At 38.4% G+C, this 60,948-nt stretch overlaps 4 protein-coding genes and 1 pseudogene across 5 annotated transcripts in view; 3 read left to right on the forward strand and 2 right to left on the reverse strand.

Moving 5' to 3' along the window:
• LOC144649851 (uncharacterized) overlaps nt 1–3,518 on the forward strand; it is a 4,116-nt gene extending 598 nt beyond the window's left edge. The window contains exons 1-2 of the mRNA XM_078509448.1: nt 1–1,854; nt 2,431–3,518. The exon at nt 1–1,854 is cut by the window's left edge and continues 598 nt beyond it. Coding sequence (XP_078365574.1) covers nt 1–1,854; nt 2,431–2,435 — 1,859 coding nt within the window. The 3' untranslated portion in view covers nt 2,436–3,518. The remainder of the gene's footprint in view (nt 1,855–2,430) is intronic.
• A 14,017-nt stretch (nt 3,519–17,535) lies between these two features.
• LOC144652468 (uncharacterized) lies at nt 17,536–19,889 on the forward strand. The gene has a single exon (XM_078512468.1). The coding sequence runs from the start codon at nt 17,538–17,540 to the stop codon at nt 19,830–19,832; it is 2,295 nt and encodes a 764-aa protein (XP_078368594.1). The 5' UTR covers nt 17,536–17,537; the 3' UTR covers nt 19,833–19,889.
• Nucleotides 19,890–24,303: 4,414 nt separating this feature from the next.
• On the reverse strand, nt 24,304–49,898 carry LOC144651637 (uncharacterized; annotated as a pseudogene). The gene is made up of 23 exons (XR_013570353.1): nt 49,788–49,898; nt 47,160–47,653; nt 46,253–46,551; nt 45,081–45,671; nt 42,985–43,430; nt 41,465–41,790; nt 39,166–39,297; nt 37,946–38,326; nt 35,853–36,031; nt 34,552–35,003; nt 33,844–34,026; nt 33,180–33,441; nt 32,507–32,776; nt 31,256–31,453; nt 30,768–30,944; nt 30,197–30,295; nt 28,591–28,683; nt 28,283–28,397; nt 27,987–28,111; nt 27,329–27,485; nt 26,315–26,465; nt 25,390–25,558; nt 24,304–24,584 (listed from the first exon to the last, which is right to left on the reverse strand). The product of XR_013570353.1 is annotated as an uncharacterized LOC144651637 (transcript).
• Nucleotides 49,899–50,282: 384 nt separating this feature from the next.
• On the forward strand, nt 50,283–52,470 carry LOC144652469 (protein O-linked-mannose beta-1,4-N-acetylglucosaminyltransferase 2-like). The gene has a single exon (XM_078512469.1). The coding sequence runs from the start codon at nt 50,316–50,318 to the stop codon at nt 52,038–52,040; it is 1,725 nt and encodes a 574-aa protein (XP_078368595.1). The 5' UTR covers nt 50,283–50,315; the 3' UTR covers nt 52,041–52,470.
• Nucleotides 52,471–54,885: 2,415 nt separating this feature from the next.
• LOC144651811 (uncharacterized) lies at nt 54,886–60,667 on the reverse strand. Its single transcript, XM_078511823.1, has 2 exons — nt 60,464–60,667; nt 54,886–56,167 (listed from the first exon to the last, which is right to left on the reverse strand). Exon 2 carries the CDS (start codon nt 56,086–56,088, stop codon nt 55,195–55,197), a length of 894 nt encoding a protein of 297 aa, XP_078367949.1. The 5' UTR covers nt 56,089–56,167; nt 60,464–60,667; the 3' UTR covers nt 54,886–55,194.
• Nucleotides 60,668–60,948: the final 281 nt, after the last annotated feature.

The raw sequence follows: 60,948 nt of genomic DNA on the forward strand, positions 1-60,948 counted from the left end.
ACCATGAATGCCCTCTGCCTCCGTGCCCACCCACCCTTAATCTCAGTAGTCTTGGTGCAATGATGGGAGGGATGATGAATGCCCTGTCCGGGCTCATGGGACAGGCCAGCCAATTGAGTAGCCAACACGAGGAGACTGAGGCATGGAAGAAAGTTGCAGTCAAAAAATTTACCAATGCCCTAAACTATGAGAGATTTAGTGGAATGGCTAAGATACAAGCTTTGTGGTACATTTGGATTGGAGATCTTGAAAGGGCAGTGGTTATGGTGGAAGCTTGGCAAGGGCTTGAAAGAGACAAGACAGCAGGAAAAGTTCTTGACCAAAACAATGTCGTCGTCGAGAATATTCTTGAATCAACCCTTGGCAATCTCTCCGGCCGGGGAATGTGCCAGGGTCAGAGCACGATTGATGCACGGCTGACACCAAAAGACCAGTGCGACACTTGTTTAAGTCCTGTGTCTCCAGCAAAGAAGCGGCAAGGTCTAAATGTGTTGACTTGTCTTGACAAAGATGCAAATGGTGAGTTTGGCCATAAAGGCCTGCGTGAGAATGTGGCAAAATTGCTCTATGCAGTCTACAAATTTGGCATCAACAAAGATTTTGAAACATCTGCCAGCCACTGCTTTAAAGAAGCTCTCCATACCTTTCTAGAGCATTCTTTTACTGTCCTGTACTGGAGAATCAAACCCACAAATCCTATGACACAAGTTACAGAAAATGAGGCAGTTCCCGTGTTTATTGAATTGCTGAAAGTCAAAGAAAAACTTGATGTGCATGAATGGGTCAATTCCTGTACCATAGTGTTGGGGGATGCCCTTACAAAGCACTGCAGCAGCAAACTTGGCCAAAAAGATGTGAAGAAGTTGTGTGAATTGTTTCGCTCCAAGATGAATAAGATCTTGACAGAGTTTAAGAAGCTGGTTCAAGATGAAGCGACTGCAGAACCATCTGAAGTACTCACCGAGAAAGATGCGAGTATGGATCTCTTGAGGAAAACTGTTGCTCCAACCATGGCTCAGCAATTCAAGCGTAAATGGAGGCTCCTATCAGCAGCAAAGAGAAAGAAGATGTTGACAACAGACAAGCAGTGTCTCATTGAAGCTTGCAATGAAAGCTTTAAGGAGTTGGAGACGATGGATGAAAGTGATGGACATGAAAGTCCAGAAGACCAAGATGTGAATGATGGGGAGGAAAGTGAGGTCACCACAACCCCCAGCTGTGATGAAGAAAGCTGTGAAGTAAAAGAGGGAACTACATGTAGCTGCGAGGAAAACACGTCAAGCGAATCTGAAGATGATGTTGATATGGAAGCCGATTTTCCTGACAAATGCAGTGGCGATTCTTGTCCATGTACAGATAGTCACAAGTTTTGGCAGCACTTGGTTGGAGTTTTGTCCAGTGAGAAGAATCCTATCCCTTTCTACAAGTGCCTTCCTAATGGAGATGTAACGCTAAAAGGAGACCTTTGTCAGGATGATGAGGGTAATTTCTTTGATGACATGATTGCCCTAAATGAAGACTTCATAGCTGGTACCATAAAGCCTATTGAAGATGAGATCTTTGCTGAATGTCCCAGACTTGCTGTACTTTGCAAGATGGCATGTCACCGGATGGTTCCAACAATGCTGATTAGCATTATTCATGAGTTTGCAGAATTGGAGAAGAAAGACAACATCCGATTTGAATGCCAGCCCTGCCAAGGTTGTGGCCAGCTTGAGAGTCAGCCAGGTGACTTCAAGCGATGTGGTGGGTGTAAAAGTGTTTTCTACTGTGGAAAGAAATGTCAAGCTAAAGATTGGAAAGCTGGGCACAAACAGAAATGCCAAGTACCGGCCAAGAACAAGAAGGACACAGGTCAGTTGCAAAGAATTATTGTACCTATTATTACCTAAAAGTTTTCTTTTTTCAAGTTTTATATATGAGCCTCTCTATGGGTACCCAGACTTTGTTTTCATTGCATTTTGTTTTTGCAAATCATAGATTTTTTTTAATTAGATCTTCATTTTATGGATTGAAACTGTGTGACAGTGTAGTCAGTGTGATTCACAGCCAAAGAAATATCTCACTTCAGCAACAAATTGCATATTAAATTCATGAAAAGCCAATAGTTGAAATTATAACACCACTGATTTAATACCATTGAAGTCTGGAAGAAATACATGTTTTTTCGGTCCATGTTGATGTTGTTTTTTTTCTTTCTTTTGGAAACGAGGCTGGAGGCTGCTACTACATCTGACATTTTGTATTATTTTGATCGGGGAAAATTTTATTTTTGTCAGAGCAAGGTCAGTGAATTTTGCAAACTGATGTCTGTGGCAACCATGCTTGTGAATGGAACCATTAGACTGGGTCTGTCATAAAACTAGTCATGATATTTGTCTAAGGGTTATAATTTTTTTCATTATGTTGTATTTCTGTATTTCTCTTCAGAGTGATGGAGTGTTAAGAAGTTCTTCTACCAAGAAGGTTTTTTCCAAGCTACATGTACATGATTGTACACCAGACTAGTACAAATCAGTAAAAATACCATTAAAACTGCATTAAAGGTACTATGAACACTTTAAGTTTACAATGTAAGCAGTGATTTCAACATACTTTTATAATATAATTTAGTTGAAAGTTATTCTTTCTTACATTTCTTTCAATCAATTGTTTGATTTCTTATATTAATTGTGTACTTGACTTTTATTATTAATACAATAAAGCATTATTTCCATAATATATGTTGATCGCTTGTTTAAGACCTCGATGCCAAGCCAATAGAAAAATACTATTTTTTTAGGCAGTTCATGTTAGCATTGATCAAACTAAGGCAAAAAGATAGGTTGTTTCCGTTTTGTTTCTACTTTAATAAATGATATTTTTTTCACATGATTTTAGAGAATGATTAGTTTATAGAGAAACGTTTTCTACAATATGCACGTATAAATGTAGTTACAAATTTATTTCAAATTTGCATAATTATTCTGCCAGAGTCAAGAAATATATTTATTTATGTTGTTTAAAAGTGATGCGTTTTTCCAAGTTATTGTTCAGCAATTAAAAGTCCAAGAATTTTGTAGAGACTCTACAAGGTTACTTTTTTATTCATATACACGGCTTTCTGTTTCATGGTAATGCTTAGTTAGTAAACCATATAATCAAAAAGTAGGCGGCTCAAAATTCGAAGTAGCCGGTTTTTTAGCCGGTTGCCAGCACTTTATGAGAACCCTGAGAGTTTTCAAAGGGTCAGGTAGCAGCTCCTGCAATGTTCCAGATGAATGGCTCACTTCCCTTCAAGAGATCAATAGAACAAACAAAAGGAAAAATGTTCTAGACAGCCTCCAAAACAATAGCAACTGCACATGCATGCTGCAATAGTGAACCAGTAGTATTATAAGCTTACAAGAGCTGACACACTACTGTTTTTTAAACCTGACAAATTCAGTGATCAGTGATATTTTTGTGTTTAGGAAATCCCATCCTCGTGAGATGCACTTTGACTTGTTGTAAATCAGGGTATCAGATAAACATTACTTAACTAATGGTGGATTTCCAGTGACGCGTAATTTTACGTGCGTGAAAAAAATTAGAGACAATGTATGAACGGCTTGCGTAAACGTGTACGTAAGCCGTTCATACATTGTCTCTAATTTTTTTTACGCACGTAAAAAATTACGCGTCACTGGAAATCCACCATAAGACAAGCATGCAGTTGCCAGGGGTAAGCAAAATTTGAAAGCTACTTATCCAAAGGACAATATGAAACTTTAAGGTTGTTTTTAGCCCTGGAATTAGTTCTATACTGTGGTGCAGAAATTAAGATAGGAAATGATTGAAAATTCTTTTTTGTTATTACAATGTGCTCACAGATTCCAGGTTGATTTACAGGGTACTGCACTTTGTAAAGTCTAGCAAATGTTTGAATCTAAAATATAGTTGCTTTCTCTGTATTTCTTTTTTGTTTTTTCTGGTTGAAAATTTGTACCAAGGACACAGGTGTACACTTTTGTGTAAAAGAAAACCCAGAAAAATAATTATAAAAGAGAGAAAAAAAGATAAAAGTTTGTTACTGTTTGGAATCATGATTCTATGGTTAAGCAATGTAACATTTACTTAGTATATTATTGTATTGTTTGGAGTTAACTCCAATGATTAGATAGAGTTTGTTGAGAAGATTTTTTCAGAGATTTATATTTTAATATTATATTTAAAATAAACCTTTAAAAAAGGCTGGTTTTCATATGATCAACTTATGATTGCCAAGGCAATTCAAGGCAAGGGAAAATCAAACCCAGAATGGATATTATTCAATGCATGTTGACTGTGTAGGTAGTCTCATTTGATTTGTTGATCGATATATTGGCCGATAGCCAGTTGACACTTGGATGGTAGTCTACTGACACTTGACCGATCTATCGACCAATACAAGTGGCAACTGGCTCAATAACTTTTTCATCAGCCATTGCATTTCAGTATACACATGTAGGCGTAGGTGACACTTGGCCAACAGGCCTTCTTTACTTTGTGTTACAGCAAGGTATTGCACAGCTTAACACTTACTAGTGACACCCCTCACATGTGTCGCAGGTTATGGATTCAAATGAGAACAATGCAGTTCATGTCCCACATGTATTATTTTAAAGAAAATAAAGAAAAGTATGTTTCAGACATGGCTTGCAAGTCAAACAACAAAATCAAATAACGTTAGCATTGCCTGGCAATTCCAAGAAGTGAGATGGAAACCAGCCTTGATATTACCTTAAGGTAGCAAAACACAAATGCTTTATGATAAAATTTATTGTTGATAAATTGAGAGATTTAGATATTAAAGTTGTTATGCATTAAGATAATGAAAGATGTTGGAAATATTTGCTAGGGCTGCATTTGAAATGGTTGTTTTTTGCCAATTTATGGAAGTCGTAGATTCCTTTGAGGCTGAAGAGGCAATAGAACAGTTTTCACTTGAGTGTCAAAAGTAATTTACGATTGCTTTGGTTTTGCTTTACTTCACTTAGTGATTGGTTTAAAAATCTTTCACCACTTTCATAGCCAATCAGAACTAAAACTTAAACCAATCATGACTCGCTTGTGCATGTTTTCCTGTACTTTGTGCCCCTACATGTATTTGCTTCGAGTTTTGAATGGCTCACTGGATTGTTTGTGTCCTTTGTGATTGGCCAGAGCATCTACTCATCTACTAACTATGGCCAGAGTAATCTCTTTGCTTTTGGTTTTACGACACCTAATTGAAAACTGTTCCAATCTGCTCTTGACCAATTATTGGACTTGAACCACTTACTCTTCACTGCAAACTATGTATTATTTACAGCACCCATTTTCCTGAAAGTGCATTATAGATTTTACTATACAGTAAAAACCTGCGTATAAGAACAAGTGGATTAAGAACACCCAGGCCTGATTTTAGGAAATAAGTACCATTTATATAAGAACACATTCAGCCTGAAAAATGAAAGTTGTTCTTATATGGAAAAATATCAAAGATCAACACTACTTTTCATTGCACACATAATAGTTCCACCCCAATTACATACAGTATTGCCTTGATTTATCAATTTTATTAAAATTAAAATACAATTGTAGCATATATATCGATTCATCTATTGGTAGCCTAGTATGTTCCTTATTTTAAGAAACTTTTTTAAGAACACTTAAGAACACTTACAGGCTGATTTTGCAGATTATAACCCTTTATATAAGAACCAAATCAGCCTGAACCGCCAAAATAGGTGTTCTTATACGCGGGTTTTTACTGTATCCATTTTTACAATTCTTTTTTTCATTAGACATGGTTCTACTGTGTTACGTTTCTGCCTTCTTTCAAATGAAACTGTTTCATTTCCAGCCTTTAGCATTGTTATTTGAATTAATGTCAAAGTTGTTTAAGTTCATCAGATTTATGTCTTATAAAGTTGTTACTCAAAATATCATTCTATTAATAAAGTGAAACTTTTTTCAGTCTAGCTTTCTCTGTTACATCTACTCCCGGGGGAAAGAAAGGGACACTACATGTATTTGGAGGCTTGAGTGGGGTGTTGCTGCTGATTCCCGAAACCCTGACGCTTTTGAAAACTGGTGTTTACTTTCTGGGTCAGGTAGCAGTTCTAGAAAGGTCTCACATGAATGGCTCCCGACCTAGCATTCTCTGTTACATAAGGTGGATTTGTTATGGGGGTGTGAATTACTCCCAGGGGTAAGATAGGAAGCTACATGTTTTTGGAAGATTGGGTGTGTAGTGCCACTGATTCCCTTAACCCTTGTACACTGTTTGGGTCAGTTAGCAGCTCTGGTGAGGTGTTGCATAAATGGCTGCCTGCCCCTCAGAGAAAAAAACAGAACAAACAACAGAAATAATGCCCCTAGCCCCCAAAACAATAGCAACTTCTATACTAGATGACCAGTAGCCTGAATTTTAGACCACTTCCTCTGGTCGCTTACTCCCGAGAAGTACAATGTAAGCGACCAGAGGAAGATGTCTGAAATTCAGGCTAGAGGACCAGTAGAATTGCAAACTTCTGAGAGCTGCTACACTACTGTTCATTTCTTTGCCATGTTTATGTCGCCTTTTTGTTCCACTGTTGTAGTACTTACAGTTTTTTCAATTACATGAACCCCATTAATAATGATGACAACAACAATATTTATCATAATTTATTTACCTCGCTGCCCAATATGATAAATATGATGAGAGCCAAGGGAGTGGAGGGGGACAGGGCGGTCTGAACCTCCCACCTCCCATACCTTTTACCCCCCCCCCCCGAATTCTGTCTCTTCCATAGTGGTTCTCTACTCTTTGTCCCATATCTATTACGAAATAGAACAAAATGTTGCAAAATTTTAATTGTTTTCTCCCGGTTCCTGCCACCTTAAGAATCCCACTTCCCGTACTCTGTTCCCCCACCTCCCGTCCATTTTCTCCCGGCCTCCCGCCCCCTGTCTCCCTCCACAAGGGACCCCAAAAAGAGAGAAACAAACAGAATGGATCAAAATCTGCCAATCATTTTTTTGCTTCCTGATCTAATTGGCTTGTCAGTGTCAGCACTGAACTACAGCTTCTAACACATAAAAAAAACTGACTAGGAGTGTTACTGCCCGCCTTGCCTGGATGGGATCGGAGGTTCGGAGGCACTGCAAGAGTAAAAATTCTTGTGTAAGAACACTTACATGACACGGGATGCTAGCCCTAGAGTGCGCTGCACTATTCATGATACCACCAGACTTCCCTGCTACATTATTATTGATGGCAGCATTAAATGTAATAATAATGATAATGATCAAACTTTTATATAGCACTTGTACATTGCTGTGCTTAGTGCTTTTACAATGATAAAAAATCCGAGGGCAATAACCAGACCTTTACCATAGACGAGACAAGAATTTGTTACGGGGCTCAGGGGGCATGCCCTCCAGAAAATTTTAAAATGTAGAAGCCCTGAAACTTTTTCAGAGACATTTTTCGTAGGTATTTCTTCAGAAAAAATCTATCTTGTTTATCTGGGAGTTATCTTCCCAACAAAAGATAATTTTTGTTTTAATTTTAAGTAATAATCTAGACGAAGCAAGTGCCTCGTCTTGCCTCTTGCTAGTTACGGCCCTGAATCCTAAAATATTTAATACTTGTTTACAAAGATTTTAAAACTAATAGGCTTGTTTCGAATTACGCTCTACTGATCCTAAACAAAGGAGTGAGGTCGAGGTTGAGGGGGACCTGGGAGGGGGATAAAACAAGAAAATTCAAATTATACCCCTGAACCTCGACTTTATTCCTTTGTTTGTGATCATTGGAGCGTGATTAGATACTGAATTGCTAATTTACAGGTTGATTAAAAGTACTACAACCTATACCAATAAATTAAAAAAATTATGAGCTTGTTTTTAAAAGCCACGTTTTCAATTATGATTCAAAAACGTCTGTAATAGACCCTTCCACAGTTTCTGGTGCCATCTTGGTTGGGGGGCAAACACGGCAAAATTTACAGTAAATGTATGGGGGAAATCGGGAGTTTGACGCTCGATAATTCGAGGACCGTTGTCATTCTGAAACTTTTGTGAATTGCAAACTTAAGATACTAGCTAAAAGAGTTAACAGATTAAATTTGAATGGGGTCGGTTTACTTAGAAGCAAGAAATCGTACTTTTAGTTTTTCATACAAATGCTTCTAAATTTTCCCGCAAACGGCGGCTCCATTTTACAGACAAATATATGAAAAATGAAAATCTTAATTTGCGGCTTTCTTAGCGAGAATAAAATTCTCAAATTTGGTCGGTTAACTAAGGGGGGCATTGGGGCCTATAAGAAACCGAAAAACTGCACAAAAAAAATCATGCAAAACCGAAAAACCGAGGTGAATTTCGATCAAAACCGAAAACCGAACATGACATTCCAAATTCCGAAGCTCTAAAAGGAAGAAAAGAATTTTTTAAAGAGTCTTGACATTTTTGTTCATTAACATGCTAAATTACACTGCTTTAATTTGCATTTTAAACATAAAAGCAGGGTTTCTTTCTACCAGCATGATCTCAGAGAAACTGTAAACCAAATTGGAAAACCGGAAACCAAAGCAAATACCAAATCCGAAAAACCGCTAGTATTTTTGCTGGAAACCGAAAACCATATGCTAATAGAAGGAAAACCCGAAAACCGAAGAAGAAGACTCCAAAACCGAAAAACCGCGGGTTTCTTGTTGCGAAGACCGAAAAACCGATCTAAAAAACGGCCAAAACCGAGAAACCGAAAACCTCAAAGTCCCCCTCGTTTTAAAACTCTTTCAGCTAGTATTTTAAGTTTGAAATTCATAGAACTGATTGCAGATTGTCGCCTTCTCGAATTATCGAGTGTCAAACTCCCGATTTGCCATATACAATTAATGTTAATTTTGCCGCGTTTGCCCCCAACCAAGACGGCGTCAGAAACCGTGGAAGGGTCTTTTCACCAAAATTGATTGTAGAGAGAATAAAGTTCTAAAAAAAAATGTTGTCATTATTATTCTTGATGTCAATTTGAAGTTATATGTAAACGAACCCATAAGAAGAGTTGTCTGAAATGGAAACTTGACCTTTACACCTAATAATTCATCCCCTCTAGGTGATTTTATCCGAACACCTTAAATTTTATTAATCCGTGAAAATTAATGACTTCAGAAAATTCTTCCTAAACATCCGTACGATATGCGGACCTACTTTTTTGCCCCATAAGTGCTCGCGGTCGTAGTTTCGAGCACTCTTCATTAGGTGTCGCCACAAAGAAAAACATGGCGGCCTCCTCGAAAAAGAAAGAAAAGAAACCAGAGTTTTCTTTGGAAACTCTAACGAAATCCAAGCATGGAATAGCCTGTGTAGCCAATATTGACGTAAGAGGAAATGTGTCCATTTACGCGATCTTCAAAAGATCCATGAAAAACACCAAACCTGTATTTGATTTCGCTACTATTTTGGGCTATGTTGGAGGCGAATTTCGAGACGGATTCTGTCAAGAGAATTTGAAGGAGGGCGAATCTGTCCGTTTCTTACAATCGTACATCTCTACGTTAGAAGGAAAAAGAATAGGAATGGCTTTCGTACCAGTGGAACAAGTCGCTGCGCTTCTTTTGCTTCCTTTGCACAAGAAGTCGATAAAGAAAGGTTTTGGTTTCCCCGATACCAACACGGCAAATGCCTTTGAGTATTTTAAGCAAGTTGCACATTACTCCCGCTATGCAGCCCCTGAGGAGTTCTTCCGTGCAAAGCTAAGAAGCCTTTCCGGGCGTGATATTACAAAAGCTCGAGACGGAATCACGGGTGACTTGAAACTGTGGTCTATTGACGATATTGAGCTGGGGTTTCACAAGTGCCCCTTGCCTCCTGACCCACCCAATTACCCGTCTGGCTTCATGACTCACGACGAGTTACCCGGCTTTTTACAGCAGGCTGGCTGGGTGATCCAAGCATATGAAGAGGCAGAGACTTGGAAGAAAACTGCAGCAGGCAAGCTTACTAGCCCAGACAACTATGAACGGTTCAGTGGAATGGCTAAAATGCAAGCATTGTGGTACATCTGGAAAGGGGATTTAGAAAAAGCTGCGGTGATGGTTCATTCCTGGCGCAGGCTTGAGGACGACTGGAAAAAGGGTAACCCTCTTGATGCCAAAAATCCAGCCATTGATGTGGTCTTAAATATTACACACAATGACCTTTCAAATGAAGGTTTATATGAGGGATATAGAAAGCCTGACGCCCGATTGATCCGTGGTATTCAATGTGACATCTGTTTGAGTAATGATGTGTATATCTTTGATCCAGACAACAGCTGGATTAGGCCACGTAATATGAGGACATGTGTCGATTATGACGGGAACGCTGAATTTGGTTCTGAGCAAGTGCAAAACAATATGGCAAAATTGCTTTTTGCCATTTTCAAGTTTGGCAGCAACCATGACTTTGAGACATCAGCAATGCATTGTTTCAAGGAAGCTCTTCATATATTTTTGGAGCATTCATTTAATAACCTCTACTGGAGAATCAAGCCAACAAAAGCCATGAAGGAGGCGGTAGAAGCTGAGGCCCTTCCGGGCTTTGTTAAAGCATTATCTAATAAAGCTAAAGCAGAGCTGGCTTTGTCCACATTTTCAGATTCATGTGCAATAGTTTTTAAGGTAGCCATCATGAAGCACTGCGCAAGTAAACTTGGAGAAGAGCAGATAAAGAATTTGTGTGATTTGTTTGGTGTGAGGCTTGGCCTACTTGCTAATGACTACAATAAACTGAAAGACGAAGAAACAAATGAAAACTCGGTTGGTGCTGAATGCGCTAAAACAGTTGGCTTAGACCTTTTGTCAAAGACCTTGATACCCTCCGTTGCTAATGAATTCCAGAGCAAATGGACTCTGCTCCCTGAAGCGAAGAGACAAAAGATTTTGACGACTGATTCTAAGGCATTAGTCAAGACCTGCAAGGAGACCTTTGCAAAGGTCAACAAGATATATAGCCGTCAAAAGAAAAGGCTTGCAAACAAAGGTTCTGAAGATGATGCTTCCTCCTCCGATGACAGCTCTAAGGATAAGAAAAATGCAAACAAGACGGAAGACCAATCAGAGTCTTCTGATGAGCCTAAACAAAATGGCGAGAGTGATGATGAGATTCCAGATGTTTGCTCTGATGATTCTTGTGCTTGTAAAGATCCCAAGAAGCTTTACAAGCACTTTGTTTCTATTTTGGCGAGCGAAAAGAATCCAGTGCCATTCTACAAGTGCGCTCCCACCGGTGATGTTATCATGAATGAAGAAATGTGTAAACAAAAGGAATGTGTGGACGAAGATTCGAGAAATGCTGGACGCATGGCTGCATTTGATTTCGACCATGTTAACACCACAATGAATTCAATTGAGAAAGAAAAGTTTTCTTCATGCCCGCGGCTGGCCTTACTGTGCAAAAAAGTTTGTCACAATATCTATCCCTTGATAATAATGAGCTTGTGCCAAGGATTTGTTGAGTTACAAAAGAAGGACAATGCCAAGTTTGAGCTGCATACTTGCCCACCTTGTGGAAAGAAAGAGGCTAATCCAGGAGAATTCAAGAGATGTGGTGGATGCAAAAGTGTTTACTACTGCGGCAGGAAGTGTCAGGTGCGGGATTGGAAAGCTGGTCACAAACAAAAATGTGACACTTCTTCAAAACAGGAAGCATAACTTTCACATTACAGATTGTATACATAACAGGACATTGATATAAGGTAATGACTTTGCATCATAGTTAAAGTTAAATATTGAAGTATATAGGGTTATCACTAGAAGCTGTTAACCTACAAAAATATTACTATGCAGTAGAATCCAGCATTTCTTGAACCTCCAGGGAATGAAAATCGTTTAGAGAAATCAGGAGTTTCGAGAAGCCAAGGGTACAAGAAATTAGGATTCTACTGTATTTAGAGAGGAAGCCACATCAGCTCTAGCTGGTCTTCATGCAGGTCCTCTAACCAGTTTGAATTGGAGGAAGGAAAATCGGAGAAACCGGAGACAAACCTTTAGAGCAATAACAAAAACCAAAAACAAACTCAACCCACATATGATGCCAGGTTCGAAAATCAAACCAGACCACATTGGTGGGAGGCAAATGCTCTCACCACTTACCATCCTTGCTCCCTGGAAATTTACCTGATGAGCTGTCAGAATGCAAGCTACATTTTTGTATTTTCAAGGAATGCTTTCTTTATTCTCTCCCCCCTTTTTTGCTTTGCATCCAGCCCTTCAACGATACTCTGTGTGGGTCTGCTTTCTTGTGGTATAAATACACCTTATTCGATGGTTTAACATATAATACACGCGGATATTTTGCGAGTTGCGTAGTATTTTTCCGAGCCCCGTAGGGAGCAATGAGCAAAATGCCTGCTCGTATTATATGTTTAACCATTGAATAAGGGATTTATTATTCCACTAATTTTTCCACTTTGTTTGGGCCAGTGTTCCGTAAGTTTGTCCGCCCGTATTTTTGCCCTGTTCTACTGTGTAATAACGTGGCATATTTTGTGCGTTCTTTTGCCCTAATATGGTAAAATGGCGCAATAGTGGAATAATAATGTGGTGTAATGGTTAGTGCATTAGAATCCAGATTGAGCGTTCTGGCCTGTAATTCTAAACCTTGTTTAATGGGTAGCTACTAAATTTTAAAGTTACCTGACAAAATACTGGGGGGGGGGGGGGCTGACAGTGATGGGTGATGTAGTAATGTAGCATTCAAGGGACACGCAATGGTAGTAACATAATGTTATGAATGCAATATTAACAATTATTCCACAAGCGTGCGTTGGATATGAGGTGGTAGATAGCCAACGAGATGCGTAGCACCGAGTTGGCTATAACAATCTCATATCCAACAAGCACGAGTGGAATAATTGTTTTATTAAAAACACCCATAGAATTGCATTATTTAAGCTCCCAAGTTGTTTTCGTTGATGTGTATCAGCTACCATATTTGTGGTCAATGGTATATGAGCTCATATACCATTGTCTGTTAACCAATCAAAACGCAGAAATTACAATATACCATTGCTAGTTTTTCATAAACAATAGGATACAATAGTGTAACAACGAACTTTTGTCTTACTAAGATGAAGGTGAACAGTAATCAACGAAAATTTAGGTTGCAAAACAGATTGGCTTAGAAACAATTTCATTTATAAGTGTACATGTAACTTTATTTAGGCAAGGTATTTATAACTTTATTTACTTGTAGACATGGAATGTTAGGATAAGCTTTGGCAGTGCAGGCATCAGTGGCCTGGGTACAGACCTTACCTTCTACCTTTTTGTGTAGTTACAAAGAAACAATTAGAGTTTACAAAAAGATTCTGTACATTGGCACAAGAAGATATGAAATTTCCCTTTGAGTGTCGAACTAATAATAATAATAATTAAAACATATTTATACAGGATGACCATTTCAGTTATAAAAACTGCTATCAACATGGGTCATGTGTTAAATGACTGAGTTCAGCAAGTAAGGGAGATATCAAGTTGAAATTCCATATCAAAAAGCAACCATGATTGTTGTAGAAACAATACCTACTGTATAAAGAAACTGTTGATGATTTTCTTAAAATTTCTGACTATTTCCTGAAGATTCTTTTTAGTTACCGTATTTTCTCGGTTATAAGGCGCACTCGGTTATAAGACGCACCCCAAACTTGAAAACTTTGTCATGCCAAGTTTCCAAATTGAAAATTTTGCGAAAACACTTGGTTATAAGACGCACCATGAGTTTGGGAGTTAAAAAGATGCAGTCATCAATTTAAGGACAGTTCTCCATACAGAATTTGAATGTTTGAATGTTGCTCATACTCCTTGGCACAATATTTGACAAAAGAGGTAAGATTTCTTGCTGATATAAGACGTAAATTCACTCGAGGTAAACCTTTCCATCGTTCATCCATGCTTTGGCTGCTTAGTAACCTGGCGGATGTGTAGTTACCAGTGACCACTGAGTTTGTAGCTTGGTTACCAAGTTCTCAAGCATGCTTCGTATCGCTTCGCACTTTGTTTATCGAGTGTTTTTCAAAGATTCTCAGGCTTTTTTTGGTGTTTTCCTTGTCTTCTAAAGTCATTTATCAACTTTCCACGATGAGAAAGGTTTGTTTAATATAAGTGTGCTTGATTTTCTTTCTCTGTTTCAACATAATGCTGACAAAAGCAGTTGAAACTTGCTGTTTCTTCTTGTAGTGTTGTAAAATATTATAAAAGTCAGTGACCAACACTAAGAGTTTTCTTTTTTCTTATTTTAACTGCAAGTTCCGGTAAAATTGCGGCCATAAGATTTTGTTGGGCGAAAATACTCGGCTATAAGACGCACCCCAATTTTGGCAAAAACTTCCTAAGAAAAAACAGAGTTTCCTTGAAAAAACCGTGCGCCTTATAACCGAGAAAATACGGGTAGGTAAAGGAATATTGTAGTATTTGTAATTATTGTGTGATAACTATTGTAGAGTTAGTGTAATCACAATGAAACATAAATTCTGATTTATAGTTAAAAATTGTCATGCCATTTATTAAGTATATAAAGTAAATTAATAGTTGTTTTATAGGAAAACATTTTATCCTTGAAATCTCAAGGTGACCAAATTATATTAAAAGGTGTAACTCCTTGATCCACCTTTTTAGGATTTTGTCTGTTGATTCCACTATCAACTTGATTTAAACTCAATGAATTTAATGACGAAAATTCAGAAAAAACTAACGATTATAATCTATTATTCCCAATTGACAACTGTTTCGTTGATCAAATAGGCGTTGTCTCCTATTGACAGACATTTACTTGATTACTTTATGATTGAAAATCTTGATTGACATTTGATCTAGACATTTATTCAAAGTGTTACACAATAGGTTATAAAAAACACATTTCAGTTCAGTTCAGTAAAATGGGATGTTGAAGTAAGAACGACGTTTGTTTTGTCGTCACTGTTAAATGCGCTAACCAGGACTGAGAATTTGTAAGGAAAGCTAACCGGAAAGCTAACCTGTGAAGTGAAGTACAACTGATGTTAACGACCCGCCACAGAAGTAAGTTTCGATCGGGTTGATTAAGTTTGCTGTGGAGTTTTCTGTTACGAAATCAAGTATAAGGTTATGTTTGTTCTAATCACGACGTTAAATGTATTCTCTTAGATCGATAATTATATTAAAGCCTGGATTTGATATTATGGGTTTGTGGTGGTCGTCTTCTGTGCTAACCAGTTCCAAGAGGAAACAACAACTTCAATCACATGCCAGGTCATGTGGGACCAAAGCTCGGTACATATTCAGTCTTCGAATGATGTCACACAATCCTTAATTCAAAGTTTTTCCTGAGTTGATCAAGTCTGTTTTTCTCCTAACCTACCTCATAGAAAAGGTATGGAGAGTTTAGAAATTAAATACTGTTGCTGACTGAAGGGTTATTTACCCTGTGTGACAAGTGTAGAAAGGGAAATAAATATGGAAAGTGAATGATAAGAACTAAGCATGTGGGAGGGGTGGTAATCCTCTCTAATGGTGTTTCACACTTTCCTTTCTTTTGTATTCTCTTTCTGCAGTAGGGAGTGCTTTTTGAAAATTAATTGAACTATTACCATATGTTTGATTATATATAGTTTGTGTCATAATAATAAAGCTAATTTGGTGTGTCAAAATTCTAACTTAGCTCCAAGGGTTTGTGGGATAAAATTATTCATCCCTCATCCTTGATGTCATGTTTAATGCTTTATTTCCCAAATTAAAACCTCAGAGCTAAGTTAGAATTTGATATACTAAAATAGGGTTTTTCTTACAAAACTATTATACTATTGTCATTTAAAAGTTTTAACAGGGTAGATGTTTGTAGCTGATTATAGTTGCAAACTAAGGATGTTATGGCAATACATACTGATTGTAGAATGCACCTGGAGACATCTTGCTTGCAAGCAGACTTGCCTTTGGGTCAGGTGTGAGCTGCGAGAATGAGTCAGCGAGGGACATAGTCCAGCACAGAGTTCTTTTAGCTCACGTGTGACCCATTGGTGAGCCTGCTCACAGGCTAGGAGACATCATACAGCTCCACTGTAGCTAGCATTTTCCAATGAGTGTGGAATAATGATCTGTATTGCTAGTAGTACTTTGTTGCATTATTAAAAGTATTAAATTTTGAAACGAGTTTTCAGAGCTTAGTCTTCATTATTCTTTGCCTTGTTACCCTTTATGCAAAAATGAAGTTTTTTGTTTTGGTAAAATGCCAAATAATAATTAGTCAAATTCTACTTCTGCATGCCTGGGGTAAGATACAAGAGAAAGAACACGTCATCAAAATTGAGGTTTGAATAGATGATTTATTTACTTTTAACTTCAGAAACTTCCTCCCAAAGTTTATGACGAAAGTCAGAAATATTTTATTTCATTTTATTTGAGATGTGCAACTGATGGTTTATTGGTAGTGAAAGGGTGGGGGCAAGACAAAGCTGAAACGGGGTTGATTTGGGAGACATGTCACTGGCACTTTCACAGTTCAAGGAATTTATTAGTGGTCTACAGCCCCCAGGGGGGTACTTCGGTTGTAAATGACGGGGATGATCAAGTATTTTTTGGGTTTGAAATTTTGATTCGGGGATTTTTGGGTGGAAAATGCAAGTATTTTTGGGTGACTTGATTCAAATAGGGGATTTTTTTTTGGGGGGGGGGGTATTAAAAACGAACTTAAGTGCTTTGGCGTGGCCTTGGCGTATTTATGGTAAGATGAATAATCAAACTCGAGCGTTATTGCCCCTCCTGGCAATAGGGATAATTTGACAAGGGATTTTTTTTGGGGGGGGGGGGGAGGGTTTGGTCCAGGGATTTTTTGGGTCCTGAGTTTTGCCTTCATTCGATCATCCCCGTCATTTACAAGCCGGAGTACCCCCCTGGGCTACAGCCAGACACAGTCAGAACTGTCAGAGTTTTGTAAAAAGATTTTTGTAATAAATGCAGGTTTCCTTTATAGAAAAGCCTCACAGAAACCATGAAAAACTTTCTAGTCTTGTGTAACTCTCTGGAATGCACGGAGTGATATCACATAATATTTCATCTACTCTCTCTCGAGTATTGAGCCTTCTTTATGACTGAACAAGGCTCTATTTTTATGCATTTCTTCTTTTTTCGTAAGTAATCAAGCCCATTCTGTACACGAATGGTCTTCATAAATAATTTTTATTAAAATTTCTAACTCTATGGGAAGGGTGCCTTATATTGAGGAATAGGGAATCGTATACTAGTATTTCTGGATCAAAAATGGAGCAAACTCAAACTTTAAAGCTCCATTTTACATGTTATTTGCGCATTAATCTTATATTTTTTATTTTTCGTTTCAAGACGACTTGTTACTAGGGGCCCTACACGGTTTGACCAATTTCCAAGAGTCCATTCCATTCAAATCAAATTTTCCGTAAAAAACGATTCATTGTTCTTGGTTCGTCATTTGATTGGCTTCAGCTTCGATACGTCAATCACATTCTTGTAATTTTGGCGGGAAACCGCGAGTTCAGTTGGTTCTCACATGTCACAGAGGTGTCATAATCGAGAAAGATGGCGGCTTTGATGGCAGTTCCCGTTGGCTATGAATCTGGAGAATTGTATTCCTCTCGCCATTTAACATCGGAGATTTTATCCAAATCCGTGCACGGTGTAGCCAGTGTCTCGAACGTTAACGGACGGGGCATTATCGTGGTAAATGCGATCGTCAGAAGACCGCGAAGACACTCGAAACCGATGTACGACTACGCAAATATTTTGGGATACGTCGGAGGCGAGATTCGAGATGGCTATTTCAAACCGAACCTCAAAGAAAGCGAAGCACTTCGCATGATGCAAATGCACGTCGATATGTCCGGAGGAAACAGGACTCTTCTAACATTTGCACCAGTCGAAGATGTTGCAGCCTTGTGCGTGATTCCAATGCATGAAAAATCCGTCGCCAAAGGCTTTAGCATGCCGGATAACGACACCGCCGATGCGTTCGAGTGCTTGAAGAAAGTGGCAAAACATTGTAGCTATCAATCACTGGAAAGCTTCTTTGACAGCAATCTTGGCCAAGTTCCCCGGAATCCTGATCTTTCCAAGTTCGACGATGGCCGTTTAGAGTTACAAGTGTGGACTCTGGATAAAGAAGATTTGATGTATCACAATTGTCCACTACCACCAGGCCCACCTTTGGAAAACTTGGGGATCCCCGGAGGCCTAGGCGGGAGTTTCCTGAATTTTTTGGAGCAGACCAGTCAGATGGTGGTCGGACAGGCTGCATCATGGAGGAAAACTGTTGCCACAAAGTTCAGTTCAGAGCAAAATTACGAGAGATTCTGCGGCATGGCAAAACATCAAGCAATGTGGTACATATGGATGGGTGATCTGGACAGAGCCAATGTCATGATAAATGCTTTACAAGGCCTGCAAGAGGACCAGAAGAAGGGGGGACCTCTCAATCAAAAGAACATTGTAGTCAGCATCATTCTTGATCTCACCTTATGCAATCTTATCAGCGCTGGATTGTATGAGGGTAGTACCACGGCTGATTTCAGACTTACAGCTAGAGAACGGTGTGATGCCTGTTCGAGTCCTGTATCAAGACAAGGTACAGCCATGGGCTTCAACGTCCTTACTTGTGTTGATAAAGACGGCAATGGTGAATTTGGTACATCTGAAATGCGAATGGACTTAGCAAAATTGCTCTTTGCAGTGAACCAGTTTGGCATTGATTCCCAAGTTAAAGCTGCCGCAAACATCTGTTTTGAGAAGCCGTTTGCTACCTTTCTGAGCCATGCATTTGAAAATTTGTATTGGCAAATCAAGCCGACAAACCCCATGGCAGACGCCACAACAAAAGATGTCGTTGCAGGTTTCCGCAGAGCATTAGAAGGTAAATCGCCAGGAGAGCTGATAGTTGGTGAACTTGCTGAGTCCTGCAAAACAATTCTTAGAGATGCCCTCTTAAAGAACTGTGCAAGTAAACTTGGATCAGATGATGTTGAGAAGCTCTGCGACTTGTTTCAGTCTAAATTCAAGAAAGTGGTAAAAGAGTACAACAAACTAATGAAAGAAAAGTCAAGCCGAAAACCAGATGCCACTTCAAGTGCTAAGAAGATTGCATATGATCTTATTTCAAATAATGTTATGCCACATCTTGCTCGTGATTACAGGAATACCTGGAGATTTCTTTCCAGTGCCAAGAAAAGAAGGCTTTTAACAGCAGAATCAAAGTTAGTGCACCAGTCCTGTCGTGAAGCCTTCGAGGAAGGGCAAGTGACTCAGACACCCAAACCAAAAGGAAGGGCACATGCTGCTAATTACTATTATCTTCCCGAAGCTTGTGGGAATGTGTCCTGTGCATGCAAGAATGCAGAAAAGCTTCAAAAGCACTTGATCAAAGTGTTGTCCAGCGAAGACAATCCAGTCCCTTTTTATGCATGCCACGAAAACGGGAACATAGTGCTAAACGAGAAACTTTGCAGTGGCGATGATGGAGATTATTACAATGGCATGCCTGCATTTGATTTAGATCAGATTTTCTCCACCATTGAAGAAATTCCTGTCAAGAGCTTTGCTGTTTGCCCAAGACTTGGCGCATTGTGCAAGTCGGCTTGTCACGCAATTTACCAAAAATTTATCACACATTTAGTCAGAGGATTTGAAGAATTGGAGAAGAATCCAAACCCACGATTTCAGCAGCACACCTGCCAAAGCTGTGGCCAACCTGAGAGTGAACTTGGGGAGTTCAAGAGGTGTGGGGGATGTAAGCGTGCCTACTACTGCGGCAGGAAATGTCAAGCTCAAGATTGGAAAGCTGGACACAAACAGAAATGTAAGACCACTGCGAGAGAATCATAAGGAACACAGAACACTGATTTACACAATGTTGATGCAACTTTAAAAGGATTGATTTAGCTTTGCCTTACACAACAACAACATTTTCACTTCTTCCAGGGTTGCACAGTTTTTCAATTTTATGCAACTACTGAACTTTTGAAGTTTCGGGACAAAAATCCAGTCTAACCATGAACTGGGTAAATAAATTAGGTTGAGAACGATTGGAGGCATGATGTCCTGTAAGGGTAACAGGATTCAATAATTTTAGTAGTTATTGATACTTGAAGAGAATTTTTTTTGCTAAATTTATGTTGCAGTTTCAAATATTTCAAGCAATTTTATCATTGCATGTGTGCCAGAGCTGAAAAGGCTTTGCCTCAATTGTTTGTCAATAATTATTTTTATAACTATTTACGAGTTCTTGTTGCATCTGTCGTTATTACACTTTGTTAGAAATTGAATAACTTACTTCTTCTAATGCTTAGCTCAAAATATGAATTCTCCTTATTGATTGCCACACAACTCTTTTACTGTTAGTTCTAAAAATTTGAGAGGAATTTATTTAGTCTTTCCATTGCATTCTCGTCCACAGATCTGCTTGTCCCTTGTAGCCGGCTGAGCCTGGGGCATAAGGAACAAGTGGCCCTTGGGACACATGATTTGATTGGCTAGATCTTCAACAAAGGAAATTTAAATTTAGCACATCAAATCAATTGTTTTAAAATCTGTTTGTTGTAAGAGATTTTACTATGGTTGATTTGATTGTCTTGGTTCAAATTCTCTGTTAAAAATCTAGCCAATCATAAAACTCAATCATGTGTCCCCAGAGCCTCTTGTTTCTCATGCTCCAGGCTCAGCTGGCTAAGAAGGACAAGTGGCTCTGGGGACGAGAATGCTTTCCACTGGTGCCAGTCTGTGACAATTATTATTGTCATATTTAAAGAAATGAGGTGTCCATCTCCATTGAACTAAGGGTTGGTTTTCAATGGAGTCAGTGTCAGAGGAGGCACAAGAGAATGTACTCTAAACGCTAGAAGTTGTACAGTAGGTGCAAGGATGGGAATGTTCTTATCCTAAAAAAGTAATAGATTTGTAATTTTTACGATTATGGACTCAAGATTGCACTTCTTTCTCTGACCTAGTCCTAAGTGAAAACCATCTCCTAAAAACTCAGTTCACATTTCCTTGAGAAGATAAAAGAAATATTAACTAAGAAAAATGAATTATCTGTTTAGAAATATATATTTTTTATTTTGAGATTATTATGTCAAAAATAATTAATTTTATCCATTTTGCAAGCACTTAGTTACTACAATATTTTTATTGTTGAGCAGTTTTTTAAGCCATCCTAGGTTTAATGGAGACTAGTTCCTGTTGCAATGTTGAAGAGCAAGTTTAATAAAAAGACGACTGCACGTGATTGTTTACATGTATTTGTCATGACAACCTTTGTTAGATTAAGGCCCAGTTAGTTTCACTAGCACCACACCCTGGAGGGTTCTCCAATCGAATTTTCGGGGAGGTTCCACCCCAAAAGGGTTACCATTTTCAGACTATTTAAACAATAGTGTTTCTGTTGAGGAACTATCGGCTACTAGTTGCCCTGCAAAAATTTGATGTTCTTAAAACATATTAGCCTGAGAAGCAAACAAAACAAAGAAAAGAAACAGACAAGAAGCCCACTAAATGCAGTGAACTTAGTCAAAGGAGCTATCCAAGTAAAATATATCAGTATCCTGTAGGTAGGCAAAAGGGGTATTGTTTTCTTTGAAAGTATACAAAAGGGTTACTTTTTCTCTCTGAAATGGTATATAAAAAGGGTAAAGGTTTGGATCTCTGGGCTATTATCCCAATCATACGGATCGTAAGATATTACACAAGGTTCAGATGTAATAAATTTTGGAACGTTTTAAAAGACAATTTTTTCATGATTTCAATCCCTTAAAGCTTTACATGGAAATCTGAACTGGAAAACACCATTGTCTGAGATCGCAATTTTATTATACATACAATCATCATTACATATTTTTTTTGTGCTTGCTATAAATTAAGATTTTATGCTTTCTCTAATATTTAACACTTGACTGAAATGCTTCATTCCCACTACTGCTACTTATCTTTCATCAAATCACTAGAACAAAGAAACCAAACGATGGGAAGGTTCTGTACAAATTACCTGCCACAAATGTATGAATATGGCACTGCAATAACTAAAAGATTGCAACCTTTTACAATTGTAACGAAGTTAAGCTCTTTCTGGTTAAAAGTCACTCTGCAAGTAGCTGTAAGGTTTTATTTAGCTTTCTGGAACTATTAAAATCACTGACTGACTTGCTTTACTACTACTTGTATACTGCCCTAATCAATGTTGTGGTAAAACTTACAGGGCTTGCAAAGCGACCTTTATGCCATACTAACGAAGCTACAGCTATGCAAATTCTAATGATTAAATATCAAAAAGATGGGCTAAAAGTTTAGTGTCCCATGCCAAAGGACAGGTGTAAAACTGTCAGTTGCTTAATAACATTATCACATGCATTAATATTCACGCAAGAAAAACTAGGAAATCATCATTTTGTAAGTCTAAGTAAATCAGAAAAAAAGATTGGTTCTGATGTCCCAATGCATAATTTAGGGACGACATGGCCGAGTTTCCACCATGTGACCAGGTTGGACCAAAGGCCTATTGGGCTTTAAATCCCAAGTTCTGACATTAATTTTTCAACAAGGGTCAACAGTTCCCTGATAATAAAGGAAACCATGTGACATCTTCATCAAATCGGAAATACTGACAATTCAGAATCTTGAATGCCAACATGCAACCATTTTCTGTTCTAGTCTAACAGAAACCTGATCTCCTAAAAATGTAATACCAAATAATTATATGAATTTTTATCCAGAATTATAATGGTGGTATAACCTGTAGTATTGCCACTATGTAAATATGAGTTTCAGGTAATAATAGTAATAATAACAGCATCAACAACAACCACAACAACAACAATAATAAATAATAATAATAATGATGATAATGATAATGATAATGATAATGGTAATGGTAATGATAATAATAATAATTATAATAACAATAATAGGTTTCAATGGAATTATCAGAGAAGCCTCTTTGTGTTTCAAACCTGTTTCCAAAAAAAAGACAACAACTGGATGAACACTACATAAACAGACAGACAAGTATCTCAATTCAGTTTATGGTATTTGCCCAAAGCATCGTTTCAAATCAGCTTAAATCATGTTTTTCTATCCTTGATGAACAAAGGGAAATCTTAATGATTTTCCCAATTTCAGATAGTATAAAAATAAAATGCAATAGTTCTTGATAGTATGTTGCGATTTTTCCACAAAGAAATTAATCTCAGGGTTCGTTCCCTTTTTCACATACAATTCTCCAGGACGTTTCAAGGACTTAGATTGTACATTTCTTATAATGTTAGTTCTGAGATTCCAGTTGTTACTTGAGTTTAACAGATTTCCAGAACTTTCCAGGACCAGCAGTCTCTTTCCAGGACTGTCCAGTCCTGGAAAGTGCCACAATAAAATTCCAGGAATTTTCCGGGTTTTCCAGGACCCGTATGAACCCTGTAATTTACTGACTATCGCCTAATGTTTCAGACAGTCATATGCAAAAAAAAAATGTCATCAGATGCCATTTGATCTGTTAATGTGACAAGCGGGTCAGTTTTCATACAAATGTACTATCAACCCACTTGCCTCATTTTAAGTGTTTTGAATAAATTTAAAAGAGAATATTTGACTGTGACTTGATTGTTACAAATGCTGATCTCTATTTGATTTATGTTCATGTCTTCTACAAAGTTACAAAATTAATGGATGAATATCATTTCTGTCTTAAGGCAAAAGAAAAAAACAAAATTTTAATATTAAAAAAAATATTATTATTGATATATGTTCAAGGCTAAAAGGCTTCCAACCTTGACTATTTTAAATTTAATAAAGATGTTTTAAGTAGAACTACCAGGCAAAGTAATTATCTTAGACTGCCTTTTGTAAAATTAGAAAAATTATCTTAATTACTTTTATAGTTTTCTTTTAGTGTTGTACATATATCATTTTTGCCTTATTATGTCAACATCATTATGTCTTTTTATAAATTCAAAGAAAAAGTTGCAGTGGTGGATCCAGTCTGTTCTACAAGGAACCCCCGTGCCCCCCCCCCCCCCCTCCGAGACCCCACCTCTCACCCTGGATCAACTACTAGAACAAATGCAAGTTCAATTCATGCAAAACAGCTTTTCATTTAATTGTGACCTGCATAGAATGCTTGGCCTGTATTATAGATTATGGGTATAAAAACTTCTATGTACATCTGTGCCAACTGACAAAGCAGTACAAGTGCTTTCAAGGTATCAGTGGTTTGTTACATACAGACTATCTATTACTATCCTATCTTTATTTCTATTAAAATTACTAATGAATAGTCTACAAGCTATTAAACACTGATTCCTCGGATAGGGGGACCTTAAGCAACAAGGATGCCCAGGACATCAGCATTCTCATTGCTTAAGGTCCCCCCTAATGACAGTTTTGTTATCCAATAGGTCCTGGTTCTAACTCGTCATCGTCATGAAGCAAAAAGGCTGCCGGGTCACCCCTTAATTGCCACACAACATCGTCATCATCATCAATTTCTTCTTCCTCATGCTCGATATTTTGTACCAATGGTACTTCCTCTTCATCATCTAGTATTCGTTTCCTTGGAGGCTTTGGTGGCAGTGGAAGTTGCTCTTTTACAGTCTACAAAAAGAAACAATGACAATTTCTTGTGATCATATGAAACAACTTATCTTACAGTACTGTAATGTTCATCAGTGAGCAACACAAACTACTCGGAAAAAAATTCAGTCTCCCAGGTTGGACCTGGGGGGGGGGGGTGTACTTGAAAAATTTTTACACGGGAGGCTCTGCCTTGAGGGGTCTAAACCATATATACCATATATTTTTAACAGAAAGGGTAACCCTTTTGTAAGGCTTCAATAGTAAATTGGTACTCCGTTCACATACCTACAGAGGGAATACTGCATCTCTTTTCTTAATTTTCACTTGAATAACACTTTAAAATGCTTAAATAAATCAACTGTTCAGTGGGTCTGTTCAATATATTTTGAAAGGTTCTTTAAATACCTAAATGACAGTTTGTCCTACCCTTTTATATACCTACAGCCTGAAAATAGTACCCCTTTTGGGCAGAGCATCCCCCATATAGTCAGGGAGCTCCCCCTCCCCCCCCCCCCCTTGCCCGGCTCAGGTGCTCAACCACTGAGCTACAGAAGACTCGCGAGAGGAAGACCACATAACAATATTCAAATTAATTTTGACAAACACCCAACAAACGGCTTGGATTACGAAAGAAATGATATCAGTTAGTCAGTAGCACGAGCTACTTGAAAAAAGACCTAAAAAGATTAATGTTAAAGCACAAGAACAAGACACAAATCAAAACTTTAATTAAACAAAGGTTTTCCTTGAGTGGACTTATTCTTTTCTATTTATTCAATAGCACCCTTTGGCTTTGATGTAAACATGACAATTTCCCACTCACTTGTAAGAGTAGCTGATGATACTGATTATCATTCATTCTGTTTGGTTTTGCTGGTTGCTCCACGTAGCCCCGTCTCAAAACATGACCAAGGTCCTCTGATGACATGATGTCAGCAGGGTCCAACAAGTTATCATTAACCAATACCACAAGATATTCCACATAATGTTTCCTAGAAGGTGAATCACAAAATGGAACAAAACTTCAACAGTTGTTTATGGTGCCTCAGGCCCTTGCCATATTTTGCAAGGTGGTTTTCTTTGCACATAGCTTTCCCAAAATACTGGTCCGCAGGCTTGAAACATGAAAGTGGACTGCAATTTCCTTGTCATAGTATGGATATTTATCCCAAAGAGATGTAATTGTATTGTCATATTAACAATGCAATAATAACAACAACAGAAATGCCCCCCCCCCCCCCCAACATGTACAGTCCAAGCCCACAAGATTATATTATTCTTGTTGATGGGATGTTGCCAACTTTTAAAGGAGTTATCACAACATTTTAAGTCATTTTAATTTCCAATGTACAAAAATTACTTGTAGAAAAACACCAAACACGTAATCATAATAGTAATAAAAAATAAACAAGGATGTTTATGATGAAGGAAAATTAAGATGGATTAACAAGTCCTGACAGACTTGAAATAGTTGGCCCATCATTTTTTTTTAAAAATTCCACCGTGATGTACCAGGTAGTTCCTTTAAGAGGCTTAGGATGATCTAAAATATTATCCATAGCTATGTGAGAGAAAAATAAGAATTTCCAAACTATGTCACCAGAAAGGTCTTCAGAAACTTGTCAAGGAAGTACAAGTTTTCCTTTGGTACACATAATAATTTTTTCCTTATGGCAACTTTTCTTCTTTGAAGATCCAGCATCCCTGCATGTCTTGTATCATGTATAGCATGATTCATACCCACTAACCTGCACAGTCCAGCATTCCCAGCCTGTACTTCAGCCCCACACTCAGCATCAACCAGACCATCCACGGTCTCTTTCTGTTCATTCACCTTACAGTGGAATGGTGCTGCAGCTGCAGCTGCTCCTGCAGGAGCCTCATCATCTGACGCATTACCTTTAGTTAAGCACAAAAGAAGTTATTGATAACAGGGCTCCAGACTAGTGATGGTAGCCTAGTAGCCAAAGACTACTAACATTTAGGTTTTAGCTACCAGGTTTAGCATTCTTACTAGCCACTATGGCTAGTGAAAACTCAGAAAAGTCAACAGTTCTTGATAGAAATCAATAGATCTGACTAGTGAAAAACTACTTTTGGGTAGTAAGATCTGATATGTACCTAGCCTAAACCAGTGAGTTAAAAAGTAAGTCTCAAGCCCTGAATAAAGTCTCAAGTTCAGCCCTGGTGAAGATGTTTAAGATCATGCATGTTCTAACTTCTGACATATTTTTTGCATTAAATGCTGTAAAGTGACATTTGTATTGAGTGATGTTTCTCATGTAAAGTGTTTATTTAAACGGTCTTAACAAAGAAACTGAGCTTATTGGATTGAAGCATATTTTTGTAAAATTGTTGTTAAACTTAATTAATGCCTTTTTACATAAAGGTATATATCACAGTACAGTATTAGTGCAGTGTTAGAAGCAGGTCTAGGGTAGGATGCAGGGCTGCAACCCCCCTCCCCCCCCCCCCACACACACACACACACACACCTTCCTCCCTGAGATGGTCTGCAGCTTTCTAATACAAGTGGTATTTCTGCAAAAAAGTCATTTAGCCATTCCTTAGTGGTGAACCCCCTCCTAAGAACAATCCTGGATCCAGCTCTGAGTGTAATTCTGTTATTGTTATTGCAGTCCACTATATTGGTTTTTTTTTCAAGTTTTATTACATGTTTTTCTTTCCATTTCCAATTGTGTAACTGCATTCAGAAACAGAGTTTTTCTGAGGCATGATACAACAGGCAAGACAAATCTTACCTTGAGCTTCAGGTGGTTCAGTATTGTATGGAATGTTATTGTCATCCAGCAACTTCTGAAGCTCTTCTGGTTGCTGATCACGCAGGTAGAAGTAACAGTCACGTGGATGATGAGCATGTAATCCTTGTACAGTACAATGTTCAGATTCAGGGCAGCGCTGAAAAGGAAAATATTTTAATATGCAAATAGATTCCAAATGGCAGAACTTAATCACCCTGGAAAGGATTTGTATAGTTTTATTTCAGCTAAGTGCACCAGTTGGATTAAGTGTACAAGGTGCGTTTTTTTGTGCATTTTCCGTCCAACTGTAAGTAGGACGGAAACTGAGAACAAGAAACGCCTAACTTCTTCAAGAAAGTTCTTCTTGACTTTTACTTTACTTAAACCAAGGTGTTTGGAAGAATTTTCAGACAGAGATGGAAGGCAAAATAGCCTTAGGAAACTAAGATTCAAATTAAGAAATATCCATAAAGGCTCTAGCATATTTGTTGTGGTTCAATTTTATCCTTGGTACAATCTGGTATTTCCCTTTGTTTCATATTCGAATACATTACCATACACCGCAACAAAGTAAAATATCAAATTACACTTACTGTCTAGCATACATAACAAAATTATTAAGTCAGTACCACAGCATACATAAAGTCAGTTCCTATACCTGTGCATTGGTTTTAATAAATGGGTTGTAGCAGCCACTGCAGAATTCATGTGGACACATTGCACATTTAAAGTGCATGCAACCTCCCTTGGACAAGTCGTATCTGTACTTGCAGTTTGGGCATTCTGACAAAAATGGAGAAGACAGAACAGTTAAAAGAGCTAAAACACCACTGCTGACATCAGATAATTCAAAAGATGGATCCACAAGAAAAGAGGAAGAAGTAGTAGTTCCATCTTAATCTGATCAACAATAAACAACAGCGTTGAAATAATATAAGATCAACAACGTTTTACCTATTCCATTCATTCTCAAATGAGCTGCCAGTCCAGCTGCTTGAAATTCAGGATCGTTAGCTTCCTTCCATGCAGCAAACTGTTCACATGTGATTCCCTCATGTTGGTCCTCCCACTATACACATAAAAAAAAAACAGGTGGTCAGTTAGAATGTTAGAGAAAGATGTTGAGGGTGCAGTGCCAGTTTACGTAACCATTTTAATTTATGACTCCTATTACTACTTAATATGTGACTCCTGATGCGTGCTGATAGGCGTTGTAAAAACACATAAGTCACATGACTCACATCATAACAAACAGCTGTTACCTGTCGTTTGCATTTGAAACAAGTGTATCGCCGACAGTGAGGGCACATCATCCTTATCTGGTCAGGACGTTCATTAATGAATCCTGATGAGCACTAAACAAAACAACAAGAGAAATCAGTAGACGGAAGCTTGTAACAAAGATGGCAGAAGGTCTTAAGCCACCCTTTCCCCTATCTCACTTTTCAAAAAAAAAATTATAAAACAGTGCGTGAAGTTTAAAGGACAAGTTGTAATTTGACCATCTCCTCGTTATACATTTTCCCAGTTTACATAGCAAGAAGTGACTTGGATTATTACTTTTCCCTGCTGGACGGCATGCTAGTCTACTGTTGGTTACTCCCAGCATTCTGTCAGGATGCCCCAACAACTTGCTAGTAGCCATTTATACTCCTGGGTGGAGAGAGGCAGTGTGATGCAATGGCCCCTGAACTACTTAATTATAGCCTAATGTGCTAACCATTGGGCCACAACGCCCCATCACTTCACGGTGAACTGTGGATGTGTTACTGCATTCAAAAAAGTTGGGCTCCATGGATCAGTTTGGCATAGGTCCCAGTGGTGCGTGAGGAGCCAAGAAACAAACAAACAAAGGGAGGAAGGAACAAGTGAATGAACAGACAGATGAATAGACCAACAGAGGGGCAAACGGATGGACAAACAAATACCGTAAAAACCCGCAGATAAGCCGCACCTTTTTTCCAAAAATTTTCGCTCAAAATCGGGGGTGCGGCTTATCTGCGGGAACATTCGGAAAAGGTGCCGTAAATTTTCGTGAACTGACACTAATTTATGGAAAATTATGTAAATTAATATAACATAAAACTACAAGAGAGTACCGGTCATTACTTTTGCAAGTTTGACAGCTCCTATACTGTTTGCAGTGTCGACAATGGCCTATAACTTTAACAGTAATATTGATACTTTACGAGCGAGAAAATACCACAGGTATTCACAAGTAAGATGGCCTATTGTTTCTTTCTCATTTTGCACTTTGATGGAAAATTTGTAGAACTGATTACGAAACTCTCTTCATGCAACGAGTTTATCTCCAATAGATGGCTCCCAAATCTCTTTAATTTGTCGATAATCATACGTTAGCCGATGATAGTCACGAAACCCGAACGCCTCCATCGCCATCTTGTTTTGCTTTACGTTCTCGCCCTAGTCCCATATTTCGCATCCAATCAAATGCCTGGTTACTAAGCTACGAACGTTCGGCAAACGCAAGTTCTTGTTATTGTCACACAAAAATCTATGGAAAAACTACGTTGAATGAAGAAATACCTGTCAACAAATGCCAGAAAAAAATCATCCATAATATGTCAAAGTTGGATTTCATTATATTAAAGAGCTCAAATTGTGGGTAAGACTGAAGTATTTTCTGTTTCAATGTTCACTGAGTTAAAGTTCGATGAAGAAGACTTCCTTCAGACTCAACTTTGTTTTTTTGACTCAACTTTGGATTTTCTTTGATTTACTTTCAAAAAACTTTTTTTCCAACATTTGAGTTGTTAAACTCAGGGTGCGGCTTATCTGCGGGTGCGGCTTATCCGCGGGTGTTTACGGTAAATAAAAGGCATAAGTCGATAACAACAGGTAACTTACATGTGAGCACCATCTGAAGTTTGGTTCCTTCATAAGTGTTCTGTCCCGAAGCTTCCTTTGAAATAAGTCATGTGTTTCATCATCAACCACACCACGAATCTGCATCAGGGTAAATAACAAAATACAGACTCAGCTACCACAATGACTTTATCGATAAAAGTTACAATAGATAAAAAAATACTAGCCCTTCAGTAGTCATTTATCCCTTTAATATAAAAATAGCAGTTTAAAAAATAAAAACTCCTTTCATTAATATAGATTGGATTGGATTCTGTGCCCACTTTGACTGTTGCTGAAATTGTTTGCATTTTGTTTTTACATGTTTATTTTATATAATTAAGAATGTTAAGAAGCCAGAGCCTAATGTATTAAAACCCTATCATTAATGGTCACTTAAGAACACCTGAGCTATTTATAAAACACTCTTCTACGGTTCCCGTTGTGTAAATAATGTTCTTATGTTGTTTATTCTCTTAAACTCCTGCAGCTGTGCTTTTTTTTCGTCTAACATTGTATGAGTTTGGTTTCTTTATTCTGTTGAATATGTTGCAAGGTTAGTAACTCAGCTTACCATGATATCAAAATTATTGAAATATTCTGTAGCCACAGTATCATCATCCAAATTTTCAGGTTTTCCACAAACTGGACAAACTAGGCGCATAATATTCTTGTCTTTCACTGTTATAGTGACGAACTGTGAGAAGCATTCCTGGCAGATACGATCTTGACAGTGAAGCATTGTGATCATCTATAATGGAAGACAAACTATTATCACCATTATTAACAATTTTCTGTTAAATTATATGTCTTTTGAGCTCTTTTTAAAGGCAACTGATATGTTTCAATATTTCCAGAGTGAAAAGTTAGTATGTACAATTATTTTAGCCGACAAGATTGTAAAAAATGGCTTAGGAGCTTGCAAGCAATGTGTTAAGAGTGGGATTACAGCACTAGTTGGGGCAGTATTACAGATAGGGTCACTTATCACACAACATACACTGTTCAAACGAAATTCAAGTGATAAGCAAAAAACAAATGGTGAAATAGGCTAGCACAAACCTGGCTCATTGGAAATTCCCCACAGCACAATGGGCATTCTTGTCTGAGATAGCGCAAAGAACGTTGAAGATCTCCACAGTTACGTGCTGCTTCAACAGAATCATCCACCCCATAACCCTCATCTATCAACTTGATGACAACTTCTGCTCTTCCCCAGGAGAGAATATCTTTCTCAGCAAAAACTGCTCGAATGCGCCGCTAAATATATAATAAAAAAATTATATTACTAACTGATAAATTAGCAAGTTTTGGAGCGAGAAAAGAAACAGAATGAGAAAGTTGCATGGAATATGCAATTTTTTGAGAAAAAATTCACGCAAGATTGTTAAAGGAGAGTGGCAGTTAAGCTATTAAAAAAATAGAGGAAAATACATGGTTGCATGGAGATATGAAATTTATTCGAGTGTTCAAATCGATATTGATTTGAACACGAGAAGATAAATTTCATATCTCCAAGCAACTATGTATTATTTTGTTTATGATATAAACCTTCTAAAAACAATGTTTTGACGATTTTCCGAAGATTTCCCACATTTTTCCGAGGATTTCCAAAATGTTGTCTGAATGTTGCACGATGTTGTACGACTGTTTCTGACCTAATATTGATAAACTTTGGCTCATTGAGCATTGAAACATGGCAAACTCTGCGAACTGATTGGTCAAACATGATGTTACAGATGTGTGGATATCATTTTTATCCACACATGTGAGATACCATTTTTATCTATTTGCTACCGACTTGCTCTACCACTGCATTTTATATAATAAAAAATAATTCTTTCTGGGACGATAACCCTTTCCTACCCCTTTCCACATACACTGTCAGTAATAATGTTGACTTACATTAACTTGACTTACTATAAAATGCAGTTTTGAAGGACTCTTCCTTGTTATAATATACAAAACAATCTAAATTTTTGGAATATTACAGCTGCTTAAAAAAATTCACCCTTTATAATAGGGAATAGTAATAACAAAATATGACATTCATCTCTCCAACTTAAACTGTTTCTTGTTTTAAGATGATAGGACATGTTAAAATCAATAATTATTGCACTGTAAATAGACTGAGACAGATATGTAGTAAAAAATACAAGTTAACTGATCAAGAAAGTAATGTGACTTAAAAAGTGGTTAACAAAAAGTTTGCATTTGGTTCTACAACATTTGCATACCCAGTGGAAACACATGTACATGATTGACATTATGCTGTGGATAAAATAATAACTAAAAGCAAAGCACAATACTTACATCCCTATCTTGGCCTGCGTCTTTCACAATTGCTTCAAAGTTGGTTCTATCTTGAAGAGTTTGAACATTTGCCTGTCTTGTCAAAGCCATGAACACCTCTTCATGAGTTGCATTGTCTGGGAGGCAGCTGTTCAGCACTCTTTGAAGCATTGGTCGCATTGCCATTTTCTCAAGTGCGAGTATTGCCTTTTCTGTATCTCCATCTGAGGTATCTAAAGCATTTATGCAATCTGTTTTGGCATAAACTCCTGCCTGTTGTAAGTCTTTCACCTACAAAATGTACAGTCACAATGAAGTTATTTGTAAGCACCTATTTATTGATATCTGGAAGATACTAATGCCTTTTGGGGGGTCTTTGTGGGGTCCACCAAGGCTACTAAGATGCATACAAAGAAAAGAAAAATCCCTGGTGCCCCCTGTAAGGGGTGAGAATTGCATCTCAACATGAGAGAACCACCCTTTTCCATGATAAGGAATAGGGTGAAAAAATCGACGAGCAGCCACTATACTCAGGAAGTAGTGAGCCAAGTCCAGTCTGGGTAGAAGATCTTGCCTGCAAGAATGCAAATGGTTTTCACCCTGAACACCATTACAAAATCTGTTAGTGGCTAGGTTTTAATTCAAGGTTTATTATGCAATAAAAGATACAAAAAGAAAGAGCATTGCAGGTTACCTTCTTTTTTCTGTTTTCCATACATTTATTTACTGCTCGTAGAGACTTCCCCAGTGCAATCAATCAAAGCTTCTCGTACTTCCTCTGGGCTGACATTGCCAATTTCTTGAGAGTTTTCTGGTTTGCTCAGATCTACCATAACTCTGTGAATTAAATCATACCAAGCAGTCTGTAGCCAGTGAATGGGGCCCTGACGATCCTCACAACCAAGCACTGATGCTATGTTCACTTCTTCTGCTGTAAAACCTTCATTTTCTGCCTCCTAGAATGATAAAAATAAACTTGTGTTAGCTCTCTTGATTGTAAGTTAACACCAGTGGGAATCCAGACCTTCAGGATTGGGAAGGCCGACCATCCAGACATTGAAAACCGATGGGGCCCACTCTCCAATTTTTCTTTCAGCCCTTCAGGCTTTAGTTTGGCCTAAATAAAAGGTGGGGTCTCCTAGAGCCGCCTTTGAACCCAATCAACATTCTGAAACATCTATTGTAATAACCCAAAACAAGTGGTTTTCTTTCTTTACTTGAGTCAGGACCTTTGTGATTTAATTTAACCGCAAACAGTTAACACCTAAGATCAAGACAAGATATTATCAATAATGGGGTACTGTTCTGGTCAAACATTTACTTGCTTTTTATTTTCTATCAAAATGATTTGTATTTACTTTTAGCCATTTAACATAGCGTTCTCCAGCAATGTAAATATCATGTTGATGCCTTCGTAGTACATCATCCACTGCTGGTGGTGGAGGTGTCCACACTGTGGGGGGTGTCTGAGGAAAACCAGTACCAAGAAGGTGTGGAAATGAACCTCCCATAGGAGAAGGAAACGAGGCGGCTGGATTCATCTGTGAAAAAAAAAATATTATTAATAGTGTTACATTAAATGACATTGTCATTATTCAGATTGATTAGATTTCTGCTTGTAACCTTCACTCTTTCAGTTTCAATAGTAATATCATTCAGTTGGGTGATAAGGTTTCCTCTTAAAACCCAACCAGAGTACCAGGTTACTTCTGACCCCTCCCCTGAAACCTGACCAGCTTGGGTGAACCTATTTTCCATATGTAGAGATAAGAACATGATGATGAACAAGAACTAGACAGAAGGGTGGCCTGTTATCTTTGTGTATACCAGATACTGAACAGTTTCAATAGGAGTTTATCTGAGATTTGAATCAAGAAAATAATTAATATCATACATCAACAAAACTTCAATCGTATTGGTTGTTACTTAAATAACTAGTCACCAACACTTCACAGATCTCTTTTTTAAGGAACTTGTGAAGCATAACTGAAATTCCAGTGGAACAGCGGAATATGAGGAGAACTGATAAATGTGTTTTAGGAGTGACAACATTGAAATTCTCATACCTCTGGAACTTGTCCTGTCATCCCCATGGGATCCAACAAATGAGGAGGAGGTGGAGGAAATCCTAGAGGACCATATGGCATACCAGCATCTCTGGGAAAATTGCTTCTTGTAGGAAATTGTGGGACGCCTCCTGGAGAAACCATTCCAGGATAATTCAGCATGCCTCCCTGGCCTGGGCTGGTCACACCTGGATAAGGTGGACCAGGAGAAATAGTCGGCATTGCAGTATCTGGCCTCCTCCATGCTGGCCTAGCTTGAAGGTTACCTTCTCCTGGAAAGGTGTTTCCTAAGGGTTGTCCTGCCTGTGGTCTTGTTGAGGGGTCCCTGTTGGTGCCGCCTGCTGACTTGGTGGGTCTGGTTTTCTGCTTTGTTCACTTACGACAGGGATTTGCTGACTGTTCATTTGCATGGTCATATTAGTGACATTCTGCGATGGAGCAAACTGTTTAGCCTTCAAAACAAAATATATCAAACGTAGTGTCTGAGAAACTTATATAACATATCATTGGAGAGACTTTTTGAGTGAGTGGAAGCTTCGGTAATTTGGGCGAGTGCATTCTGAGGGTCACTTGCCCAAACAGCAATTGAATTCAATTAAAATACAGTTTCCAATGCTGGACCCTGCAGCAGGGCTTGAGACTAACTTTTTAACTCACTGATTTATTGGCTAGTAACATGTCAGATTTTACTTGCCAAAAGTAATTTTTCACTAGTCAGATTATTGATTTCTATCAAGAACTGTTGACTTTTCTGCATAATTTTTCACTAGCCAAAGTAGAAATGGTAAACCTGGCAGCCAAAACCTACATTTTAGTAGTCTTTAGCTAGTTGGCTGCAGCCTAGCTTAAAACCTTTTAGTTTAGGATCATAACATATCTAGAGAAGAGAGCATCACATCTCGGACTTCAAGGACTTTTGACTTCAAAACGGCTGCAAGGTTATGTTCCCCTAACAAAAAAAATACGAATTCAAAGAGATTTCAAATGCCTATAGAGCAGTTTTCAATTGAGTGTCGTAAAACCAAAACCAAAGTTATTACTCTGGCCAATCACAAAGGACACAGACAATCCAGTGAACCAATCAAAACTCGAAGCAAATACATGTAGCCGACACAAAGCGCGGGAAAACGTGCGCAAGCGAGTCACGATTGGTTTTGGTTTTAGTTCTGATTGGCTGAGAAAGTGGCGCGAGATTTTTAAGCCAATCACTAAGCGTAGCAATGCAAAACCAAAGCAAACGCAATTTACTTTCGACACTCAAATGAAAACCGCTCTATAAAGAAAGGAAGAACAAGTCATACCTGTTTTTCCCTGGGTGTGGCTGGCTGGGAAACAGGTTCTGATCTTGCAGGTTCAGTTTTTACTGGAGCTGGTGGAATATTGCTTGTTTTGCAACACATCTCACAGATTTTCCGTGCCCGCGAGTTGAGGTAAGTGCAGTGTTCACACTGCCACATATCAGGGTCTACAAAAGTTTGATCTGTGAAAACAAAGATAGTATTATATTAGTAGACCCTTAGCGTGTTCTGTTAGAAATAAATAAAACTGATTGGTTCTCCCATTTTTGTTTACCTTTAGTTATTACATGAAATTTTCGCGGCACGTTAATTTCGCGATTTTGAGGGGCACATATTTCGCGACGCCTAAATTTCGCAATTTTGCGAAAATTTTGTATTTTGAATCACTTTAATTTCGCGTTTTTGAGTGAGACACAATTTACATTTTCTTAGCAATATATTTTGACATGCCTTTGAATTATATAAAACGACTTCATCTAAGGAACAATAACGTCAAAATTAACAAAAACGCAGGAGGGGACTTAATCTCAATAGAGCAGTTCTCAGAATGTCTACAAGTGAGTCAATTGACGACAACATCCATTTACATTGATTACTGACATATGCGAGTCACTTAATATTCGCGCCATGTTATGTTCGCGACACTTTTTGTTCGCGTCACTTTAATTTCGCAATTTTTTTAGAATCGCAAAATTAGCGAAATTAAAGTGTCGCGAAAATTTCATGTAATAAGGTATTTGTTGCTATTGGAGATCCCTAGTCTGACTGGTTTTACCTTTGTTTTCTATTCGCTGAACTTGCTCGCATGTGGGTTGTTCTTCGAAGGAAAAATTATGTTACAGTACTATGATTTTTGGCTTCAATAACATAAAATTGTAAGCCTTTGACTACAGTCGTTTGTAGTGTGTACTTGTGGGCTCATTTGTATGGAACCAACACGCATTGGTTTTGCTTAGCTCATTTCAAACAGCATGTCGAAAGTCATGTTGAAAGATGGATGTAGAAAGATAACTATGCACATAACACTGAAAGTGGGTGTAAGATGATTCCCCAGACTGATTCTGCAATGACATTGGTGCCGGGGTGCTAACCATCCCAGGGGGGTACTCAGGCTTGTAAATGACGGGGATGATCGAATGGAGGCAAAACTCAGGACCCAAAAAATCCCTAAGTCTTCCGACATTACCCAAAAAAATCCCTGAATCAAAAATAACCCCCCAAAAAATCCCTTCTCAGGCTTGTCAAATTACCCCTAAATTGCCAGGAGGTGCAATAAAATAACACAAAGAATGCTCGTTTTGTTTATTCATCGCCAAGGCCGCGCCAAGGCACATTAGTTCGTTTTTAATACCCAAAAAAATCCCCTATCTAAATCAAGATACCCAAAAAAATACTTGCCAAATTTTCCAACCCCAAAAAATCCCAGAATCGAAAATTTCAAACCCAAAAAAATCCTTCGATCATCCCCGTCATTAACAAGCCGGAGTACCCCCCCTGGGGCTAACCATCTGTCGGAAGGAACTGGTTGGGATGACCATTGAATAATGGTAAGGGCTTTTCAAAATCAGCAAACCGACCAAAAGAGATGGTGCTTACAATTTATAATTCGGTTTCTTGTCTTCTTGTTAAAGTTTTCTAATGAAGGGGAGACTACAATGAGCGCCAAAAGTGTTGAGACAGTCGGCACTTTTTTAGTACCTTGGACAAATTTTACCCCTCACCCCTTCAATATAACCCCCTCCCCCCGAAACAATGTTGTATTTGTTATCTGCAAGACTTGCCTCGTTTGAGTACAACATTGAAAAGGGGGAGGGGGAGTGGTTCAGAAGCGGCAGCAGATTAAAGGTGAAAAAACGGGAATTTTAAATTAGTATCAAATTCATCCAACTGTCTCAAGGACTTTTGACGCCCATTGTAGAATGAGAAACAGTGCCAATGGTGATGGGAATTTCAGTCAGTTTGTTGTTAAAAAATTCTGGTTTTCATTAAACAGCCCTCTTGTCTAATGTGCAACTCCAGTTATATAAGTTGCCATTCAAAAACTTTTTTTCATCCAGAGAAACTGCTAGACTAATTAAAAATACCAAAATACAGACCTGCGGCTGACGAAGAACTAACTGGTCTTGTCCCTGACACAGTACTCTCACTTCCTTGTGACTGCTGCATTTGGCTGACAGCCCTCCCTTGATCCTGCGACAGCGCCCAAACAGGTGCAGGAAAATTTCTTGTTTCTGCAAATTCCTGTTGTTGAGGTGACACATATGGTCTTGCTGGCTCCGTGACAGGTTTGGCAGGAAGTGGTTTCTTGCAGAACATGCAGGTTTTCGCACCAGCAGAATTCAAGCAGTAACAGTTAGGACAAGACAATGCTCCGTCCTCATCTGGACTGGTAGGTTTTTGTTCTCTTGGTGCTTTTGATTCCACTGGTGTTTTGAATTGAACTGGAGTTGATTGTCTTGGTGGCAACGGAGGTGGAGCTGTTTTGTACATCAAACAGAGCATTATTTTACAACCTTTAGTTGACACTTAGGACCCATCCACACTAATAATCCAGATAAATTTGAAAAGGCATCTTTTCCCCCCTGGATAGGCCAACCGTCACACTAAAAAGGCACTTTCAGTCACCGAAAACGGAGCTTTTCGAAAACAGTCCCCAAAGTGGAGAAATTTGAAAATGCCTGCTAGGTGGTGTCGTGTGGATGAGTTTTTTCTATAATGCTGACATCAAATAGTCATGTCATCTAATTCTATGTTGAGAACAAAAGGTTTATTAATTAGCCTTACAATAGCTCTGCTTGGCATTACAACGTTGCATGCATTATAGAGTATTGTTTTCAAATTTATCCCAATTAGTATGAATTGAAAACATTTTTCGAGGCAAAACTGTGTTTTCAAATATATTCGAATCAGTGTGGACAGGGCCTTAGTCCTGGTGAAATATCCTGACAAATTGTTTCAGATACCGGTAATCACTCTTACTTAAAACACTAGCTGTGTGTGTCAACCACTTGGCCCAGAAATAACAAACCACACTATATCAGCGGCATATAAAGCCTAGTGGGCAGGGTGCTAGACCATGTTCAAGTCCTCTTCCCAGCCACTGGATAGATTTTTTCCAATTCAACTGTTACTCCCTCATCTAATAAACATGGCAAGCAGAGTTTTTCCATCTATTGGTTGCAGGCCTTGGAGTAGAACATTTAACCCTGGAATTTGTTTCACAAGAAAGAAAGGGACAGCCATTGCCTGAGAGAAAAGTGAGGTGCTCATTAAAAGGCACTTTGCAAACTACCTTTTCCCTGGTTAAAATACTTACTATCTTGTGTTGTTACATTATTATCTTTTTCATCCCTTGCTCCCAGAGAACTTTGTTGATGTGCAGCGTTAAAAATGGGAACAAATGCTGGAGGTCTTAGAATTTCTCTTTTTTGGCTCTGACTTGTTGCTGCTGGAGAATTAAGATTGGAAAAATTTGAGAATAAAAGAAAAACAACCTTCTGTGAGCTAAAAACAAGACAAAATCGGCTCATCTTTGGATGTAGCCCTTAGTCACCTAAGTTGCTAAAGAAAGGTCTGAACACATTACCGCACTAAGAAAACTGCACAGTTAAATTTGTGCTTTCAAGATATTGAAAGCACAAAAGGGCCAAGTGTAACACACATTAACCTACACAGCTTGCCTACAATCCAGACTGATTTTTATTTCACAATCCATGTGCATCTATACTTCACAGAACAATGACTAGCTACACCTATACAAGAAACTGGTGACTCAACCCTCCAAGTTTACTTTTTTCCTAAGTGGCCATTTGGCCACCAACTACTCAAGTTTTGGTCGCCAGTGAAAAATTTTAGTCACCAACTTAAGCTGATGCCTTCAGTCATTCCTCTCAATTTAAGTCGCCAGGCTGGTGACCTTGGTTCAAATTTAGTCACCAGCTCCAAAATTTTAGTCGCCATGGCGACTAAAATGGTCTTAACTTGGAGGGTTGTGACTTCATGTTTAATTGATAACAATTGTACACTGTCATACTACAATTAACAATAATTTATTATCTGCTATTTACTTTATACGATTGCCGCACAAGCACATCACTGCAAAGCTGCTCACAGACATATGCCTTCTACCCTGTCACTAGCTAGATTTGTCACGTCTGCCTAGAAACTAGCTTTAAACTAAGTACATGACCAAGTGCTATAATCATACAATTTTTAGGCGGTGACGCAACGCCTATATGTTGTGGCCCGTGGACGGGCAATGTTACGATTACTCCAACCGAGTAGCACTGGGAACTAGGCACTTTGTTGTTTACTCAGTTTTGGTACGCCATCTTTGATTGTCATGAGTACTGAATCAACTTTAAGAGCATCCATCGGCAAAACGCGTTTGATTTCTAACGTACAGTTAAACAGAGTTTTGGGTTCAAGGGAGAATGATGTACTGGATAATTGTGAGCTCGCTTAAAGAACTTTTCTACCGTTATACGTGTATTCGAAGTCGGCATACGTGATGGCAGACTAACTTGACTGATGTTGAATTTGACGAGTGAAGGCCGGTTAGTGTCATAACTTTTGAAACCTTTCCAAAAGGGAGACCAATGGCAGCAGTATCTTGATTAGATTGCAAAGGTGAGCTATCTGAAATCTTTGTTTGCTTTGACGTGCATTGTTGTCGATAATATTTAAGTTTAAGTTAATTTTCTTTTCTTTTCCCTTCGCGACTCGCCATCTTCATTTTACTGCTTTTGATAATATTTATTCGGGTATTTATCTCAAGCCATTAGAAACAAAACAGTGACGGTATCCGTATTCCTATTTGTACGAGAAGCCAGAATTAAGAATTAAGAAATTAAGAAAGAACTTCTACCCTATTTCTACTGAGTAAGCGGTGTTGACTTCATTACATTTCAGACCATTTCAATACGGTAGTGTCACACAATCTTCAGTATCGACTAGGTGTGGAAATCAATCCTGGGCCTTTCTGTTGCTAAATGACGAAGTTCATAATGATTTACTGTATTTATCTTATCATACTTTAAGTTTGTAATGTATTGGAGGTTCGTTTTGTAGTCAAGGCAAATACAAATTAAAATGAATAAGAAAAATGCAATTTCTGGGATCATTATAAAGCGTCATCGCCTGTGCATGCATGTATGCGTGCCGGTTATTTAAAGGGGCTATGTCACGCAATTTTAGGCAATTTGGGCACTGACCAAAATTGCCTGAAATTAACTGAAATAACTGAAATATCACAAATAACAGCTTAAAACTGTAAAACAACTCAAAAGAAACACAGAAAAGCCAAAAAGGGGCATGGATGGGCAAAATTCGCAAAGATGAAAACGGATTGCATTCGGGAAAACTTGAAAACGTCGGCCCGACTTTTTTCAAGTTTATCTCAATTTCTATGAAAGTGTCATTTACAATGCTCGAAAATCATCCTTGTTTGTTATGTGGCCGTGATGTTGCCAATAAAAGACTGTTGATCTGCCAATTTAAAGTTTAGAGCACTTAAATAACGAAAATAAATAAAATAACCTAAAATACCATGACATAGCCCCTTAAATCTTACTGCTCGTGCTAAGTACATAACACACACCACTGAAGGAACTTACTGGTCATGGCGGTTTGTGTGCCCACTCTTTGAGTTCCAACCACAGGAGGTAAAGTGACTGTCGATGATGTCACAGCAGAGCTTGTTGCTGCTGGATATGATGACATAACAGGCACTCGGGGAGATACTGAACGCTGGACTGGAGGGCTGGTAGGTGTGGTCTGTTGCTCCTCAGGTGTCCTATGTGATGGTTTTGGAGGGACTGGGGGTGGCTGATCATCTTTTTTAGGCTCAGGTGTTTTAACACCTTGAGCCACACCTTGATTCAAGGATGAGGGTGGTTGCTTGATGTTTCGTCTTGGAGCAGGCACAGGTCTTTGTCTTGGTCTACACAAATGAGAAAATCAATTACAAAAATTAGATCAAGATAAGCTGGTCTCAATGCTGCAATAACAAACAAGTAAAATTTACCAAGTTAAAGGGGTTATGTCACGCAATTTTAGGCAATTTTGGCACTGACCAACTGGTCATAGAATAAGCTGAAATATCACAATAACGGCTTAAAACTGTAGAAGAATTCAAAAGAAACACAGAAAAGCCAAAAAGCGGCATAGATGGGCAAAATTCAAGAAGATTAAAATGGATTGTGTTCAGGTAACACAATAAAAACATCAACCCGACGTTTTTTAAGTCTACCTCAATTTGTTTGAACGTGTCATTACAGTGCTCAAAATTCATCCTTGTTTGTTATGTGGCAGTGATTTTGCCCATTTAAGACTGTTGCTCTGCCACGTTGAAGTTTAGAGCTCTTAATTAAGGAAAATAAATAGAATTACCTAAAATAAAGTGACTTGATTAGCCCCTTAAAGTTAAAGTTAGTTTGATTTGAGGGGACAATAACTGTCCCCTACATTGGCTTATCCCCTAAGATTGTGACAATCCTATTGTGTGTGTTGTTTGCAGGGAAACTTCTTGCAACCAGTCCCATAATGACAAGGGATTGGTCCCAGAGGGGGAAGTCCCATTGTGTAAACAATATATTTTAAAGGGGTTTGTCCCTCGGAGATGTCCCATTTCACATCACTTCAAGGGGTTCATCCCTGGGGAAGGTCCCCTCATGACTGCCGATCTTAAACTATTAGAAGAAAATTTAACAAGCACATGTAGAATAACTGTCAACCATCAAAATGGCTACAGTCAAAATATATTATTCAAGATATATTCTTCTATTATAGCGGCACCTGGTTCGGTGGTTCGGCACGGTTCGGTTCGGCAGTTTGGTTCAGCGGTTTGGCACCTGAATACCTTAGAAATTTGTTCTGTATCAGAGATAATGTCACGAACTTGGGAGGAATGAATAAGTTGGCCATCCCAAAAGTCAATACCACTACATATGGACTAAAATCTGTAAGGTATACAACTGCTAAGGCGTGGAACTCCATCTCTGACACAATGCAGACGCTGAAATAACATAAATGTCATTATTATTTTTATTCTAAATGCCTTCATTTTTCTTAGTCTATTAAGGCTCCCGTGCATGGATATTTTCAAGTTTCACACAATAATTAATTCCATTCATACCTCACTTCGTCGCTAGCAGTTGCTGCAGCAGAAGAAGCAGCAGCTCCATGACTCTGTTGAACTGTTACTGCAGCAGCTGCGGCACTAGCAGCGGCAGCAGAAGCAGCAGCAGCAGTACTCACTACCGGCTGTTGTCTTGATGGGCTGACTGCACCTGTCACCAACTCAGTTCTTACATGACGTTGTCTAGCGACATGCTTGTGATACAAACCATCACACGGAGCACAGAATGTGTCCTTGCATTCTTTACAGAACTTTGTTGCTACTGATTCTCCACAGATACGACACTCAAAATCTGTAGCACCTGGAGTTTGAGAGCTGCCACTTGGCGAGAGTATGCCGTCTTCGGCATCTTCGTACTCCGAGTCTCCTTCACTCTCATTGTTTCCTTCAGCAGCAACTTGTTGTGGTTCTTGCATTACTTGTAGAACAACCTTTTCTTTTACCTGTTCAGTGGATTCAAAATAGTAGTTTGTAACTGCCATTGTGCTTCTTTCACTTCATGACAAACTTATTTAAAATAATAATTATAATAATAATCACCACACCATCATCATCATCATCATCATCGTCATCATCATCATCGTCATCATCCTTTATCTCAACATGATTGGTATTCAAGCACTACATGCTTGTAGTGTACTAACTTGCATTATTATGCAAGCTTAGACTTAGGACTTGCCAGGATTAGAAACAATGCAATGGAGCAAAGTTAGGGATTACATAACCTTGAGACATCTGTTAACTACTATTAAATCCTAAAATTCAAATTTAGACATCTTTTTTGCAGTGATTAAACAAATTAACTTTTGAATTTGAGTTCCTTAATACAGCTAATGGCTTTAGAAACTAAAATGTATTCCTTACCAGTATTTATTTCTTACTGGTAACTATCTTTTTCAATAAATAATTTATAATTGCCTGCTGGTAATAAGGATCATCATCTCTTTTGTGTTTTTTCTACCTTTCAGTGAGAATATGATGTTTTGATGTTTTATAAAATTTGAAAATTACTTCACATACACATGTTTCAGCATGTCATCACTCTGCTGCTTTCAGTTTTCAATGAGTTTTATTTTCATGATTATTGATTTCAATTGTAAATCAGAACCAACTTGTCACAAAAATGGTTTTAAGTAAGTGTATACATAATTTATTTATGGTTTGTCAAAATACATGAACACATTCAAATGAAGCATTTCTGAAAATTAAATGTCAGGGCAGCTAATTAAAATGTTTAATAGTAACTTTCTATCTAAAAACAATTAAGGAACTTGGCCTTTTTTCCTTACCAATATTTTTTAACAGTGCAGGTAACAAATTAATTTTGAATGGACTGTAAGACATCCACAAGAATCAAAGTATCTATAGCAAATCGTTTTAAGCACCTGTATTTTATGGTCCTTTAACATGATGCCAAATTACAAAGTGGCAGAGCTTGGCCTATATTGCCCACAAGTTATGTTTTCGAGGCAATATAGTACTAAACATACAATAAATATTTCCACAACGCAACTGTTTCTGATTAAATTTGTTTTTAACATGTTTATTACATAGTTGTTCCTAATATTAAGGCTCATTCTGGTATAGCTTTTGAGGGCCTGAGGCTTCATTTGATTCATTATACAATATAGCGTGGCTCAAGTGAAAGACTTTTTACATAAACATGAAAATAGAGAAATGTAGTAGGCACAAGCCTTCTGTATTCCATTGTTTTGTTATATTTCATTCTAGACATAACAACCCTCCAAGTTAAGACCATTTAAGTCGCCATGGCGGCTAAAATTTTGGAGCTGGCGACTAAATTGGATCCAAAGTCACCAGACCGGCGACCAAAATTGAGAAAAAGGATTGAAAGCGTGAGCTTAATTTAGCGACTAAAATTTTTCACTGGCAAACAAACTTGAGCAGTTGGTGGCCAAATGGCCACTAACGAAAAAAATAAACTTGGAGGGTTGATGTGCGGCACAAAATAGTTACCTGGAAGGCTGCTGAGATGAAACTGTGTTTTGCCTTGTCAAATACAATTTTAACATTCCATTACAGTTTAAAATTAAAACAGTTTAACAGTTAATTAAACCAATTTAACCAATTACCTTTCCTCCTGATGGATCTATGGGTTCCTTTCCCCCTTGCCTTCTTGGTGATGGTGTTGGAGAAGACCGCGAAGGTGGGATCCCTGTGCTTGGTGGAGGTAACTGACTCGGTCTTGGAGATGGGTTCAATGGCGGCTCTCTGGTGGCTGTAACAGGGTGTGGTGGCCTAGATGTCCTGGATGGAAAGGGCAGTGGTCTTGAAGGTGGAAAGCTTGCCCTGAAAAGCCTTGGGAGTTCAACTTCTTCTTGCGGAACTGGTGGGTCCATTTCGTAAAACGGATGTTTGTTTACAAGTAATGTGTCAATTTCATATCTAGCAAAGAACAAATCTGGTGCCAGATCTTTCAGTCTAGGAACATCAGGTTCAGGTATATTACCAGGAAAGGCAACACCGTCTGCAATATCTTGGGTGTATCCCATTTGTGCTAGAATGTCGCGGCTGCCTATCAGTCTGCCAACATGAACCTGAACAAGAGAGCTGGTGAATTTCACAGTTCGCCAGTATGGAGGACGTGAATCTTTTATAAGATTTAAAGCATATTTTTCCAAGATACCCAATCCTTGAGTTAGATGGAGGAACCGAGATTTTTCCTGAAATTGTTAACAGTTGTAAATCAAAGTGAGTTTATATGAGATTTTAAGTATTAAAAATACTACTGGTAAACCACTATTATGGTAAATCATTGTATTTTCAATTGTTGGCTTATTTTGGTCAGACACGAAAATGGCAAGCATTTAACATAATTGTCTTACATGTAAACACTTGTGAAAAAAAACCCTCTTGAATTACCTGGTTCATTCTTGAACATACCGTAAAATTACTATGAGGCACTCTAACCACTGAGCTATGAGAGACTTGTGGTGAGCTGGGCCATTTACAGTTATGGCCTAGTAAATACCCAGCTCACCACAAGCCTCTCGTAGCTCAGTAGTTAGAGCGCCCAACTGGTATCTGGTAGGCCATGGCTTCGATTCCCATCTGGGACTCTGATTTTTTCCTTGTCCCACGCTCGTGACATAATATTTTCATCTTTATTGAGAAATAAGAATTTGATCATCTATGAAATACCATTTTTACCTGTCTTAAATTAATACATGTACCTAGCTTGGGAGTTAAAGGGTTGAATACTAAAAAATAATAGACCAGTATAAATACTGTTAGAAGTACTAACTTTGTTTGCTTCAAACACTCTCCATATATCAAGTTCTACATATTTTCTTTCAATATCCACGTCCATATTCATGAGTAGTCCACACAACTCCAGTAATTTTTGTAAAGAAATGTCAGTCAAAGTCAGATATTCTTCCACCACAGCAGCTCTTTTTGCTCGTATTTGAGCTTCTTTTTCTTCTTCGCTAAGATGAGAAAGTCTTTCCGCATCTTCCAGAGGGACTTGTCGTCTTCTAACTGTTATTAACACGGTAGGTTCTGCTTCTTGAGTTGACTGTTCTGATGGAAGGTTTATTGGTCCTGCAGTAAATGTAAGAACAGTGTAAAATTAGGTGGTACGTAGGGTAAAGGTAAAGTCTGTGTCCGAGCCAAGTGGCCCATACAGCCGGAGCTTATCCCGGTTTCCGTAGCATAAGCGACTGAGAGTATTGCTACTCCCCCCTGGATGGGATGCCAGTCCATTGCAGGGATTACCCCCCCCCCCAGCAGTAAGTTGGCTGATACCCATTTATACACCTGGGTGGAGAGTGGCACTGCGAGAGTAAGGTGTCTTGAACAAGAACACAATGCAGTGCCCCATTCAACTCGGAGTCGAGTGCGCTAACCATTAGGCCACTGCACCTCCCACAAAATTAGGTGGTATTAGAGCAAAAACCATTTCTGTCCCCAGAGCCCACTATTCAGACAACAGCATACAGACAACAGCTCTAAACAAACTTTCTAGCCTGTTTGTATTCTTCAACATTATTGCTTCATTTGTGAAAAAGTTACCACTCTTTGCTCCCAATTAAGGTTTTGATTTGCCCATTTCCTTCCAAGCGGCCCATTCCACGTAGCCACACCGTAATTTAAACACCTAAAATTGCTTTTATAAGGGAAATTATTTCTTCAAAAAGTCTAACACTTACTTTGTACCGGTGGGGTGACCTCAGGGTTGCCGTAAGATGTATCATGATTGACTGAACCCTGAAAATGTCTTGTTCTTGCAACAGGGTTATTACTTCCTTGCATTGTCAGGTGTGAGATTCCAGCATGTGGACCATCTACTGTATCTCGGAAAGCAGGCGGACGTCTACCCCATACTATATCTGGTGCATCTGGACCAGATGTTGAAACATCTTGTAGCGCATCAATGACCGTGCCAGAGAAGTTATTTTCCTGAATGCTCCTGTGATTTATTTCATCATCAGAAAGGGAGTTTTGTTGTCTTGAAAGGCCCTCATTTGACATATTTGCTTTTAGTGAGAAATTTTCTCACAAAGACAAAACCACTTCTTTTTAAGAGGACACTGTGAAAACTGTCTAGTTGAGACTTTCCTTTCCAACAAGGTTCTTTAATTTATAAGCGCAAAATGCTGTAATTCACATGTCTGTTTAACTCTTCTGGAAACTTGGCCTTCCACTACAAAATAAATGAAATATACTATTAACATCTGATGGCATTTATTTTTTTGTCTTTAAAGCTTGAAGTCCAAGGGAAGATGCAGGGATACCCCGCCCCCTGCAATATTTCCACATAATAAAGACTCACTAAGAGAGTGTCTCTTAAACCCCTCCCCCTCCTCAAATCACCCCCCCCCCCACCCCAATTGGAAAAATCTTCTGCCGTCTCTGAGATGGATAACTTTTGCAGTGAGTTCTTTTTTGGTTTACATTTGGACCAAGAAATTCAAGGTCCACATGTGACTGCACATTTTCAGCAAATACAGTTAAACCTAATTAGTATAGATTGGAACATGGTTGGAAGTCCTGGTGGTCATTAGTAAAGGTTCCACTGTTTTAAGATACTTATATCCTAGGAAGTCTGTTTTGCTCCTTGTGATCATAGAGCTACCTGGAGATACTTTGCACATACCTATAGATCTAGTTTAAGACCAGGTCTTCTTATTTTTGTCACAATGACAATTTTACAATTTCTTTTATAAAAAGCAACTACGTTTTTATGACACTGGTTTGCACTTCATTCTTTCAGCATTCTCTTAGATTATTATTTTCAGTTGGTAAATCTTGTACTCTAAGTCATGTTGTGTCTTGTACTAGAATCCAAAGCCCTCTACTATAGGGTTGTGTGTACCATGTGACCAACATGTTTTGGGTGTGATTTGATTTGATCACAAGGTACGTACATATCTGTATCACATGTAACAAATTCAAGCTGTCATGTCTGAAAAATAGATTTGTCTTTAAAGATGTGTTTATTGTTCATTGTGGTGTAAGATAGGAGAGATCAACGTTCTGGGTTGTGCGAGTCATGTGAGCCATTCCGTTTAGCCTAAATAACACATTGGTTAGCCTAAACAGCACTCTAGCTAGCCTACAGTAACGTTTAGCCTTTTATTGGGATTTGGGATTTCTGGATCACATGGCTCACATGACTTGCATGGCTTGGTGGCTTGCACTGTGGCCTAACTCCTTAATACAAAGTTATTTTGCATGGTTCATGGCCTTACACTATGGGCGAAAAGCAGATCATAGCAAGGGTTATTGGAATTCAAAAAGAAAACTAAGGAAACCAGCATTTTTCAGCTTTGATCTAGAACAAAAATGCTGACTCGGCATCAAGAGCACATGAGAGCACATGTTTACCCCATGTTCCCCCCCCCCAAAAAAAAAAAAAAAAACCTACGCCCTAGTGTCATTATCATCATCATCACTTTGTTTACCCTCGGATTTGTAGAGTAGCTTATAAGCTAATATCTCCGAGCATTTCACAGTAAGCACAGCACAAACGGCAAAGACCAGACCACAACACCGGGAACTCCATGCCCTACTCTTTACGATAAGTGTGTGGGTTCTTTTACGTCCCCTGCTGACCATAACACTGAAGATGCAGGAGACGGGGCCTACGGTTTATCCTCCTTATCCAAGAAGACTAGAATATCTAACCATTTGCAGATGTTATTGCAAAGGCAGCATATTCTCCTCAGTTAAATTTTAAGACCCTGAGTGTTGGTCCGGTCTGGGACTCGAACCCGAGACCTCCCGCACTGTAGTCCGTCGCTCTACCAACTGAGCTAACCGGTCGGCGGTACCTAGTGTAACTTAGTCCAATAATTTGCCAAGTTGATTATTTGATTACAGTAACTACAATGTTGCTAACGTTTGTGAAGAGTTACCAACATGAAAATAGTTGGCTAAATAGTTATTAACTACAAATAATGTTCTAGCCGTTAAATCAGAGAGTGAATGGAAGTAAGGGGGGTCGTGCTACGATAAAATTTACATCCAGCGCCATATATAAGTAGTAAGTCTTACAAACAACGTAATGCTTTTCTGTACATGTGTTTGATTTCGTAAGACTGCTTGATTACATGTACTGCTCTGAAATACTTCTAGGCGCAACGAACAGAACAAAACTACTTCCTTTGCTGCTCACAGATCTGCAGTACTTTGAAAATAATTAACAACGTATCTATTTATGCTAATGTATGAATTTGGACAACCGTTTGTGATTGAGGCTAGCAATTCATGCGGGATTCGTGAAAACGAGTTATTTTGTCATCTTATAATAACTTTAAAATGGTTTCATGCGTTACCTGAAAGTTTGGAGTATGAAATTTAACTTCTACCAGGCGTATATCGCAGCTTCTTTCTCGGTATGCTTAAGTAGTTCAAAGGTGTTATCCGCGTTTCCGAGAATTGTTTTCTTGCAAATTCGTGGGAAAAATCCCTTTTTCGTTTCAACCAATCTGCGGCTGGTCGTGGTTGGTCACATGTTCTGGGGGAGCCCCTTTCCGACACGGTTCAAGCCATGCCATTCGACAGGTCTTGAGATCTGTCTGGATTGGGAAAACACCCTCAAACGGGATTTCCTTTTCTTTTTCCAGGAACAGCGTATTATTAAATGGGTTCATTTATGCTGACGCAGCTGCTTTTAGCCTGAGCGGTCGAGCGGAAGCCTCTTATTTCCTCTACCCTTACCCTACCCCTACCCCGGAAAACATTGTACTAGGCCGGGTTCCTCAGCATTCTCGCATTGGGCTCTGGAAACTAGTATGAACGCCTTGTTATTTTGCGTTTGACTCTGCGTTCAACTTCACCTTTCACTTTCCGTGAAATATTTCATGTTCTCATCAGCATTATTTCACTTTTTAATAGGTCTTGTGTCGTATCTGATTTTTAATTGGACGTGCAGATGGCTAGCAACTCCAATCGCTGGACGAAATTCAATCAACAGAACACAAGTGAAGCGAAATATCCTAGACTCCCTAAGAGAAGGCTCAAGCTTTTGGTGCACGGGTCACAGCAAATCAACCCGTATCTGCAAATTCCGTCACCTGTGTTACCACCCAGTTCAAGATGAGTACTTGTTTTTTCATGGTCCAGAAACAGTACTTGATGGCGTCCCTAACGATCGCTTTGATCCAGCACTGTTGGACATGTCTTCAGTTGAGGATCATAATACTCAATACTTCAATTATATTGACTACCCAGTTGCAGCTTTGGAAAGCTTTTCCAACATTACGATGCTTGATGACTTTAGCTTTATATTCCATAGATTCAATCCAGATAATATTATGCACGTTTTTCATGACGATCTTTTACCTCTGTACCACACAGTGAGGCAGTTTTCACAGAGTAAATTTCCTGTTGATCTGGAGTACAGAATTGTTATGATGGAGGGGTGGAACGAAGGTGATTACTTTCACCTATACAAGCTATTTACAAACAAAACGTTGCTCCTCAAAAAGGATCTCAAAAAAGCAAATCACCTGATGTGTTTTCAATATGGAGTCGTCGGCATATCAAAGTACACAACTTGGTATCAGTATGGCTTCAAAGAGCCACAGGGTCCTCTGCCTCATGTTTCTTTAACTGGTGGATATGTGCAACATTTTACGAAATTCATCAAAAGGAGGTTGGGGCTTGAAAACAAACTATTCCATGCCTCTGATTCTTCTTATGTTGTGTTGTGTTCAAGGGAGCATAATCGTTTAATAATCAATGAACTAGATTTGTCAATGGCGATTGCCAGACAGCTCAATAAACAAGTCATTCGAGTTAGCATGGCAACACACTCTTTTAAGGAACAAGTCCAGCTTGTTAGCAAGGCTAGTGCACTGATTGGAATGCATGGCTCGATACTGATCCTGGCAATGTTTCTTCCACCTGGAGCAAAACTCATTGAGCTGTTCCCATTTGGTATTAACCCTGATAACTACACTCCTTATCGTACCCTGGTGGAATTACCTGGCATGAATATTGTCTATGCCTCTTGGAGAAATGAACTTGAAGACAATACTGTGACATATCCTGATGAGACACCAGAAGCTGGTGGAATTTATCATCTTAGCGAAGAAGAACAAGAAGACATTGCAAACACAAAAGAAGTACCAAGCCATTTATGTTGCAGTAATCCTCACTGGCTTTATAGAATTTACCAAGACACTATTATCGACATTCAGTCACTCCTGTCAATCATAGAATCAACAGAAAATAAGCAAAAAATATTAGCCACAGGACAGGAACCTGCTCATGACTATAAACTTTACCCAAGTAAAGTTATTAATGTAAAATGTCAACTTCCTCCTGAGGAACCACAGCCAACCTTATGGTTGTCATGGAAACCATCTATAAATTTACCCTTTTTCACAAGTAAAGATGTAAAATATGAAGTGTGGATTCAGCAGGGTGGAAGGGATGACTATGTGGCATACATACTTGATATAACAGAGTATATGTTTAAGGAAAATTTGTCAAGGAATACTCATTATAATATATGGGTTAGGTGTATCGTCAATGAAATGACAGGACCTTTTGGAAATGTCACACAGTGTATGACACATTAAAGGGGCTAAGTCATAGCACTGTTTTGTTAGCTCCTCAAATTCAGTCCTTAATAATGTGGGAGCGTGTGCCTATTGTTTGAGGACCCCCAGGGGGGTACTCCGGCTTGTAAATGACGGGGATGATCGAATGGAGGCAAAACTCGGGACCCAAAAAATTCCCTAAGTCTTCCGACATCACCCAAAAAAATCCCTGGACCAAAAATAACCCCCCAAAAAATCCCCTGTCAAATTACCCCTAAATTGCCAGGAGGGGCAATAACATAACACAAAGAACGCTCGCTTTGTTTATTCATCATACCATAAAAACGCCAAGGCACTTTAGTTCGTTTTTAATACCCAAAAAAATCCCCTATCTAAATCAAGTCACCCAAAAAAATACTTGCCAAATTTTCCAACCCCAAAAAATCCCGGAATCGAAAATTTCCAACCCAAAAAAATCCTGGAATCGAAAATTTCAAACCCAAAAAAATCCTTCGATCATCCCCGTCATTAACAAGCCAGAGTACCCCCCCCCCCCCCCCTGGGTGAGGACCCTGGCTTGCAATAGATTAATGTGCGACAAAATCATTTTATTTGCATTCCCATTTTATATAGATGATAAATATATATAATTGCAAAAATGAAAAGGAGAAAAGGAAGAAAATACAAATACTTTTTTCTTATGCATTGATGTAAATTGGAGGAAAAGGGGAAGTACAGTCAACTCTCTCCTTGCTGACACCCCGCTATTGTGGACACTCGCTATTATGGACTATCGCTACAACGAACACAAAACGACGCCTTGAGCGTCTCTGCTATAACAAGAGTTGACTGTAAGAAGAAAATTGACACACTCTTGGATGTTATTCTCACGGGAATATATGAGGGTCTGAATGGGGTTAACCGAATAGCGACAAAGGGCGAAAAATATTACCGACTACCGACAAAACGAGGAAAAAATTACCGATTAGCGACAAATAAATTCTAACCGATAACCGACATGGTCCGATGTTATACGGACGTTTGTATTCAGAAAGAACAGCATTTTGAATTTATGTCTAGCTAGCTTAGGAAATGTCTAGTTCAGAAGTAACCTTACCACACCAATTCAAAATTTAGTCAATTATAAAGTTTCCTGTCACCTTTTCGAGCAGCAGCGGAGGTTCATTTGTGAACAGTGGCTGGTAATCACTGCGCGTTGGTTATTCATGTGGTGACAGGCCATGAGCGGAATTGTTAAGTGATTGTAAGGCGAGGAGGTTGCCATTGAACGCCATCGTAGCCGGGTTCCGGTGGAAAAAAAATCTCATAAAGTTGTTTCCAAGCTAAAAAAAAAAAAAATCTAACGGAGTTTTAAGGACTAAAGGAGCAGGCGCATTAATTTGGCATTGGCGGGTTCTCGCTGAAATTATTTCGCCTGGCGAAAACGCTTACGGGAAAAAGTGCGAAAATTTGCAATTGTAACGGATGGGCAGTTTAATATCGGATGAAAGCAGCAGTGAGCTCAACGGTGTGTGGAACGTTCTATTAGCCGTATTAGTTTTAGTGTGCAGCGTTTCACATGTAGTTCTGTTGTTAAAACCTTTGGTTCCACGTTTTTATTTGCTGTTTTGTTGAACGGAATGTTTGTATACACCGTCCATTTTTCAGGAAAGCAAACATTGAAAAGAAAAATCCCTTACAAATAGAAGAAGCGAGTAAAAGAGTTTATAAGCATCTTTCTGTTTTATTGGTAAATGAATAACACTGCCTTTTAATTTATTATTTTCTGAGAACGGTCCAAATTTCAGTTTCGCTCGATGTGTAAGTAATATTTGACGAGCAATTTGCTGATGCAAACTGATTTTATCGGTACTAGACGAACACGTTGCTTAAAAAAAAAAGATTAACGAGGTTTTAGTGCAACCAAATAATGAATTATTACAAATTTTCATATCGTCTAGAGTTTAAAGTCTTAAAACTGCGTAAATTAACTAACAAATATTAATAATTAACTTGCACTTTTAATCATTAACTGAGATTTACCGACAACCGACAAAGGTCGAAAATTTTAACCGACAACCGACAAAGTAAGGTATTTTTAACCGTCTACCGACATGTGGACCCCCCCATTCAGACCCTCATATATATTCATTATCACATACCGGTAATTATATACTTTACATTCATTATCATATGGAAACTGAACCAAAACATATACAAGTACTTGTAAGCTGGCTAGAGTGTATTGACTAATAAGTTGTCTAAATATCCATCAAAATCATGGTTATCTTCCCTTGGCTGACTTTACATCTTTTTAGACAAAGCCTTGAAGAGGAAGAGAGGAACAATTACATCAACCAGAGACATAATCAGTTCAAAACTCTGCCTGCTTGTCTGGCTATTGTCAAGACCAAGACTTGTTACTGACATCAATTTTTCAAGACTGTGTGCTGGCAGCTGTATGTTTTGGTAATTTCTAATTAAATTGTCAAGCATCTTCTTTGCAAAAGTGAAACAATTATGGCCAGCGGAGTTGTCAGTTGACTCTGCTGAGAACTCAGCTAGCACCCCTCACAGAAACGCCTCGGAGGGAGTACGCAACTTCACCGTAAGAACTATAAAAGATTGGAACAGTTTACCCCGTTCTTTAAAAACGGAGAAGTCCGTTAAAATCGTTTAAGGCTAAATTTACTATTTTTAACTCTTAGAAAACTAATGGAATTTTTAATTTTTTTTAATTTACTCTTATTATTCGTAGTATGTTTGTAATAAGTCCAGTTTTATTTTTTGTAACTATTCTTAATAATAACTCAATAAAGCATTTTATTGTAAATAATATCGTAGTTTAGCATTTTATTGTAAATAATATATTTTTAGCATTCTAATTATTTTAAGCTGAGGGCCCCAACGGGTCACCCTCATTAAATAAAGTTTCTCACTCACTCACTCACACTGCTGTTACTTAGTATAATATTAAATTTAGGAGGTTTTTCTCGCTGGGTTTCAATCTGCTCAATCAGATTTTTAGCACTGATTTTTGTGATAATCCAACTTCTTGCGTTTAACGTGTCTCCAGCTCAAACATACACCCACACATCATACACAAGTAAGCTGGGTAGAGTGTAGTAACTAATAATTAAAGTTGTCTAAATTTTCATCAGAATCATGGTTATCTTCCCTGACTTTATATCTTTCAGGAAAGCGCCTTGCAAAGGACGAAACCAACAATTACACCAGACAGAATTAAAATCAGTGACCCATAACTCTGACCATTGTCAAGAGTACGACTTGTTATTGAAATTAATTTTTCAAGACTGTCTTCTGGCAGCTGTATGTTATCATCATTTAAATCGTAAAGCATCTTCTTTGCAAAAGTGAAACAATTATGGCCAGTGAGGTTGTCAGTTGAGTCTGCTGACAACTCAGCCAGCACACTGCTGTTACCTAGTAAATTAAATTTAGGAGGATTATTTGCGTGGGCTTCGATCTGCTCAATCAGTTTTTTAGCATTGTCTTTGCTGATCATCCAACTCCTTGCATTTAACTTGTCTCCAGCTCGGACATTCATCATTTTCTTCTGGCACTTAAACAACAGTGCTCCTCCTTCTTCTGACTCAAAATGTTCCACTCTGACTTTGCCATCATTTGTCCCAGGGGAAAAGGTGTCAGACCTTTGTTTGGCAACAAAATCAGCGAACCATATCTCTGACTTTCTGCCTGTTTTTCCTTCAAGCACAATAAAGGCATGTTGTGTAGGAGGAAAACGAACCAGTCGCACTATTGAAACAACCCAAATTAGATCTAAGATAGGTCGACTCTTGTCTATTTCACTGCGATAGAAGTCCAAGTCGTTGTACTCTGTGCTTTTATGCTGCTCAATATAACTCTCCACTTTATTGATTGCATCAAAGAGAAAATCTTCACTCAGATTATTTTGTGTTAAATCCGGTAACTGTACTCCAATTTTTGAAGCTTTTCTTTTAAAGCAATTGTAACTTCTTTGAACTTCCCTGAAGTCTCTTGAATGTGAATCACTGATAATTGATGTTAAATGCTCTGCACAAATCCCAAGCTCAATATATGTCATCTTTTCTTGGATTATAATTGTACAACAACTTGAATCTGGAGTGTCATCAACTAGAATAGCCACAGGTCACCAAAGCTCTCTATTTGAGCAAAAATAAGGAACACATAAGCAAAAAGTTGACAATACTAAAAACATCAATCAGTTTTACAAATAATTTAGGTATGGAAGTTAATTTTCCTTCATCAACTAAAAGGTGATAGTCAACTTAACACACCAGGAAAATGTAATTGCTCAATCCCTTCTCCTTGCCATATATAGGGGTCAGCTTACTGTTTTTTATACAGCTATAAATTCGAGAAAGGTTGTCGGAAAAAAGCACAAAAGTGCACGCAACAAGACCGAAAGGTGGTCTGGCTATTCACCTGAATTTTGCATATTGGCCTAGAGGAAATGTACAAGTATGTATTTTTGCACATGAAGATTTTGTTTTTCCTCTCAGGAGGCCTTTTTCTGTAGCTTTACTTTTACTGCCGCATGTCTTTGAGTTTTGAAAATTCTTCTAAAATTCAGCGTGGCTAAAAGTACCTTGTTTCCACATGTCTGAAGAGAAAGAAAACGTGCAAATTCGTGTGGCCATCTTATATTATATAATTAGCATTTAGCACGTGCAGTAGCTTTTCACTTCTACCCATACTACCTTTCAGTGCACTTTTAATTTGTGCTTTATCTGACAGCCTTTCTCGAATTATGCTGGATTTCCACTGACACGTTATTTTTTACCTTGTTGGTACTTATTTTCGCGGGCACTTAATTTCGCGAAAAAAAAAAGGTCAGCATATTTTGCAGATCTTAATTTTCGCGATTTTGGTGCAAAATTTAATATTTTCTAAAAAGGAATTAATTTTCGCGAAAATGAAAAAACTTTTATTTCAAGAATTTTATTATTATTTTTCATCTCTTATTGCTGAAAATCATCAACTCAGAACAAAACTAAACTACAGAAACTGCATCATGTACCATAGGCATAGCTTATTGTCCTTATGCTTCAAAGCAACACATAAAGTGAAATTTCATTTACACATTATACACAATACGTAGATACATGTGTTTCTTCGTTTAAACGAGAAAACAAGAAATATAGGAGGGCATTAAATTTTGCAACATTTAAGAGTGCAAAAAGACCCTTTTGGTGAACTATTTTCGAAAATATTATATAAAAGTACCAGCGAGTTTTATTTTTGAGAAACAAAGGAAAGTTTGAAATTGGAGCCCATGGTGACTGTCTGCCGAAGAAAATTAATTAAGAGACAGCAATTTCGTGGCATTTTAGATGCGCTTGTTCACAAGTTCAGAAACTTGCCTTGAGTTCATTTTTACCTGAGTAATAAACCATCCTTGGGTCTTTCTTTTAAACAGAAAATCTTCATGAAATATAAACTGTTGACACCTTTTTACCCGTTTAAAAATTCTACCGATCGCAATTTAAATTTACATGCCAAATTTCACCCCGGGGGTGGGGGGGTACTCCGGCTTGTAAATGACGGGGATGATCGAATAGAGGCAAAAATCAGGACCCAAAAAAATCCCTAAGTCTTCCGACATTACCCAAAAAAATCCCTGGACCATAAAAAAAAAACCAAAAAAATCCCTTGTCAAATTACCTCTAAATTGCCAGGAGGGGCAATAATATAACACAAAGAAAATCATAAAAAATTGAACGCTCATGTTTTTTTTTATTCATCATACCATAAATACTCCAAGGCCGCGCCAAGGCACTTAAGTTCGTTTTCAATACCCAAAAAAATCCCCTATTCAAATTAAGTCACCCAAAAAAATACTTGCGAAATTTTTTCCAAACCAAAAAAATCCCGGAATCGAAAATTTCAAACCCGAAAAAATCATGCCCGTCATTTACAAGCTGGAGTACCCCCCCCTGGGATTTCACCTAACTTCAGAGGGCCAGAACCCGGGGGGGTACTCCATATAATGGTCTATACGGGGAGGCTCCGCCCGAAAGGGGTACCTTTTTCAGGCTTCAGGTATATAAAAGGGTAGGGATTTCACAAGTTTTGGTATATGAAAGGGTATGAAAATCCGTCATTTAGGTTTTTAAAAGGGCCTTTAATTAAAATATTTCGAACAAACGCACTTTATGGCTGTATTATTTTAATTTATTAAGCGCTGCATAAAAATAACAAGAAAATGTCCTGTTCTACGTCTATGCCATGTCTTTTAGGTACCGTATTTTCTCGATTAAACGCCGAACCCCGATTAAACGCCGGCCTCGTATAAACGCCGGGTCAAAATTGCTAGTTTTTAAATAAACGCCGGGGGCGTTTGTTCGAGGTCCCGGCGTTTATTTGAGGTCAAGCTAACAAGTAAATATATTCTTTTTGTCACAAGTCTCGATTGCAACATAAACTATCCAACCCATAAAAGTGCACCTTTGGAAAATAATCACCTTTGGATACCCAGGGACACTTTTTCGGGGCAGAACGAAGAGAAAAATCGTCCCTCCTTGACAAACTGCCCCTTGGTCTCGAAGATCCGTAACAATAAATCAATCTGAAAAATTGGCAGAAAATTGCAGTCCGTTAATAAACGCCGGGCCCCGATTAAACGCCGGCTTCAAATAAACGCCGGGTTCACGAAGCCAAGTTTGGTATAAACGCCGGGAGCGTTTATTTGAGAAAATACGGTATATGAAAGGGGTACCTTTTTTCAGTAAAAGGAATACGAAAGGGGTACAATTTCTGTCAAAATGGTATATAAAAGGGTAAGGGGTAAAAGCTTGGGGCGGAGCCTCCCCGTATAAAACTTTTTTGAGTGCCCCCCCAGGGGCCAGAACTCCAAGGGTAAACGTTTCTATCGGCAAAACATGGGTTCTTTCGAAAGCTTATTCCTTTCTTCTAATCATATCCGAAGTGTTAGTTTGGCCCGTACGAAATGAGTGCGCTAGCTAGGCTTTTGTACATTATGCTAGCATTTTTTCGAGCATTTTAGTGGGGCAAAAGCATTGAGCATTATTCGAGCATTTTAGTGGCATTTTCCCGGAAAATTGATTTTTTTTCCGAGAAAATAAAAAAGACATTTATTTTTTGGAGAAAATGAAGACTAAAACTCGAAATTCAACTACAAATAACTTTCCAGAGATAGCCAACTACTTTCTGCACTTAGCCTCGTAAATTATTTCGAAGATTATGTTCTTTTGGGTGTATTTATGAACTTGTATACGTTGTTGTTGTTACTTGCAACACTTGTACGTTTTTGTAAGTGTTAACAGTTAACACCATGTTAAAAACTTTGAAATTAATTTAAAAAAATCGTTTGTATATTGAGCACTATCCGAGCATTTTAGTGACTTTTTCGGGAGAGACTGAGCATTTTAGTGGGAAAAATGGAGCATTAAGGTGGAGCATTTTAGTGGGGAAACAAAAGCATAATGTACAAAAGCCTAGCCCTAGCACGAAAAATATATAGGCATTTTTTGACATGTTTCCGCAATTTGTCTTCTGAAGCTTGCAAAATTACATCTGGTTTATACTATCGCCCTTATCAGTTTCAATGAGCTTACTTTGGCCTGGGTCGCACTAGAGCGAATTTTGTTTGTTTAAGTCATAAATATGTCAACACGTAGCGTAAAATAAGTGCGACCCCCAATTTTAAAATCTGGCCAAATTTTTGCGGATCGCCAAATATACGCCAATCTTCAAAGAAGCCGAAGTCCTGCCTCGGAGGCTTCCAAATTTTGGCAAAACGAACAATTTTGTTTTTTTAACCATTAAACTGCCATATTACGCAAAACATGTTTGGATAAAATTACGGCGGGTTCGTTCGTCGCTACTAGTTTGGCAAGCGCAATAGCGGGACAAAATAACTTTTTACCCGGTCCATCTGGCTCTTTCTACAGTTATTAAACGTTAAACGAGGAATGTGAAATGTATTTCAAACCATGATTCTACCGGATGAGGTAGAGTCCATGACCAAGTGCTGTTTCGTAAACGACCTATATTCGAGCGAATTCTACGTCTTCTAAAAGCAGAAGCTACCCGTAGTAAAGCTTGCTGATAGTGCACTAACAATACTAAAAATGCTATGTTGTTTTGTTGAGAAAGAAACACAAGATTCAACAGAAACCCGAAAGCCGTGAAAATAATCATATGTTGTGTAGTGTGACGACCGCTAATTAGATGGGTTTGTGATTGACGTATGTGACAATCAATAAAGTTTTGGTTAAAACATTTAGGCTTGATGCGACCTCCGACAAAATTTGGAACTTGCAAAATTTTGGCCATTTTTTCCTCACCAAAAATTGGAAAAGATTTGATTTCGCTCTAGTGCGACCCGGGCCTTTCGCTGCAAAACTACAATATCTTATTTTTTAACGTAAACGAACTGTTTTAATAGAAAACAAAACAACAAACAATACACTCACCTCGTGCCGCCGTTAATTTATGCGAGGAAAGAGATTTTTCGCTTATGTTGCTTTAATTTCCACTGAAGCGTTTCGGTTGATCCACTTCTTAGTTTTCACATATAAGAAGACACTGTTTCCGCAATTTGATCTGAATTTAGACGACATTCCTGACATTTAGCAAGAAATCATAGCCTCGAAAACAGCAAATTCGTGCTATGGGCCGTTCAGTTCGGCTCGATACTCGTCACGCAAGATATCATATTTCCAACTCAAGTCTCTCTCCTCCGCAGAGGCCTCTTTCGTGTTTCGTACGGGCTGGGAAATGGGGAGAGGTGAAAAGTAAGCGCGCGAAGCGCTCCCCCTAATTTTCATATTTCGTGCTTTTCGCCTTCCTCCCCCGTGTTTTTCGCCTTCCCCCACTAAAGGAGCCTCTGCGGAGGACAAGGAGGAGAGAGAACTCAAGTTGTTTATTTCCTACGTACGTGACGTAGGGACGGACCATT

Source organism: Oculina patagonica, chromosome 4 (assembly GCF_052425735.1).
Source record: "Oculina patagonica isolate OP01 chromosome 4, crgOcupat, whole genome shotgun sequence".
Lineage (NCBI taxonomy): Eukaryota > Metazoa > Cnidaria > Anthozoa > Scleractinia > Oculinidae > Oculina > Oculina patagonica.

What these genes read in the sequence shown, in the direction of transcription:
- LOC144652468 (XM_078512468.1), top strand. Translation starts at nt 17,538, where the DNA reads ATGGCGGCTTTGATGGCAGTTCCCGTTGGCTATGAATCTGGAGAATTG.
- LOC144652469 (XM_078512469.1), top strand. Translation starts at nt 50,316, where the DNA reads ATGTTCTCATCAGCATTATTTCACTTTTTAATAGGTCTTGTGTCGTAT.
- LOC144651811 (XM_078511823.1), bottom strand. Translation starts at nt 56,088, where the DNA reads ATGACATATATTGAGCTTGGGATTTGTGCAGAGCATTTAACATCAATT.